Consider the following 68,297-nt stretch of genomic DNA (forward strand, 5'->3'; position numbering starts at 1 on the left):
TAAACAGTTAACTTATTAAACCTCACAATAATTTCATAATTATCTATGTATTTCTAATAGTATAACCAAATCAGTAATTTTTGATATAACTGTAAAAACTACTCTGAAAATTAATTATTCCAAAAATGAAACCTTCCTCTGGTTGTAAATATTAAGATTATACCAGAAAGAATGAGTCTTTCTGTAAAAAAAAGAAAAGAAAAAGATTTAAATCCAGTCTTACTAGCTAGTGATTTAAATCCAGTCTTATTGATGAGTGATTTAAATCAAATCCACCCTGCTGGACTCCAACTGTGATCATCCCTGACCAGCTGGGACTGAAGGAAGTTGGAGTCTGATGACATTTGGAGGGCTAAAAGCAGGTATTTGTGGCACGTGCTGGGTAGCTGAACTTAGACCCCATCTGCAGAGTGTCATACCATTTTAAACAGTCATGGCTTCCCCCAGAGAATCCTGGGAACTGTAGTTTGTTAAGGGTGCTGAGAGTTACCTGGAGACCCCCTCACAGAGCTACAGTTCTCAGTGATTTAACAGTAAATTCTCATTCCTTGGGAAGCCTAAGAACTGCTCTGTTTAGGTTGCCCACCCTTCACACTGTATATTTATTATTGCAGGGATTATTGCGATCACCCTGCTAACTCAGTGGCTGTATAAACTGCAAAATGGCTACTCCACGTTGAGCAACCCAGTGACAATAGTAGTTCGGCAACCATCAGTGCTAGTTAAGAAAGTACAGAATAACTAACAAAAGCATCCTTTTATTGTCATACGACAGGCACCAAAGTCAAGACTTTCCCCATTTACTCCCCCACCTGAAAATGTTTTCTGAGATCTTTGTCCTCTCTAATTCCAGCAAACAGGTTGGAGGCATAAAATCGAGGAAGCCATTTTTACTGAAGAGTCTTTTTCTCTTCCAGTTACCAGATGAGCCAAGGGCCGCAAAGCTATGCTTCAGATCCAAAGAGCCCTACCAGATGTTCAGGGTCAGCTGCGCATCCTAATTCCCTGAAATGACAACTGGGGACGGTCAAAGGTCCAACAGCACTTTCTGTCAGAAGCCTTAAAGATAACTTCTCCTTTGTGGGAATGCGTAAGAGAGTCGCCAGTATCATGTATGATGTTTGAACATTTCCCCCACATGTCACCAGAGCAGAGAGGTCATTCTCAATAGTGGATTCTCTTCTGATTAGAAAGACAAAATGATTTGGGAGGAAAACCTTTCTTGAAGTCACCAGGGGATCCAAGGATCCAGCCAGTCATGATTCCTTGATATATACTGAGCAAAAGGCTGGCTGAGGCAGATCCCACACAAAAGGACTCTGTTCAGCTGGAGGTTCTGGTTGGTGATGAAATGTAAGTTTGCAGGTGTTTCTTTACTCCACCTGAGCACCTAATCGTATCTCAAACTCGGTGAGGAACAAGCGACTGGGCACATTTGGGAAGGCTTCACGCATTCCCACAGGATGTGTTCCAATGTCAGGACAAGGCAAGAAAAGACTGTCAAGTTCTTCAAAGGCAGCCAGACCCCCAGATTGTGGGAATGTTCAGGGAGGCAGGAGAGGATATGTTGTTTAATTATATCTTTCCCAACTTGTGTTAATAAGTTCTATAATTTAGCAGAGTAACATTCCCTTTTTTCCTTTTCTTCTTGGGAGAAAAGCGATGGCAAACCTAGACAGCATCTTAAAAAGCAAAGACATCACCTTGCCAACAAAGGTCCGTATAGTAAAAGCTATGGTTTTCCTAGTAGTGATGTATGGAAGTGAGAGCTGGATCATAAAGAAGGCCGATCACCAAAGAATTGATGCTTTTGAATTATGGTGCTGGAGGAGACTCTTGAGAGTCCCATGGACTGCAAGAAGATCAAATCTCTCCAATCTTAAGGAACTCGGACCTGAGTACTCAACTGGAAGGACTGATCCTGAAGCTGAGGCTCCAATACTTTGGCCACCTCATGAGAAGACTCCCTGGAAAAGACCCTGATGTTGGGAAAGATTGAGGGCACAAGGAGAAGGGGACGACAGAGGATGAGATGGTTGGACAGTGTTTTCGAAGCTACCAGCAGGAGGTTGAGCAAACTGCGGGAGGCAGTGGAAGACAGGAGTGCCTGGCGTGCTCTGGTTCATGGGGTCACGAAGAGTCGGACACGACTAAACGACAACAACATTCCCTTTTTAAACTTGTACTGTACAGCGGATAACCTTTGCCAGGCTTGAATAAGCCTCTAAAATAAGTTTCCTGGTAATTTCCCCTTTATTCCCTCTTAAAAAGATTAGACACGACACAGTCTTGTATAAAAGTATAAAATAGTTTACTCACATTCTGTTCACAGATGGATCCCAGAAGGCAGACTTAAGTTACAAAATATATACACCTGGAATCTATCCCATAAGGAGATAGTTCCTTTGTCCTCTCTTGGCTGGAAGCCAAGAGAGCATCTCAGACTAAGAGGGTGTTGCTGTTGGCTATTCCACTTGGCACCTTTAATTCTTTTATGATCTGTTGTCCGAGCATGAAAAGCTCGCGGCTCCTTTCTGCCTTTATGATACGATGTTGGCTGCTAGGCCGATGACTGTGATTGACGAACAGAAACAGAATTAGGAGTACTTTTTCTTTTGGATCTGCAGTCCTTTGCAAAATGTCCTTGTTTATTGAGGAACCAACAACTCTTGGCAGCTTTAAACGCAGTTGTATCACCACAAGTTTGCATATGGCCTTCCTCATTATTTCTGGAAATAGGAGTGCTTATCACGCAAGCCTCCCTTCTGTCCAACTCGCCCATTAATCTTGCCGTTACCCCTTCCACAGTTAATTGTGCTGGTGGAATGGCAGATATCTGGCTAGCTACACCATCAGAGTCCTCATTAAAGGAACAATGAATGGTAAATACATACTGAATTATCAGGTATCTCCATGTCCCTTCAAATCAATTCACTGTGTATCATCTCCAGACATCTCAAGTGTGCCGCCAAATCACCACCAGGCTGCAACTTCATCTGGTACAGCGGCTTCTAATATGTACTGCTGCAAGACTGTCCCACATTTCTTTGGCAGTTTTCTTATTCCTACTTGCTGGTCGCTGACAGCCAAATTAATTATCGCCCTGGCTTTAAAACTAGGTCACGTTATTTGCTCTGGCCTTTAAAGAAATACACATCTTGTGGAACCTTCAAATTTAAAGAGACCATTCAACAGTTGCTTCTTCAACAAATGGAGTCAGAGAGAGAGATGGCTGCTTCCCGTGCTATTTTGTTACCTGCAAAGGTGAGGTCACGCCCACCACTGGTCACATGTAGAGGAAGTTTGTCCCAGCCCAAGTGGAAACAGGAAGTTCCGACTGGCTGGTCCAGACAACCCCTCTTTATGTCCACTCTAGGATTGTTGTATTTGACTGCTCTGTGTTTCACATCCCACACAGAGAGGCACCAGTCACTAGGTAGAGATGGGAAGTTCTATTTGATCTGAAGGATCCTTGTGGGGCCACCAAGGAGGCTCTCTCCATGGTGGAGCTTTCGATGCGTGATGACGTTGGAACTCTGGCTGAACGTTTTCCCACAGTCAGGGCACATGTAGGGTTTTTCGCCCGTATGGATTCTCCGGTGTTTTGTGAGGGACGAGTTGACGTTGAAGCTCTTCCCACAGTCGGCGCAGATGTAAGGCTTCTCTCCTGTGTGGACTCTGAGGTGCGTCGTCAAGTGGGCCCGTTGGCTGTAGCTCCTCCCACAGTCCGGGCACTGGTAGGGCTTCTCTCCCGTGTGGATTCTCTGGTGTCTGGCAAGGTTGGAGATGACGGTGAAGCTTTTCCCACAGTCCCCGCAGATGTAAGGGGTCTCCCTGGTGTGGGTGCGCTGGTGAGTGATAAGGTAGGAGCTGGTGGTGAAACTCTTCCCACAGTCACCACACTTGAAGCGTTTCTCTCGGCGGTACGGGCTCTGCTGGTGCCTGGCCAGGCGAGGCCTTTCAGGGAAACTTTTCCCCCAGTCGGCACCGTCGTAGGGTTTCTCCACGGTGTGGATTCTCTGGTGAGCGATGAGCTTGGAGCTGATGGGGAAGCTTTTGCCGCACTCTGGGCAGACGTAGGGCTTCTCGCCCGTGTGGAGCCTCTGGTGTGTGATAAGGTTTGAGCTGCCGCTGAAGCGCTTCCCGCAGTAGCGGCACTCGTAAGGCTTCTCGCCCGTGTGGATTCTCCAGTGTTTGATAAGGTCGGAGCTGATGTTGAAGCTTTTCCCACACTCCAGGCACCGGTAAGGCCTCTCCCCGGTGTGGAGGCGCAGGTGAGTGACCAGGTGAGACCTCTGGCTGCAGCAGCGCCCGCAGTCGGGGCACTGATACGGCTTCTCTCCCGTGTGGCTCCTCTGGTGGCGCAGAAGGTTCGACACCACGTTGAAGCTTTTCCCGCATTCGTTGCACGCGTACGGCTTCTCCCCGGTGTGGATGCGCCGGTGAATGATGAGGGCCGAGCTGTGGCCAAATTCTTTCCCGCAGTCGGAACATTTGTAGGGCTTCCCCCCAACGTGGGTCTTCTGGTGGCGGATGAAGTTCGAGAGGAGGCCAAAGCCTCTCCTGCAGTCGGCACAGCGGTGGCGCTTCATGCTCCCGTGAAGTCTCTGGCGGCTAATGAGGTTGGGGGGCCGGGCCTTAAGGATTTTCCCACGCTCCTTGTGATGGTTGCTGAGCCCCTGGTGGGTCGCACAGTCCTGAGGGCCCCCAAGAACCTCCATATAGGGAGGAGGGCAAGCCCAGCTCTCTCTGAGGAAGCTTTCATCTCGCTTCTCACGGGATTCCCACTTCTTAGAGTCTGAGGACCCCCTCCTTCCACAGGCCATGCGAGACCTCACAGTCTCTGGATACTCTTCCTTGTTTTCACTCTCTGAAAAGAAACCCACATGAATGTGTCATTCACAGATTCCGGAGAATCCTCCAGAAAAAATAATCTCTCAAAGGACCTGTTGGTGGCATTTTACCATTGTACTGTTGAGCGTGTATTAACTTATGGTCTGTGTGTGTGGTTTGGGAGCTGCACGGTCAGGCGAAAAACAATGTTATCCAGGGTTGTAAAGACTGCGGAGAGAATAATTGGGTGCACTCTCCCTACCTTGGATCAAATCTATGCTTCCAGGTGCCATAAGAAAACTGCAGAGATAGTGCAGGATAGTGCGCACCCCGGAAATGATCTCTTTCAGCTTTTGCCTTCTGGAAGAAGGTACAGAGTTATAAAGACCAGGACTAGCCGCCTGAGAAACAGTTTCTATTCAAATGTGATTTGGGTTTTAAATGCAGTGTAAGGTAGTCTCTGAGGGATGTGGGTGGCGCTGTGGGTTAAACCACAGAGCCTAGGACTTGCCGATCAGAAGGTCGGCGGTTTCGAATCCCCACGACGGGGTGAGCTCCCATTGCTCGGTCCCTGCTCCTGCCAACCTAGCAGCTCGAAAGCACGTCAAAGTGCAAGTAGATGAATAGGTACTGCTCCGGCGGGAAGGTAAATGGCGTTTCCGTGCGCTGCTCTTGTTCGCCAGAAGCGGCTTAGTCATGCTGGCTACATGACCCAGATGCTGTACACCGGCTCCCTCTGCCAGTAAAGCGAGATGAGCGCCACAACCCCAGAGTCGGTCACAACTGGACCTAATGGTCAGAGGTCCCTTTACCTATAAGGTAGTCTCTATGGGAGTATATTGTATTTAATTATGGGGTATCAGAGTTTTTAGGGGGCTAACCAGGCTGGGATAGCAGACTTGTTGGTTTCTGAATATCTGATGTAGATTTTCAATTTTTGTTCTTCTGTATGGGACAATGACAATAAACATTATCGTATCATATCGTAAAGCCCAAAATGGCTCCCGTTACCATAGTGGCCGGAATGGCATGGACTCCAAAGGCCTGATTCTAGAAGTCAGACATGGCAAACCCATGCCCCTCCAGATCTTGCTGGACTCTACAACTCCCGTCAGCCCCTGCGTGCATGTCTATTCATCAGGAATGATGGGAGTTGTAGTCCAACAGCATCTTTCACAGATGGCGCAGGTAACTTAGCGCTGCATTAGATACAAGGCCTTGTTTTGGATGCCTGCTACAAACTCTCTTGTTTTGGCAACCCCACCCAAACGTGCACTTTTCACAGAATCACTTGGTTTTTACTCCTATTTGGGTAGTTTTTATTATGTGTGCTGTTATTTAAGTCTGTTTTATCTTTTAAAAATGAATATTTTATACTATTCTATTCGAACGGCATATAAATCTTGCAAAATAAACAAAACAAAACAAAGCCCCAAAACCTCCAGGAACCCAATGCTTGCTCTGTGATCTCCTGACCTGGGCAAGATGGGACTGGGCAAGGAGAGCTCACAAGGACTGCCTGAGATTCCCAGCTGTGGTCTCCATCTGAACCATCGCTATCGCTTGGGCTCTTGGCTTCCTCTGAGTACTGGAGATAAAACCCCCAGGCCGTTTCTTCTCCTTCTGGTTGGGCACCCCCAGCAGAACTTGGAGATCCTATTTTTTTATAGAAGAAGAAGAAGAAGTGTTTGGATTTGATATCCTGCTTTATCACTACCCGAAGGAGTCTCAAAGCGGCTAACATTCTCCTTTCCCTTCCTCCCCCACAACAAACACTCTGTGAGGTGAGTGGGGCTGAGAGACTTCAGAGAAGTGTGACTAGACCAAGGTCACCCAGCAGCTGCATGTGGAGGGGCGGGGAAGCGAATCTGGTTCACCAGATTACGAGTCTATTGCTCTTAACCACTACACCACACTGGCTCTCAGAATAGATAGACAGAATCTCCTGTCGGGTAAATACCAGAATTCTTTTCTGAGAGGCTGCACGTGAATTCAACTAAGTCCTTGCATGTGCAGAACAGCTTCCTCATGTGCATCTCAACTCCAGACACCCATGGACCATTCCCCAATCTGCTGTGGGAGGGTTGGGGGAACTCCCATAGAAGATTTGGGAGCATGTGGGTAGAAGAGAGAGAAGAAATTTGGTCAGAGAAGTTGTTTCACATGTACAGTTATTCAGTTGGATGCAACGATTTGTGCACTGGAATATATATACCTGACACCTTTTCTCTGCCAGAGCTCCTGTTAAATCCTTCCTGTTTGCCCAGGGATGGAGAACCCGTAGTCCTCCACTTATGAGTGGACTCCAATTCCCATCAGCCCCAGTCAGAGTGAGTGGATGTCCACCTCCCATCTTCAACCATGAAACCACAGACATGCCGCAGACCACCAGAGTGAAACTCACAGATCTCTGGTAGCCTGCAGACCACAGTTTGAAAACGCCTGTCCTAAAGTAAAACTTTCTCTTCCAGTCATTGTGTGCATGTTTCAAAAGGCTGACACACAACAAAGGTCTGGCTCATTAAAAAAACCCCGACAACAAAGCCAAACCCCGGAAGTTTAAAAATAGCAACTGAAAATGATATTACCTAGTGTGCATTTCTTTATCTCCAAGAAAGGATGTCCAGTCTTTGGTGTCCCTTAGATTTGCATCTGGCTGCCACATGGGACAAAGTGCAGGCAATCTGTCCAGAGCGCTTGAGCTACTTCAGAGGACCGTCATGTACGGGAGAAACCCAGAACTAAAATTTTTGATGGAGGTCCTAGTGCAGCGAAGCCAAGGGTGATGCAGTGGCTCACAGAAAGACAAAAATAACTGTGGCTTTTTACCTGGGGATGCTGCACAGTCCTCTTCTTCCCCTACTGCAGTATCATTCGTGGAGGATGCTTGGTCAGGGTGAGACAGGTGCACTGTTTTCTCCCCTTCTTCGTCTTCCTGCTCAGGTGTGCCCAGCTCCTAAAACAACAAGGCTCCTAATCTCACTGCCTGCTGTATTAACAACAATCACACCAGGATGGCTGCAGGGCATAGCCTTCCTGTGCCCAGGACTCTGTGTGTTCCACACTAACAAAATCCTAAATTCCTGTGCCATGAAAAGATGATAGTAATATAAAATAATTAATAATAATAATAATAATAATAATAATAATAATAATAATAATTTATTTATACCCTTCCCATTTGACTGGGTTTCCCCAGCCACTCTGGGTGGCTTGCAACAGATTAAGAACAGAATAAAACATCAAACATTAAAAATTTCCCAACACAGGGCTGCCTTCAGATGTCTTCTAAAAGTCAGATAGTTGTTTATTTCCTTGACATCTGATGGAAGGGCGTTCCACAGGACGGGTGCCACTACCGAGAAGGCCCTCTGCCTGGTTCCTTGTAACCTCGCATCTCACAGTGAGGGAACTGCCAGAAGGTCCTCAAAGATCGACCTCAGTGTCCAGGCTGAACGATGGGGGTGGAGACGCTACTTCAGGTATACTGGGGATGAGGCAGTTTAGGGCCCCCAAACTCTGCACTCCAGCTGTTTTGGGACTACAGTCCCCATCATCCCTGACCACTGGTCCTGTTAGCTAGGGATGATGGGAGTTGTAGTCCCAAAACAGCTGGAGGGCCGAGTTTGGGGATGTCTGGTTTAGGGCTTTAAAGGTCAACACCAAAACTCTGAATTGTGCTTGGAAATGTACTGGGAGCCAATGTAGGTCTTTCAGGACTGGTATATGGTCTTGGCGGCCACTCCCAGTCTACCAGTCTAGCTGCCGCATTCTGGATTAGTTGTAGTTTCCGGGTCAGCTTAAAAGGTAGCCCCACGTAGAGCGCATTGCATAGTCCAAGTGGGAGATAACCAGAGCATGCACTACTCTTGCGAGACAGTCCACGGGCAGGTAGGGTCTCATTCTGCTTACCAGGTGGAGCTGGTAGACAGCTGCCCTGGATACAGAATTGACCTGTGCCTCCACGGACAGCTGTGAGTCCAAAATGACTCCCGGGCTGTGCACCTGGTCCTTCAGGGGCACAGTTAGCCTATTCAGGACCAAGGAGTCCTCCATACCTGACCACACCCTGTCCCCCCAAAACAGTACTTCTGTCTTGTCAGGATTCAACCTCAATCTGTTAGCCGCCATCCATCCTCCAACCGCCTCCAGACACTCACACAGGACCTTCACTGGTTCTGATTTAAAAGAGATATAGACCTGGGTATCATCTGCATATGGCAACATGTCTAAGGCCACAACCCTATACTTCAGAAGTGGGGAAACTTTGGTCCTCAATATGTTGTTGGACTCTCATCAACTCTGACTGTGCTGGTTGGGGCTGATGGGATTTAAAGGTCCGAAGGCTTCCCACCCCCAGTCTACATATTTTCTGAATGAATGAGAAGCACACGAAACTACTATTGCATTCAGACAAACAAACCAACCCAACTAGATTGTGCCCCAGAGGGCTGATCAATGTTCCCCTTCATGGCACTCAAATCCCAGCTCTTGAGATGCCCACCTTTCTTGCTCCACAGGCACGATGGCTTAGAAACCTTCTTGAAATTGCCACTACTAAAATAAACCATGTGAAGATGTCCCCCCTACCTGAGCTGGTTCTTCTGTAGCCATTCCTTCTTTCAGCAGAATGCACCAGGTTGCGGCAGAAGATGGCAGGCGGATACGTGGCAGGCTGTGATGTAAAAAAACAGAAAAACAGCAAAAGGGTTCATTTTTAAGAAGGGATCCAGCACACTCCATGCCACAAACTCTGCGCTTCTCCTCTCAGTTTGATGGAGGGACCTGGCAGATGTTCCCAGGTTCAAGTGTCTGGCATTTCCAGTTTGAAAAGGACCAGGAGGCAGGTGATGCGGGGCAGGACAGCCGGTAGAGGCCTCTGCTGGAGACCTGCTGCCAGACAGAGTAGGCATCACTGCGCCAGCTGCTAGATGGACACAAATTTAGGCAACTTCCCAAGCTCCTTTCCAGCAAGATACCTGAGTGTTTTACAAAGGCCTGTTTCAGAGATGGGGAACCTTAGATTTTGGGGTGCAGTGGGGAATTCTGGACACCCCCCCAGACTCTCCAGAGGCCATACCCACCCCCTTCTGGCAGGCTCTGCTTTGTAACCTCCTTGAGAGTTTTTGCCTGGCTGAAGGGTGTGATCTTCAAATACAAATACGGTGGTACCTCGGGTTAAGTACTTAATTCGTTCTGGAGGTCTGTACTTAACCTGAAAATGTTCTTAACCTGAAGCAGCACTTTAGCTAATGGGGCCTCCTGCTGCTACCGCGCCGCCAGAACACGATTTCTGTTCTCATCCTGAAGCAAAGTTCTTAACCTGAAGCACTATTTCTGGGTTAGCAGAGTCTGTAACCTGAAGCATATGTAACCTGAAGCGTATGTATCCCGAGGTACCACTGTATTTGCATTAGGCTGATTGTTAGGGTTAAGAAACTGCAGATTGAATAATAATAATAATTTTTTATTTATATCCCGCCCTCCCCAGCCGAAGCGGGGCTCAGAGCAGCTAACAACAATAAAAGTAACACAGCATTCTAAAATCAATATTCTAAAATCAATTCAAAATCAAATTAATAGCAACCACTGGGCCAGCGTTCTAGGAGGATCACCAAAGGAGGGGGTCAGACTGTGCCTTGGCCAAAGGCATTGGGTCTCACTGGGGAAAATGTGGGGAACGCCACGCAGGTGAACACAGCCTGGTCACACAATCCCAGCCTCGCCTACCTCACAAGGTTGTCGCGAGCATAAAGCAGGGTCGCCTTTACATAGGCCGCCTTCCGTCCCTTTTGAGGAACACGTGGGAAAGGACTACGCAAGTGTGCAGAAAACAAAACAAAATAACTCTCTCGTATGGCTCTCAGATCATTACCCGTTGTCAGCTGATCTGACATTCCCCAGCAACGTAGCAGGAGGAAAAGGGGACGGAGACCCCTTCCTGCCCCACGCCACAGTTACCTAGAGTGTCCGGCTGTTCCGGAGTTAATCGCTGGATACCTCCGGGGTTCCCCTCTTGGGGGGCTGAGTCCAAGGAGTAGGTGGGCACGCAGTCTCCACTTCGGTCGGGCGCGCAGGAGTGGGCGGAGACCCGAAAGGTTTCTCCCCCTCTGCAGGCGCCGATCAGCAACTGGGCGCCCCAGGCGAAGGGGGTTTTCCCTGGCCAATAATAAAGTCAAAGAAAAAGTCGATCTCCGATCGCAGCGCCCCATGCGACCCCTCGCCGCCCTCCTTCCTCCCCAGCTACTTCCAGCCCCTTCCTGTGCCGGCAGAAAAGCAAACCCCGCTACAACAGTCGCTGCAGCGAGGAAAGAAAGAAAAAGTAGGCAGGCGGAAAGGGGGATAAAAACAAAACAAAACAGCAACCTCTGCGCGGGGTCTGGGGGAGCTGCAAGGCACAGCAGCGCCCCCCGGCACGTTATATATATAAAACAGATGTCAAATTACCATACGGGAGGGGGGTGCCACCCGTTTTCTATACACGCAACAGCACGCGCGTGGGGAAAGAAGGCAGGGTTGCGAACTGAGTCGCGTGGGAGGGGGAAAGCGCCACAGCCGGGCGCTGCTCTCCTGCAAAGGCGGAGATTCCCCAAAAATGCAGCGAAGGCTTGTAAAGTCGCTATTAATAATAATAAATTATTATTATTATTATTATTATTATTATTATTATTATTATTATTATTTGTACCCCGCCCATCTGGCTTAGTTTCCCCAGCCACTCTGGGCAGCTTCCATAGAAACCAAAAATACACTAAAATATCACACATTAAAAACTTCCCTGAACTTAAGATGTCTTCTGAATGTCAGGTAGTTGTTTATCGCTTTGACATCTGCTGGAAGAGCGTTCCACAGGGCAGGCACCACCACCGAGAAGGCCCTCTGCCTGGTTCCCTGTAGCTTTGCTTCTCGCAATGAGGGAACCGCCAGAAGGCCCTCGGCGCTGGACCTCAGTGTCCGGGCAGAACGATGGGGGTGGAGACTCTCCTTCAGGTATACTGGGCCGAGGCCGTTTAGGGCCGTTTAGGGCTTTAAAGGTCAACACCAGCACTTTGAATTGTGCTCGGAAACTTTGTAAAGGGCCATGAGTTTGTAACGTGGGAATGAGCGCCATAGTCCTTGAGTGAGGTCTGATCACCCCCTTGTCAGGAGGGCTTCCGAAGGAAGCAAGCCAGCAACCCCAAATCACACCGTTCTTGCAACGTTCCTCAAATTATACAGAGCCTGGGCATCTGTAAATGGGACTGGGAGAGTCAAAGGCAGCTTCTTATTTTCCTAAAGTTGCTCCTCCGGCTGCCTTTCCCAATCATCACCATCCTTTAATCTCTTTTAAATTTTTTATTGCAAGTGTTCGTCTAAAGTTTTGTTTCAAGTGAAGAGTTTTGCTGTTGAGAACCACGGAGATACAGAATTAAAAAACAGGACTGTAACATTAAAGTGTGAAAAGCCTCTTTTTTAAAAATCTTGAAAATATTCCTTCCTCTGCCCTTATGAGTAAGACTACAGTATGGGCAAATTTCTCCCCAGAACTTGATACAAATTTCTTTTGTGTGCTTTCAGGGTAGAGCCAGGCTGGGGGCAGTATTTGAATAATCAGTTTGTTGCTCCTATTCCAAGGCACTAAAATCATAGAATCTTAGAGCTGGAAGGGATCCATGGGTCATCTAGTCCAACCCCTCCCCCAATGCAGGAATCTCAGCTAAAGCATCCATGACAGGTGGCCATCCAACCTCTGCTTAAAATCACCTTGACTTGACTTCTATGAATCCTGATGTGGTTACATCACAGATGGGGAACCTGTGGCCATTCTGCAAATTACCCAGTGAATATTTAGCACATTATGCTCAGAAGCCGCTCACAGGAGCAGTTTTAAAAAGTTATCATTACTTAAAGCACAAGCAAAGCAAGCACATTCCCTAAATACTGTATATTCCTTCCAGTAGCACCTTAGAGACCAACTATGTTTGTTATTGGTATGAGCTTTCGTGTGCATGCACACTTGGTATCTGAAGAAGTGTGCATGCACACGAAAACTCATACCAATAACAAACTTAGTTGGTCTCTAAGGTGCTACTGGAAGGAATTTTTTTATTTTGTTTCAACTACGGCAGACCAACACGGCTACCTCCCTAAATATAGTATTTTATATCTGCATTAGCAAGCTAAACAAAGCATTCATACTTAAAAATATATACAGTGGTACCTCAGGTTAAGAACTTAATTCATTCCGGAGGTCCGTTCTTAACCTGAAATTGTTCTTAACCTAAAGTACCACTTTAGCTAATGGGGCCCTCCTGCTGCCAGCGCATGATTTCTGTTCTCATCCTGAAGCAAAGTTCTTAACCCGAGGTACTATTTCTGGGTTAGTGGAGTCTGTAACCTGAAGCCTCTGTAACCCGAGGTACCACTGTATCCCTAAATGTATGGAACCTTACGGCTGAGAAAGCTGTTGAAACCAGGTCTCCTATGCTCAAGTCGAACAATATCGCTGGCTTTACAGAGCCATGAGCTGTGGTGCTTGGAACACTCGCCGCCAAACCTCAGACGTGTTCAGATAGTTGATCTTGGTGGTGGCCTGTCTAAGTAATACATTGGAATGTAGGTAGGAAACATTATTGGCTCCTCAACCAATTGTGTAACAGAAAAACCACACGCTTAGGTATGTATGACACATCTGTCTTTCTGAATCAGAGGCTGCCTACCAGGAGGGTGGGTAGCTTTTGGCCTCAGAGCTCCCCCGCAGGCTGAAAAAGTTTCCCCATCCCTGGGCTAGACTAAGGCTGTGTATTGTTCATTCCACTTTTTTGGAAGTTGCTCTTCATCTTTATCAGGGCAGATTTTTTTTGTTAAAAAGAGCACTTCTTCACACAGCGCATAGTTAAAACCATGGAACTGGTTCCTGCAGAAGGCAGTGGTGGCCACCAAGTTTTGCAAGCGGCTTGGAGAGATTTATGGAGAAGACATATCAGTGGCTGCTAGGCATGATGACCCTATGATCTGCTTCCACAGCTGGAGCCAGAAGCCACAGGAGGGAAGAGGAATCGCACTCAGGTCCTGCTTGCAATTGATCAAATCAGTCAGTCGCTTTATGTAACCCAGGGCAACATCCTTACTACAACAGAAACGGAGAGGTGACAAAATTATAAAATCGGGATGGGTAACCACTTCCCCACCCCTTTCTAATTAAGTTCCTTCTCCAGTGGGTGAAAGACAGTGGCGTAGCGTGGGTTGTCAGCACCCGGGCAAGGCAAGTAATTTGCGCCCCCTAACCTGTGGATTTGGCCCCGAACCCTAACCCCCAGATGTTGCGCCCGGTGCGGCCGGCCCCCCCTGCACCCCCCACGCTGCGCCACTGGTGGAAGATCATTCAGGGGCCAAGGATAGCTCAGTCGGTAGAGCATGAGACTCTTAATCTCAGGGTCTTGGGTTCCCACGTTGGACGAAAACACAGGAGCCAACTCCTAGAGGCCGAGGTCCTTTTGGTTCCCCCCAGTAAAATATTTGAGGGGGTCGCCCCCCAACCCAGTTGATAGGCATTGCCGTTCAAATGGTGTTTGCGTGCCATGTCTTGTGATGCGGGATGGGGGCCTACCTGGGCCACCCCAATAATTTATTCCAGTTGGCACCCCTGGGCGAAAGATTCCTGCATTGCATGGGGGTTTTGGACCCTCGTGGTCCCTTTCCAACTTTGCAATTCTCCTATTTCCCTCCAGCGGTAAGGATTCCCCAGAACGCACCGAAACCGCTCGTCTTCTAGAACGCGCCCAACGATCTAGAACGCGCCCAACGATCTAGAACGCCGACGGAGATTCTTTTTCCACTCTCCCCGAGGGTGTGGGGGGGAGACACCTTTTTCCTTCGCGGGAAAACTCGCACGGGCAGGTCGAGAAGAAATATTTTAAGGCCACCGCGGAGGAAACTCCGATGAGAGCAGCAGCAAGTCCAGAAGACATAAATATAGATATATTCCAGATAGGATCGATCGATTTATTTATTAAAGAGAGCGAGCTCTTCTTCATCCACCCCATCTTCCACCCACGCACCCCAACCCCCTTGCTGCAAGAGCCACTCGCGATCCCGATCTGGGGGTCCTCGCCCAGCAGAGGGCTCCCCTTCCCGCTGCCAGCCGCCCGAGCTGCGCCCTTCTCTGCCGCCGCTGCCGCTCGGCAGCCCCGCACCGAGAGAGGCGGAGTTTCCTGAGTCAGCCGCCGCTGCACATCCGGATTAAGCTGAAGCGGCGGCTGCTGCTGCTTCTCCTCCTCCTCCTTTACCCCCCCCCCACAACACGCAGCAGGGACGACCCCCCCCCCCCGGCCGATCTGCAAACTTGCCGGATCCGCGCTGCAGGTGACCAAAGGCGAGGATCCCCGCGGAGAGGTGAGGGAGGGGCTGTGCGCGGGATCGAGGCCTGGAGGGATTGCCGACTAATTGGCCCTGATCCCTCCTCCGCCCCCCGCTCTTTTTTTTTTTTTGTTTCACGGTGGGGGTGGGTGGGAGGGAAAGGAATGGCGAAGCAAAGCCCTTCTGCCGGTTGAGGGGTGGGGAGCCCTTTAAAGGAGAGGAGGGGGGAGCGATTAAGCCTCGGCCCATTTTGCTGCAGGGGGTGGGTGGGACTGGGAACAAGGGCGAGCGCCAAATTGGCCGCCGGGGGGAGGGAGAGAAAAGGTGACTTGATTATTTTTTCCACCTCCTTAGAAGATCAATGGCCAAATCGAATTGGGCTCCTGCGTCCTCCTGCAGTGGAATCGGAGCAAGCCGTTTCCCATCTGCCCCTATAGATTTCGGGGGTTAAGGCCCGGATTTAGTTTTCTGGGTAGCCTCGTAAGCGTGTTGCAGCATGCACAAAAAGTTTTAATTTGCAAGCAATCCGGGTTTTCTTTTTTCTTTTTCGTGGTAGCCGAGCGCGTTCTGTTCATCCGCACGCAGAGACTCTTAGCCCTTTCTTGTGGGTTACTTTAATATGGGGGCGGGGGGGGGAATAAAACAGCGTCCCTGCCCGCTTTTGTACCAGAAGTTACGCCCACCTTTGTCATGTTAAGTTTTCTTGCTTGGTATGTAGTCTTCGCAATGCTACTGCTTCCAAGAATTATTAGAAATTCTTACAATATTTTTGAAGAAGCGATTTCTTACATGGCCTTGGGCGTTAAGTTCTCAGGGCCCCTTACGGTATGAGCACAGCAATTTGAAATCTCAGAAATTAACCAGTATCACATACTGCTGTATTTATGCTTATTGCAATATCATATTTGCACTTGTATGTGTTTTTAAAAGTTGCCGAGAGTGATCCCTGAGATGCTGCAGGATAGCTCAGTTCCAACAATAAAATTCTTATTATTCTATGTTCAGAAGTAGCCAAGTTTGCTTCTGCTAAAGTGTTAACGCAAGAAATTGGCAAAGTATGAAAACATGTAATTTTTTTTTTTAAAAAATCCAATATTGGAAAAAGACTTATTAGAATATGAATTGGAAGAACAGAAATGGTCTTAGCATTGGGTAAAATATAGAGGTACATTTCCAGTTATTCTAGTCCAGGATTTCCCAAACTTGGGTCTCCAGTTGTTGTTGGACTATAATTCCCATCATCCCTAACCACTGGTCCTTCTATCTACGGATGATGGGAGTTGTAGTCCAACAGTTGGAGAGCCAGGTTTAGATGAGCAAGGGCACTAACCCCCTGGATGTTTTTGGGCTTCCAGCTCCTATCTGCCCTAGCCAACCTAGGCCAGGGTTGATGGGAGTTGTAGTTTAGCAACATATGGTGCACGACCAGTTAGCTAGCCCTGCTCAACAGTCTATTATGTTATGTCAAAATCCACAAAAACGTTGTGCTACATTATGTCCTAAGCTTTCCTGGAGGAGAGCGTGTTTTATCAAATGATGCCTCTAATGTAGTGGTTTCTAGTATACAAAAGCTCATGCCTCGCTAAAGCAAACAAATTATGAACAAAGAACTTGCAGCACCTTGAACAATAGTATTATAATTACGGCTTCGGCGTGCACAGATTTCTCCGTTTTTAATCTGCTTTTGAACCCTTGCAGTGTAGGACATAGCACCGTTTGGACTTTATGCCTTGAGTTGCCCTAAATATCTCGAGGTGGATCTTCTGAAGGTGAACTGCATAAGGCATCATTTGCCAACCTGGTGCCCTCCAACTGGTCTTAGACAACATCTCTCATCAGCTCCAGCCAACTGGGAGTTTTAGTGTATTTCTCATCTCCGCTGGAAGCCGCCCAGAGTGGCTGGGGAAACCCAGCCAGATGGGCGGGGTACAAATAATAAATTATTATTATTATTATTATTATTATTATTATTATTATTATTATTATTATTGTAGTTCAAAACTCCTGAAGGGAGCCAGTTTGGAGGCAGGGTGGAATCTCTAACATGAAGCATCACAGTTTCTGCCTGGTTTCCCACCCCCTTTTTTATTTGTGTTTTTTTTTTAATTAAAAAAAAGCATTCCCTCCCAATCTTGGGAGAGCTAAATTGCAGCTGGTCTCACACAACCTGTTTGTAGACTCTTTACCTGAGTAACCAATAGCAGATTGCACAAGAAATTAGCAATCCAAATAAGTATTGCCGCTGTGCAAATAAACATGCTCCGGATTGGGTAATAGTTTGTGTGTGGCTCTCCAACCCTTTATCTGTTCTTATTTTTTCCTCTGCCTTTTGATATCCCACCCTTTTGTATATATCAAATTAAAATCAGCAAGAGGTCAGCTTTCAAATCTGCCGGGAGAGTTATTATACCCACAGGGAGTTAGAATCCGTCAGCGATATTCATCAGCGAGGTGCTGTTGATGATAAATAATCCTCGTTTCTTCCAAGGGGCTGAGGGTGGAGTTTATGGTCTCTTTCCCCCTTCCACCTCTTCATATCAACCTTGCGAGGTAGGCTAGCCGAGGAACTCATACTTTGGGTTCCAAGCTGGGGTTCAAGCCTAAATCACACGCTCTCCAGTTGCTGTGACTGGCCTGGTGCACTGAATGCTAAGCTTGGGTGTGGGAGCTGTGGGTTCAAATCTCTGCTCAGCTGGGAAGCTCCCTGATTGGTTTGGGATGTAGCCAATCACAGCCTGCGTAAGCAGCGGAAGGGAATCTTCTAGACTGGCAATAGGGAACCTGTGGTCTTCTATATCTATCGTTGGGACTCCCAGCAGCCCCTGTCCAAGGGTCCAGGGATGATGGGATTTGTAGTCCCCATCAGCACCTGACACACCGCAGATTCCCACACACCCCTGTATTAAGAGCAGGCATAGGCAAACTCCAGCCCTCCAGATGTTTTGAGACTACAATTCCCATCACCCCTGACCACTGGTCCTGTTAGCTACGGATGATGGGAATTGTAGTTCCAAAACATCTGGAGGGCAGAGTTTGCCTGTGCCTGATTGAGAGGATCAAACCATCCACTTCCGGGTCTGCAAAACAACAGGGTCTTGTCATGCAGCTAGAGGATTCCAATATATGGCAGGTTTTTTGGGTGGTGGGTCCTGAGGGGGTGGAGAATGGCAAACTGCAGAGACCTTGGACAGGAGAAGGGCCAGAATTTGTGACCCTGAAGGCCCCAATGAGCTTTAAAAATGAAATTTAAAAATTCACATTACCTCTGGAGTTGGAAGGCGGAATAAGCAAGACTTGGGGCGGCTTTGATTACTTGAAGAGAGCTGCAGAAATTCCTATGCAAAAGCCACAGTGCAGAGAATATGAGCAGATTAAAGGTTTAGCCAGACACTGTTTTTGGAAAGAAACCCCACCTTTGTGGAATTGGACAGGAATTTCTGAGACCTTTTCCGCTCCCTGCAGAACCACAATCTCCAGGGTTTCTTGTTGGGAGTGTGTGGGGGGGGGGGGCATGGCTGTTGAATTAGTATAAGCCCAGTAGTGTAAACATCCTTAAAGAGCAGTGAAGCCTGTTCTGTATTGAATCTGGCCGCCATGGAAACCAGGAACAGTCCAATGAGATGGATGCCTGCAGAAGGGCTGGAGCTTTGCATGCGCTTCAACAATGGGGCATGGGCAGTGGGCGGCATTTTAAATGTAGTAGAATTTTTCTCTGGGTATTAAGTGGGGCAGCTTGGTGTTTCCACCCCCTTTCCTGCCCCTATCAGACTCACAAACGGCGCTGCTATGTTGCAATTGCACCGTCCTGAGTTGCCAGGCCAATGCAGCATTCGGCTACTTAAGGGTTTTTGTTTCTTAAAAAAAACAAAAAAAAACATTTAATGTTTTGTACGCTGCTTTTCCCACGGTGGAGCTGAATTCCAAAAGCCTCCCAAGAAAACAAGCCATTATAATTTAAAAAACAAAACAAAACAGCATCTCCTAATACAAGAGGAAGATGCACTTGTGGAAGCACACTAAAGGAATCTGGTTACAGATAGGTAGCCTTGTTGGTCTGCCATAGTCAAAACAAAAGAAATTCCTTCCAGTAGCACCTTAAAGACCAACTAAGTCAGTTCTTGGTATGAGCTTTCGTGTGCATGCACACTTCTTCAGATACACTCTGAAGGAATCTGAATAGCAAAAACCGCAAATCCATGTTGTTCACATTGGGATGTATGTGGGGAATGCCAATGGAAAGAACATCTAGTAACTGCTTCCTTCGAGGGTGAGAGAAAGGAGAAGGTGCTAAAAACGGGCTCTCAGCTTACGGGGCCAGCAGCCTCTTTTCTCACCCACTGCCGCCAGCTAAGCACCAGGCGAAATGCACACCACCCCATATTTAACAACAAGTGTCTGGAGGGGGAAAGCTTTCTAACCTGGTATACATCACCCACCTCCCTCCTGTCTCCCGTTATTGGGCAAGATCCACAGGAACAGGATTCTCTCACCCTGGAGAATGAAACGACAGTGGTACCTCGGGTTACAGACACTTCAGGTTACAGACTCCGCTAACCCAGAAATATTTCCTCAGGTTAAGAACTTTGCTTCAGGATGAGAACAGAAATGGTGCTCCGGTGGTGTGACGGCAGCAGGAATCCCCATTAGCTAACGTGGTGCTTCAGACTAAGAACAGTTTCAGGTTAAGAACAGACCTCCAGAACGAATTAAGTACTTAACCCGAGGTACCACTGTATCCCCTTCTCCCTCTGCTGGTGCTCCCCCCAACAGTATTTTGCTTCAGGCCAAGGGAGCCGACGTCTGTCCACAGTTTTGAACACAGCACCCATGCACCCACCGCCCTTAGAAAACCCCTTAATCCTGATTTGATTTGGAGGTGTTTGGTGTGAAGAAACAATTGCAAAAACGTGGTTTTTTTTGAAATCTGAATGTTAAATCAGAATCTGTCAAGGTGTATCTTCCTGGCATAAGTTGGGTACAGTGGCTGGTAGAGTTTGGATTTGATATCCCGCTTTATCACTACCCGGAGGAGTCTCAAAGCGGCTCACATTCTCCTTTCCTTCCTCCCCCACAACAAACACTCTGGGAGGTGAGTGGGGCTGAGAGACTTCAAAGAAGTGTGACTGGCCCAAGGTCACCCAGCAGCTGCATGTGGAGGAGCGGGGAATCAAACCCGGTTCCCCAGATTACGAGTCCACCGCTCTTAACCACTACACCACGCTGGTGGCATGTCAAGAGCCTTTCCTGTTTGAGGTTTCCTTCCCTTTGGATGTTTAGGGAAGTTTGGAAAAAATCAAAGCCCCGATTGATTGCAACGTGAGACGGGGCCTTTTCTGCAGCGGCACCCTGAGCTGTGAAATTGCCTTTCAGAAGGAAAGGCAGCTAGAGCCACATCCCTCAGCGCTGTATAGGCAGGCGGTGAAAACAGCCTTCTTCAGCGTGGCTTTTCGATGGTTTGCTCTGCTCCTTTGAAGCCTCGAGGCTTTGATTTTTTGTTAAAAGTGTGCGTTCTCCATTTTAGTTTTTGCTACTTTGTGCAAACCTCATTGAGGTTGGAAACTGCTATAAGAAAGTTTAATAAATAAATTGGGTTGTAGCCCATGCTAGTCCTACTCAGAGTAGACCCACTGAACCATCAACTTGCATTCATTAATTCCAGTGGGTCTACTCTGAGTAGGACTCAGTTGGATCCCACTTGTGTGGAGGTTGCTGGGGCGGAAGAGATCCCACAGGCCTACACACTGTTAGACACTGGGTGGTGGTGGTTTGGCTTCCACTCTTGGAATTCTGGCTATGGGTGAGTTTGTAGAGCATATTTATACAGTTCATAGAATCATAGAATTGTAGAGGGTCATCCAGTCCAACTCTCTGCAATGCAGGAATCTCAACGAAAGCTCCAATGGCAGATGTGTATGTGTGTTTATTTTTGAAAAAGTCCTACCTTGCAATTAAGGTGTGCCGGAGTACCCATTTACCAGATTCCAGCTTTTCCATTAGTTGTAAAAACACCTTAATTTGGTCCTTTCCTGGGCCTCTCAGAATAACAGTGCTATGTACGCATATAACACTTCTTATCACGCCTGTGAAAGAAGGCAGGGAGTATATTTAAAACCCAGCACACCTGCAGAGGTTGCGACACTGTGTACTGAATCCGGCGGAAAGGCCTTTAACCAGGCTGTCTCCTCTTGTCCATTAACCTGCTGTTGGCTGGTGATTTTCTGAGGAAAGAAACCTGTTGCTTCTCCTGCTAATGTTCTCTAAGGCATAGCAGGGGGCCGATGGGGGGGGGGGGAGACCTGTGGTCCCACCGGCCCCCAGCCAGCACGGCCAACAGTCTGAGATGATGGGAGATGTTGTTCAATGGTCTCCAGAGGGAATTGGTAAAGGTAAAGGGAGCCAGCTTACAGCTTCCAGGTCATGTGGCCAGCATGACTAAGCCGCTTCTGGCGAACCAGAGCAGTGCACGGAAATGCCGTTTACCTTCCCGCTGGAGCAGTACCTATTTATCTACTTGCACTTTGACGTGCTTTTGAACTGCTAGGTTGGTAGGAGCAGGGACCGAGCAACGGGAGCTCAACCCATCGCGGGGATTCGAACCGCCGACCTTCTGATTGGCAAGTCCTAGGCTCTGTGGTTTAACCCACATCGCCACCCGCACCCCCCAAAGTAGTAGTAGTTGTTCTTGTTGTTTAGTCGTTTAGTCGTGTCCTACTCTTTGTGACCCCATGGACCAGAGCACGCCAGGCACTCCTGTCTTCCACTGCCTCCCACAGTTTGGTCAAATTCATGCTGGTAGCCTCGAGAACACTATCCAACCATCTTGTCCTCTGTTGCCCCCTTCTCCTTGTGCCCTCCATCTTTCCCAACATCAGGGTCTTTTCCAGGGAGTCTTCTCTTCTCATGAGGTGGCCAAAGTATTGGAGCCTCAGCTTCAGGATCTGCCCTTCCAGTGAGCACCCAGGACTGGTTTCCTTCAGAATGGATAGGTTTGATCTTCTTGCAGTCCATGGGACTCTCAAGAGTCCTCTTCAGCACCAGAATTCAGAAGCATCAATTCTTCGGTGATCAGCCTAAGTAGTACATTCCAGTAAAGAGGCAGATGTTGAATGGGTTTCATTTGTTGTTGGTAGGTGCTGCTGGATTCCTGAGAACTCTTTCTGCCATGGAGCCTTGGGTGTACCTGGACCCGCGACAGAGGGCACTATATCGAGATGTCATGCAGGAGAGCTATGAGACGCTGATGTCTCTTGGTAAGAATCCCATTTTCCTTCTGCTTTTATTGATTCTCCTCTTCCGTTCGTACTTGGTTTTTCTCCTCTTTTTTGTGTGTGCACGCTATAAAGAAGACCTCTCTTTTGCCTCCCCTGAACAGCAGCTATCACTGATAACATGTTCAGGGAAGTGGCGTTCTTTGTTCTGAAAAAAAGGTGAGGGGGGAAGCAGTGGGAATCTCCCAGGAAGGGAGAAAAAAAGCCACAAGAGACCCTCAGACTCCTTATTCTTAGATGAGAATGGCCTGAGAGATTCGGCAATTGGACTCATAGCAGAGGCAAGATCTCATATGTCCTGATAGCTGCCCAGAGTGGCTGGGGAAACCCAACCAGATGGGTGGGGTGTAAATAAAATTATTATTATTATTGAGCAGAAATGTACCAGGTTACAGTTTATAGTCACAGTTGCACGCATTTTAAATTCCCAGGGAGCAAATGAAGAACTTGGCTGGGAAAAAGACACACAGCTTTCCCACCTCAAGAAGCAAATGGGGTACAAGCACAACATTTCAGAGAGTGAGGTTCCGACACCAGTTTTCTGGGCACCCAGCTCAACATTTGACAGGAGCTCCTCGCGTCTTGCCTAGGGAACCTCTTGGTTTTGCATTACGGTGGTACCTCGGGTTGCAGACGCTTCAGGTTACAGATTCTGCTAACCCAGAAATAGTACCTTGGGTTAAGAACTTCAGGATGAGAACAGAAATCGTGCTCCGGCCGTGCAGCAGCAGCAGAAGGCCCCATTAGCTAAAGTGGTGCTTCAGGTTAAGAACAGTTTCAGGTTAAGAACGGACCTCCAGAACGAATTAAGTACTTAACCCGAGGTACCACTGTACGTGCAACATTCCTCCCTAGGGAATAACATTCCAAATAGGCAGGTCCGAAACCTGTCAAACAGGCCACATAAGCCCAGACGTGTGTGCTTAGTCCCTGCACAACAATTCTTGCTTGCTTTGACGCAACATGCTGGACGCGAGGCATACGAGGGCTTCAGTCAGACCTCTCCCCTGGCTGCTCTGCCCGACATGAACAGGGAGTTCGGAACCGCCCCCCCCCCCCAGCCTAAGGATGGGGAGCCTGTTCCGATTCCTCAGATGTTGCTGGAGACTTCATCTTTCCGTCATCCCTGACTACAGGCCATGCTGGAGCGGATGGGAGCCCAGGAAACTTCTATCTCTGCCGTGGTGCTTCCAAACCACCCCCACCACCCGCATGTTCTAAGTCTTGCTGCTACGGGTAGCAGGGTGAGGCCTCTGCCCATGAAAATGGCTGGTGGAAAAGCTACTCTGTGCCGGGGTGGGGGTGGGGAGCCCAGTTCTCCCCCTCATGAAGTTCTTTTGCTTAATTCCCAGAGTTAATTTTGTTGTTGTTTAGTCATGTCCGACTCTTCGTGACCCCATGGACCAGAGCACGCCAGGCACCCCTGTCCTCCACTGCCTCCCAGTTTGGTCAAACTCATGCTGGTAGCTTCAAGAACACTGTCCAACCATCTCGTCTTCTGTCGTCCCCTTCTCCTTGTGCCCTCCATCTTTCCCAACATCAGGGTCTTTTCCAGGGAGTCTTCTCTTCTCATGAGGTGGCCAAAGTACGGGAGCCTCAGCTTCATGATCTGTCCTTCCAGTGAGCACTCAGGGCTGGTTTCCTTCAGAATGGAGAGGTTTGATCTTCTTGCAGTCCATGGGACTCCTGAGTGAAAATGACCTCCGTAAAGTCTCTGGTTACGTTCCAAACTGAAGGACTCGGCTTCTAACAGCAGTATCTTCTGGGTTTCAGCGCCAGCAAGAAGTTGTTCCAGGAGCCTTAGCTGAGATTCCTGCATTGCAGGGGGTTAGAATAGATGACTCTCGGGGTGGGGGGGGACCCCTTCCAGCTCTACAGTTCTATAAGCCTAACTTGTCAGGACTCAGGAGCTGAGCCAGTGCCTGCCAGGACAGTGTCAATACAGGGGAAGGATACCTTTCTTGGTAATGTGGAAGCACAGAAGGATGGACCTTGGCTTCCCGCCCCCCGAGGCTGGCTTCCATACCTCACCTGTGTAACAAACGTAAATCTGCCCTTATTCCCTTATGGGGGACACAAGAGCCCTTATAGAGTCCTTTGCAGGTTCTCCATCGGTCAGAGAAAATAACAGAGGCAAACCAGAGAATATTAAGCAGCAAAGCAGCTAGTAAGCCTGATCTTTACTGAACTGTTGCAACAGGGTGCCCCCTTCACACGCAGGAGGAGGAGGAGGACCCCGAACAAAGGTGTGCCCGCCCTTATATAGACATTTTAAATTGCCCGCCTTGGAGTCCAAGACTACCCTCCAGATACATCATACCTACATCACAGAAAGGGCGCCCTACAACAGAAATCTGAGTGCGTTGTTTACCTCCTGTCTGGCAGGTAACCTCCACCGATGGAGAACCTGCAAAGGACTTTATTAGGGCTCTTGTGTCCCCCATAAGGGAATAAGGGCAGATTTACGTTTAATACACCGGTTCCAGAACACCCAAGACAACCTGTGTCAGGTTTGCAATCCCATACAACACTCATGGAAGATGCCCCATGGATGGTGTGCAAGTATGGATAGGGGTAGGGTGCTGAGTCACTCAGCGCCTCGGCTTTTATCCCCCTTCTGAGCCTGCTTGTGCAGAAGCAAGTTCTGCTTTTGTGGGGGTCACTTTTTGTAAGGACCAATGGCAGCTGCAGGCAGAGCAAGAAGCTGCTGTGAGATCTGTAGGACTCTTTTAAGATGGATGTTGCCTTGTGTGAAATGTACGGTGCTCCAGTTCTAACGTTTGAGAAGACAGAATCCTAGGTATGAAAAGGCCTGCTTATTAAACTTGGAAAACCTGGCTACACATTCTGTATCATCCATAGGTTTAGGAAACAGGTTTCCAGAATATAATATAATATACAGTGGTACCTCGGGTTAAGTACTTCATTCGTTCCGGAGGTCCGTTCTTAACCTGAAACTGTTCTTAACCTAAAGCACCACTTTAGCTAATGGGGCCTCCCGCTGCCACTATGCCACTGCTGCACGATTTCTGTTCTCATCCTGAAGCAAAGTTCTTAACCCGAGGTACCACTGTAATAATTATAATTATAATATAATATAATAATTATAAATATAAATTATTGTTAGCATTATTAGCACCCTACCCATCTGGCTGGGTTGCCCCAGCCACTCTGGGCTGCTTCCAACACATATAAAAGTGTTATCAAACATCAAACATTAAAAACTTAACTCCACTATCTAAGCCAGCCTTTCTCAAGCTCGGGTCCCCAGATGTTTTTTTGAACTACAACTCCCATAATCCCTGACCACTGGCCGTGTTAGCTAGGAATGATGGGAGTTGTGGTCCAGCAACATTCAGGAATGCAAGGTTGAGAAAGACTGATCTAAATGGTTATAACCCAATAAAAATTGAAGAGGCCTCTCTTTCTGTTCAGCATTAAACAAAGCACTTTTTACTCACTTGGCATAACACAGAACCTCTTCACTGGGCATGTAAACTTGGGGGGGAAAGTACCCTATACTTTCTGCAACCCTTTAAGGAAGCAGCTTTCTCGGGCCATCAAGGCTTCCATAGCACCTGGAACCAATTTGTCTGCTGGTTCCACAACAGTGCTGAGAAATCAAGCACAGGTTCTTCCTTCAGCTCCTGTTACTATTCTTGCCACTTGACGATCCATCAAGCTTTCTTTTCTAATAAGAAACTGGCCATTTAATGCCTTTGTTTCCCAGCTCTTTCCCCCATTTTCTGCCTGTGGATCACCAACATCCCTGCTGTTATCCACAGAGATTTGGAGGCAGCTTGCATTTCCTTTACCTTGGGGGCATGGGGTGGGAGGGTCCTGCAGGGCCTAAGAGAAAGGAGCCTGGGTTTGTCTTAAAGAGTCCTTTAAGCACCTTGGCTTAAATATGCCCCAGGAGATGCTCTTTAAAGACCCCACCCACAAAGAGAGTGAGTGCCCTTTCCAGCCAATAAATTGCCCTTCTCCCTCCCTCGGCTGCCTCCCTGAGAGGAGAGAGGCAGGCTGCTTCAATGGAAGCAAGTAACACAGGGGCTGAGATTCCGGTTTTCTTTTTCCCTGTTCTTCCTGGTGAGTATTTATTTTTTGGAATTGGGTATCGTTTTTTGCCAGGTGCGTTCTTTAGCAGGTTCCTGTTTTGCCGTCGTCTCCTATTTCCTATGCCCACCCTCCTCACTCTTGTTCCTTTTCCCACGCTGCCAATTTCCTACAGCCTCAAATCTTTCATATTCATAAGAAGCTAAGATGAGCTCTGATGGATCCCATCTTTTAGTCCCTGGGGGATAGGTACCATTTTGGGCCACATTTGCACTACACCTTCTGGGAGCTGTAGTTTGCGAAGGGTGCTGGGAGCTGTTAAAAGAGACCCCTATTCCCCTCCCAGTGCTATAATTCCCACAGTGGTTTAGCAGGCAACCCATCCTCCCAGGGAACTCTGGAAATTATCCTTCTGTGAAGAGAATAATGCCCCCCCCCCAAAAAAAAACTCTTGGCACCCTTAGCAAACCACAGTTCCTGGAATCATTGGGGTGGGGGGAGCCACACCTGTTTAAAGCGGTATTATAGTGCTTTAAATATATGGAGCGGTTGTTGCTTTAATTATCCTCCCAGGGACTTTTGTGCTATCTCAGAAGGCCTTCTCGGTAGTCGCGCCCGCCCTGTGGAACGCCCTCCCAACAGATGTCAAAGAGAACAACAACTACCAAACTTTTAGAAACAGATAGGTAGCCGTGTTGGTCTGCCATAGTCAAAACAAAAAAAAAATTGTTTCCAGTAGCACCTTAAAGACCAACTAAGTTAGTTCTTGGTATGAGCTTTCGTGTGCATGCACACGAAAGCTCATACCAAGAACTAACTTAGTTGGTCTTTAAGGTGCTACTGGAAACAATTTTTTTTGTTTAAACTTTTAGAAGACATCTGAAGGCAGCCCTGTTTAGGGGAAGCTTTTAATGTTTGATGGGTTACTGTATTTTAATATTTGGTTGGAAGCCCAGCCAGATGGGCGGGGTATAAATAATAATGATAATAATAATAATAATAATATCTCTTTCACCCCATATCTTCCTACACCCTAAAGCTCCTTTCTTGGTCACCCTGACCCTACTCGGTCCCATTCGTTTTTGCTTTTCCTGTGCTGCAAGATTCCTGTCTTTTCTGAATCCCCTGCCCTTATTTTTTGTCCAGAGTTCCAGAACTCCTGTATGCCAGTCTTTGCATCCCAGACATTTTGTGTGTGGAGTTTTTGCATCTGTTCCTTGATGCAGATCAGCTGTGGGGTGCCTTTGGCCCTCCAGATCTTGCTCAGCTACAACTCCCACTACGCCTGGCCTGAGCCAGGTTTGCTGGGACTGATGGGAGTTGTAGAGCAACCTCTGGCGGGCCAACGGTTCCTCCACAACTGATAGTGATGGTTGATGGTGACGTTTCTGTTTTTAATGCAGCGGAACGGGGAAAGACATTCTGCATACATTTTGCAAACCGCTCTCAGGTTGTTTTTTTTTTTTACAATCAGGTAAACCTGAAATGTAGACCTGAAATGAGATAAATAAAATTACTATTATATGGCACAACTATAGCACTTCCTATGTTGGAGAGCTCTGGACTTAACCACCTTTTCTGTTTTCTTATCACATATGCCCATCCTTTTCTTCCTGTTGTTATTAAAGGGCCTGTAATGCTGCACAAAAATAAAAAATAAAAACTTTGCCTGCAGGCTTTTAAAATAGACACTTGGGAGAAAAAGTAGTTAAAGTAGAAGTAACCCTTTTTTTACACCCCCCCCCCACAGTCACCCTGACTTTTTAGTGTTAAGCTTGAGTTTGCATCCTGTTTTATTTCTTACATTTATATATCACTGTCTCCTCCAAGGAGCTTGGAAGTGGCCTATGTTATTCTCTTTCTTCTTGTTTTCTCCTCACAACAACCCTGTGAGGTAGGTTAGGGAGGGAGAGAGAGATTGGCCAAAGGTGATGCCAGTGAGCTTCATGGCTGAATGGGGATTTGAACCCTGTTCTCCCAAGTCCTAGTCCACGACACCTAACAACCTCTACTCCCCCTCCCCCCAAGCGGCTTAGAAAAAAAGTCAAGATGCTATTAATGCAGCCTTTCTAAACTTTGGGTCCCTGGACATTGTTGGACTACAGCTCCCATCATCCCATCATTGGTCAGGGATGATGGGAGTTGTTGTTCAAAAACATCTGGGGATCCAAGGATGTGAAAGGTAGGATAATGCAAAGGCTAAAGACATCTCCCCCCCCCCCGCTGTTTTTTAAAATTGTAGCAGTCAGAATTTCATGTGTTTACCTGTAAAATTGGGTAGCAATAAAGGGAACTAATTGCCCATGTAAACTGCTAATCAATAGAGTTGATTGATGCTTTACAACTAAGGTGTGACTTTACAGTTGCTATGTTAATGCTTGTACTGCATTCCTTTGTGGCAACTTCTGGATAGTTTATTCTCTAAATCTCAGGATTCAAGGCTCACATTGGATAAAAGATTCCTGCATTTTAAGGGGGCTGGAATAGATGACCCTCGGGATCCCTTCCAACTGTACAGTTCTTTTAAAAAAATAACAATTATGCTTTTCAAGTTTATACTTTTCACTAATTTTACAATCATATTAACATTTCAGAGCTTGACTTCCTTCTCCCTCTTTCTGCAGTTCCTTAAATTTATTTTTAATATCTTCTGCCTACCTATCCAAACTTACTTAATTAACTCATTTATGTGGGATGTAAACCTCAAGATTCCCACAATTTATTCATCTACTTTAAAAACACTCTTATTATAAAACAGCAGGTTATTACAATAATCTTGCCAATCATCTTACCTGTTTACAAATTATCTGTAAATATTCAATAAACCATTTCCGTTCTTTTATATATAAAAAAGTTATCTTGCTTTCTTATTCTTCCACTATCCAACTGTACAGTTCTACGATTCTACGGAGGGGGGCGTTGCTACATTTCATCTGCAATCAATAGGTGTTACTATTATATAAATTCACACATTTTGGCCTTCCTAAGGTGGTTGCCTTGTTTTCCAGCTGCAGACAAGCTGCTGAACAGTAACAACAATGAAGAGGAGGAAGAGGAGGAGGACGATGAAGAGGAGGAGGACGAAGGGCCCGAGGAGCTGCGGCCAGGCACGTCTCAAAGCACCCCCAGGCGAGTCAAGCCCGTGGTGCGCCGCGCACCGCCCGGGCAGCCGCCACCGCCGCCGCCACCTCCCCCCAAGATCATCCCGGTGGTGAAGAAGGACAAAGCGACTCAACGAGGGCATGCGCTGAAGAAGAGCTTGGAGAGCCGCTGCTCGGACTGCACGAGGAGCCTGCATGCGCCGCCCCGGGGCCGCCAGCGGAGCGAGGCCAATGCGGCGCGGGAGAAGCCCTTCCAGTGCTCGGACTGCGGCAAGAGCTTCATCTGGAGCTCCCACCTGGAGCGCCACCGCCGAATGCACACGGGCGAGAAGCCCTTCAAGTGCCTCAACTGCGGCGAGGCCTACAGCCAGAACTTCCACCTGCTGCAGCACCGCTGCTCGCAGCTGATCGAGAAGCCCTTCAAGTGCCCCGAGTGCGGGAAGCGCTTTGCGCAGAGCTCGGCCCTGGAGAACCACCGCAAGGGCCACACGGCCGAGAAGCCCCACAAGTGCGCCGACTGCGGCAAGTGCTTCATCTGGGCCTCCCACCTGGAGCGGCACCGGCGGGTCCACACGGGCGAGCGGCCCTTCAAGTGCCCCGAGTGCGGGGAGACCTACAGCCAGAGCGCCCACCTGGCCAAGCACCGGCGCAACCACATGGGAGAGCGGCCCTACAACTGCCCGGCCTGCTGGCGCAGCTACGCCCTCATCTCGGAGCTGGAGGAGCACAAGAAGACCCACCTGGGCTGCGAGGACTGCGGCAAGGTGTACCGCAGCCGCCAGACGCTGATGCGCCACCAGAGGGGCCACCACCGCGAGCGCACGCACCTGTGCGAGGAGTGCGGCAAGGGCTTCGTGTGGGCCTCCCACCTGGAGCGCCACCGCCGCGTCCACACGGGCGAGCGGCCCTTCCCCTGCCCCACCTGCGGGGAGAAGTTCGCCCAGAAGGTGCACCTGCTCCAGCACAACAAGACGCACTCGCACGCACGGCCCTACAAGTGTGGCGACTGCGACAAGCGCTTTGGCGACAGCTCGGCCTTCCTGGCGCACCAGCGGGGCCACGCCATGGAGAAGAACCACAAGTGCCAGTACTGCGGGAAGAGCTTCGCCTGGAGCTCCCACCTGGAGCGGCACCAGCGCATCCACACGGGCGAGAAGCCCTACAAGTGCCCCGACTGCCCCGAGCACTTCAGCCAGACCTCGCAGCTCTTCAAGCACCAGCGCAGCCACCTGGGCAAGAGGCCCTACAAGTGCAGCGAGTGCGGGAGGAGCTTCGGCACCACCCTGGAGGTCATCATCCACCAGAGGACCCACTTCGGGACCAAGCCGTACCGCTGCTCCAACTGTGGGAAGGGTTTCACGCGCCGCGCCAACCTGCTGAAGCACCAGCGGAGCCACGCGAAGGAGAGCCCCTAAAAAATAAAATATGGAAGAGCGGGCGCGAGAGAAGCGGGGAAGGTGGGGGGGGGAGAGGGGAGACGCGCGCCCCCTCCCTCACGTTACCAAACGAGTCTAGAATCCACACGTGGAAGAGGAATCCTTTTTGTACATTCTACTTAACGGGGGTTAAGCAGTGGTGACCCCGGCGGATCTGCACGTGGTTGAGGAATTATTTCGGGGGTTGGGGTGGGGTGGGGGGAAAGATAGCAATGGAAAAGAAACACGCGACCGCAGCATATAAGCGGAGAGATTGTAGACACACACACACCTCGATAGCGGGGCGGGGGAAAAGAGGTTCTTGGAAAAGAAGGCCTATTGAGGTGAAAACCTAGTAACCATGTCCATTGGGGAGTTTTGATCCTGATTTAGAATCCGTATGGGTGTCTCGCTCACCTTTTTTTGTTTTGACACTGTGTACGTATAAATATAACCCATGTTTTGGGAAACGAAAAGCTTTACTTGACTCTTCCTCGCCCTGTATTGTGCCCGACTCCCTTCTCCTCCCCACCCCTCCAGCCCTGTTAGAAGAGCGCTGATGGATCAGGCCATTCAGATGCCTATGGAAAGCCAGCAAGCAGGACCCGGGTGCAGCAATCACTTGTGAATCCCAGCAACTAGAGGGTTTTTTGTGTGTTTTTGTTTGCCTCCGACAGTTGAGGGGGGAACATTGCTCTCATGGCTAGTAGCTGCTGCTAGCCTTATCTTCCATGAATTTGTCTAATCCTCTCTTATAGCTGCCTCCCCCGTGGGTAACTTTGAACTCTGGATAACAAAGCTTTAACACGCTGAGGACTAACCTCCAACCTTAGATGCCTAACTGAGAAGGACTCAGACTTCACTAGATGCTAGGGAATCCACCTGGGTAGCAGGGAGGGCCATAAAACTTTGGTAAGCCTCTTGAATGTGGAGGAAAAGCTTTATTGACTTATTCAACACAAATAATCTAAACATTTTTTGGGGGGTGGCAGGTAGAGGGAGCATGAACTATGCCTTGAGCAGCGCTCCCACCTGAGTAGCCGGTGCATTGGAACCTAAATGTCTGAGGGTCAGATTGCAGCATTTAGCTAGAGAAGCTCAAATTGGTTTTGCTTGGATTTCGGATTCTCTCCTTCTCAGTTTCTGCTTTCGGAAGCTGCCGTGGAGGAAGATGGCACCCTCCAGACCCAGGAATCCCTGGAGGGTTTTCGTTTCCTGAGGACTGAAGGAAAAACAGAGAGGATGGAGACCCCATTAGAAACTGGGAGCTGTGCTTATGGGCCGCTATTCAGCTAGATGGCCCTCTTCTTTGAGCTCTTGTCTCTTGGGGTTCTTTATAGTTTGGCCACAGATGTGAAGCACGTGTGCAAAATCTGCTCGCCAAGGTGTTGGTGAAAAAGCCCACCTTTCTCACATAAGTGTGCACCTTTCTCATATACAACATAAGTGTGCAACTTACTGAGGGGAAGAAAACAGTAAGACACTCAAAGAGGGTTGGGCCTGGAAGCATGCTGGGGTAGTGTATTGTTGATGGATAAGATTCAGAATAGGAGTTCAAAGGCTCATGGTCTCTTTATTTTTATTTTTTGGAAGGGGCAGGGGGTAGCTGGCTGTAGGCATCAGCCTGTCTTAAATCATAAAATCCAGATTTCTAGTAGCGTGGATCTTGGGTCCAGAAAGCCCAACAAATAGGCATCTTGAAGTTTTCCTATCCTGGCTTGGCAGTAGGATTGATGAACACACACACACACTGATAAAGAAGTTGAGCCTTTGGGTGGTGTGATGGATGCATGAGAAACTAAAGAAGCAGAATTTATATTCTGGAAAGGAGGCAGGAGAGGAATGTGGAGCTGTCAATGGGAGAAAAGGAAAATGTTACCTTGCCATGCAAGGTTAACGCCTCAGAATTTACTACCGTAAGACATCATGGCACCACCTGCACCTTAAAAGCAGCCATTTTTTTTGGTGTGTGTTCATATTTTCCTGAAAACGTTTCAATTATAAAGAAAGCCATGCAAAGGAAAAATAATAATTAAAGCACTGCTTTAAGCAGTCGTGGCTTCCCCTCAAAGAGTCCTTGGGGTTGGTAGTTTAAGGGTGCTGAGAGTTTTGAGGAAGACTCTCCTATTCCTCTCCCAGAACAACAGTTCCCTAGAGGGGTTTAGCAATCTAACCCTCTTCCCAGGGAACTCTGGGAATTGTAGCTCTCTGAGAAGAGAGGGCTTTCCTAACAACTTCCAGTGCCCTTAACAAACTACCGTTCGTAGGATTCTTTTTGTGGGAGGCCATGACTGTTTAAAGTGGTGTTATACGACCTTAAGCATATGTAGTGCGGATGAGGCCCTAGACAGAAGTTGGGGAGAACTGAGAGCCAAAAGGCCTTGCCTCTCGGCTGTGGCGAGGACAGGCGACCTGTTACTACTGACTGAGAACAACGCATCTTTGCTCCAGGGAGGGGCGACTGTAGATTTTGGCCCCCTGGCATGGGTACTTTGCTTGAGCTTCCAGCGCTGCAGCGGGTTGAGCTGGACGACCCTCAGGGGCCTTTCCGGCTCTACAATTCTGTGGCAGCCTCTCCTGCCACCTACCTCGGAATCTCGCTCGGGAGGACTGGCGGAAAAAGAGCCCCGTTTCCCGCACCCCATTCTTCCTCGGCCCTGTTGTGACGGAGAGGCCTGCGAAGGAACAGAAAGCCTTGCTTGTCACGGGAGGCAACAACAACACACCCCAAAGGCTTGGCGCCACAACGCCCTCTTAACCATGCAAATGGGTGGACGGATGAGGCCTGGACTCTGGATTTCCCTCTGCGTCTGCCTCTGGCTTAACCTCTCCCTTGTCTTACGGGCGTGTACTCTCCCCCCCCCCCCGTTGTTCTGCCCCTTCTTCCAAGCTTTATTTACTTTATTGCATTTGGGGCGGGGGGCAAGGAGAGTCTGTTTGCCTCAATGTACTTCTGTTTATTTTTCTCCCCCCCCCCCCCCCGTTTTTTTGTTCTCATCCAAAGCAAGCGTCTCTTATGTTTTAGGGTCCTGTCCCCTCGACTGACTTATTAAAAGGGGGAGTTTCTAAGCTCTGACTTCTTTGTTGTTGGTTAGGAGTAATAAAGATTGAAAACGTAGCTCACGCAAGTGTGGCGTGTCTGGTGTTTTGTTACAGCCCTGTTGGTTTACAGAAGGCGGCGTTGGCGCTCTTCCTTTCGCTGAGCTCAGGGCATTGGTGCAAATGCGAGGCCTGGGATCCACTAGTAAGTGGTGCTGTGGTCTAAACCACTTGCCGATTGGAAGGTCGGCGGTTTGAATCCCCGCAATGGGGTGAGCTCCCGTTGCTCTGTCTCAGCTCCTGCCAACCTAGCAGTTCGAAAGCATACCAGTGCAGGTAGATAAATTGGTACTGTTGCAGCGGGAAGGTAAACGGTGTTTCCGTGAGCTCTGGCTTCCATCACTGTGTCCCATTGCACCAGAAGCCGTTTCGTCATTCTGGTCACATGACCCAGAAAGCTGTCTGTGGACAAACGCCGGCTACCTTGGCCTGAAATTGAGATGAGCGCTGCAACCCCACAGTTGCCTTTTGACTGGACTTAACCGTTCAGGGGTCCTTTGCCTTTTTTTACCTATACAGTGGTACCTCGGGTTACATACGCTTCAGGTTACATACGCTTCAGGTTACAGACTCCGCTAACCCAGCCAGCTTAAGAACTTTGCTTCAGCTTAAGAACTTTGCTTCAGGATACGAACAGAAATCATGCTCCAGTGGCACGGCGGCAGCAGGAGGCCCCATTAGCTAAAGTGGTGCTTCAGGTTAAGAACAGTTTCAGGTTAAGAACGGACCTCCGGAACGAATTAAGTATATACTTAACCCGAGGTACCACTGTATAATAAAATGTATACCATAAGGTGCTAGGGTGGGTTACTATAATAGGTTATATACAGTTAGGGGGGAAAGACGACCATTCTCATTCCCTCCAAAGTAAGGGAAGCACAACGACCGCATCAATAAATGGTAAGAAACTGAGTGCATCTGAAAATGCAGGTTTGGGCTGAAGACGAGTCCTCCGTTGAAGAGTGTTGACCTTAAGCAGTTGCTCCCAAATTGGTCTGCCAGCTTCATTCTGGTGGTCCTTCGCATATCTGGTTGAAGACCAGCTGCAGCACATCCGTCGCATTAAATACTCATTTTAATTGCCTCTTTTATCTGTTGTATTGTGCGGTCTGAATTCAATGGGGTACAACAGATGAGAAACCCAACTCCTAGGGGCCAAGGTCCCCTCATCATGTCCCCCCAGTAAAATATTTGAGGGGGCCGGCCCCTCCAAAGTTGATGGGCATTGCAATTTAAACGGTGTGTACATTGGGTCATATGATCAGTTATGTGAAATGGGGCTTACCTGCCCCTCCCCGTATTTTATTCAAGTTGGCACTCCTGAAAGAAGCAATAAAAAATACAGCTGAAAACCATGCAGTGTTTGGCACAGCACATTGCGACTGGTACAGCAGGCAAAATACTTGAGTGGCCTGCTAAGACCCTTGGCAATTTTTAACGAAGGGAGGGGGGCAAATTTGGGAACGCTGGTCTAAAGTGTTTGTGCTTGTGGCTTTTTAAAGCTTGGAAGAGGAGTGGGTCGAAAACACAGATCTGCTGGCTGATCTTTTTTAAAAATATATATATTAAAGATTTTCTTGTTTTACAGAGGCTGATCTGTGGTTGATCAGATGGCAGTTCCAATTGCTTAACAGCAAAATGACAGGGTCTCCACCTGTATCAGGCTGCTGAAGTGAAGAAAGCAAGTTGGGCTTCTCTGTAGTAGAATGTGCTCAGAGGCATTCTGTTCATTCATAGTAACTCTTCCCCTTTCCTGCCTGGCTGTGTCCATTACCGCAACCCAAAGGTCTACATATCAAAGTAAATCAAGACACTCAGAGTCTGGGGAATGTGGTCCTCCAGATGTTGAACTTCCAACTCCTATCAACCCCAGCCAGCAGGATTGGTGGTCAAGATGGTTGTGTAGGATAGCTACATCTGGAGGGGAACAGGTCTCCTACTTGCAATAAGTACAAAGGGATGCTCATCATCTGCTTTTGCAAAAGGCAGCTGATTGGGGGCAGGAAAGAGGTCTATAAGATCAGATGGGCAGGAACTGTCTGAATGGGTGTTATGCATCACTCACTAGACCTTAAGAAACCTTGGGTGAGTTACATTTCATGGACTTGCATGGGCGTAAGGGTCAGACCTGTCTAGATTAAATTATTATTATTATTAGATTGAATCTTTAAAAAGGCTGTTCTGTTTCAGCTACCAAGAAGTCTGCAATCAAAATCCTGCAAACCAAGCAACGTTGGCATGCAAACGTTTATTCTGCTTTCAAAGTTCAGATTTAAAACAATTATTTGTAAGGGGAAGAATCGAAAAAGATGGCTGGAAGGACATGGAACAGAGAAAAAGGGAAGATTCAAACAGGAAGGGAGTGGCAGCTGGTGGAAAGTTATAGCCCAGGCTGTGCTTACAAAAAAGAATAAATATTAAAGTGAGATGTACTGTATTTAAAGTTTTGCATGAAGGTCATACAAACTCTTGCCAAGAACAGTTAGATTCTGTGACCTGTGTAAAGTACCATATGCACATTAGGGCCATTGCATTAGCTGATTTGGGTTGCAATCCAATGCACATTTACCTGCGAGTAAGTTCCCATTGGGATGCGGGTGGTGCTGTGGGTTAAACCACAGAGCCTAGGGCTTGCTGATCAGAAGGTTGGTGGTTCGAATCCCCGCGACGGGGTGAGCTCCTGTTGCTCGGTCCCTGCTCCTGCCAACCTAGCAGTACGAAAGCACATCAAAGTGCAAGTAGATAAATAGGTACCCCTCTGGTGGGAAGGTAAATGCCATTTCCATGTGCTGCTCTGGTTTACCAGAAGCGGCTTAGTCATGCTGGCCACATGACCCGGAAGCTGTACGCCGGCTCCCTCTGCCAATAAAGCGAGATGAGCGCCGCAACCCCAGAGTCAGTCATGACTGGACCTAATGGTCAGGGGTCCCTTTACCTTAAGTTCCCATTGACGTAAATGAGGTATACTTTTGATAAGACACGCTTAAAATTACACTGCACATTTGCTGGACAATTCACATTTTATTACAGGTTTATCCCACCTCTCCAAGAAACTGAGGGTTCTCTCTCCCCCCCCCCCCCCCATTTTAGCTTCACAATGATCCTGCAAGGTAGGCTGAGAGACAGCGACTGGCCCAAGGTCAGTGAGCTTCATGCCTGAGTGGGGATCTGAACCCTGGTCTCTCAGGTCCAAGTCCGACACGAACCATTACACCACACTGGCTCTCTAATTCCCCCCCTCCAAAAAAAGGGTGTCCTGATAATAAATCAGCAGGTGGTGGTTGTTGTTGTTGTTTTAAAAAATCACTTTTAAAAACACAAATCATTGTTGAAACTGCAGGTGACAAGAACAGGTAGCAGAGGCACTTTCCTCCTGAGTGACAGCAAACCTCTTCCTAGTTGATGGCTGCTTTGTGTGAGAGATCTAAAAACAAAGTTTATGTTTATCTTTTCTCTCAGCTAATCATTCCTTCAACTTGCTGCTCCCAATTAAAATCCGGAATAGGGGACCTGTGCTCCTCCAGCTGTTGTTGAATTCCCAACTCCCATCAACATATTTTTTATATATTGTGTGTTGTTATTCCTGTAAGTTGCTTCAGGACTCCTTTTGTGTGATGTGGTACATAATAATAATAATAATAATAATAATAATAATAATAATAATTTATACCCCGCCCATCTGGCTGCGTTTCCCCAGTCACTCTGGGCGGCTTCCAACAAAACACTAAAATACAATAATCTATTAAACAGTAAAAGCTTCCATAAACAGGGCTGCCTTTAGAAGTCTTCTAAAAGTTTGGTAGTTATTTTTCTCTTTGACATGGAACTGATTTTGAACTGCTGGTTTTGAACTGGCGCTAGTCATCACAGTCAATGGTCACTCGTGAAATGAGATGGAACACCATTTGGAGGGTCACAAGCTTCTTCCTGTTCTACACAATATTCAGTTTCTGCTTTTTGTGGGCAGCAGCAATGGAACGGGGGTTGTACAACCCTCCAGCTTTACCCTCCGACCCCTGGAAAACTTGTCGCTTGCAAAGATGCCCACTTCTGTCTCATCGCCGCACAGCATGAGGACTAGAACGTTGGCTTGCTTTTAAATGAAAGCTGAATTTATGAGGCAGGATTTCTACACCTAAACCAAACCTTTTGCAGCGGTGCTGAATATACACACAGCATCGTTGGGACACCTGGGGCTCCACCCCATGCTTTCACCTACTGCCTGTTCTCAGATTTCCAAATTACGTACTTCTCCGACACCACTAGGGCTGAACAACAACAAAACAAAAATGCTCTTAAAAAAATAATAGTGCTTCTCAGCATGCAACATGCAGACACACTGCTCTGGGTAATTTCTTTTAACCACTCACGCAAAACCTTTGTGTGTATATCCATTTGCAGGCATCATTCCACATATAGTGGGACCTCGGATTACAGACGCTTCAGGTTACAGACTTCGCTAACCCAGAAATAGTACCTCGGGTTAAGAACTTTGCCTCAGGATGAGAACAGAAATTGCTCAGCGGCAGCGGGAGGCCCCATTAGCTAAAATGGTACCTCAGGTTAATAACAGTTTCAGGTTACTGGAGTAAATATATGAACTATTTGAAAAGTAATTGTGATGAACAGATTACGCTAGTAGGATTGCAAGAAGTTTTGTAAAGTGGATTATTTGAAATACTGCAAGAAAGACTATGAAGAGAATTATTAGTCAAGGAGAACTAAATGTAATATAGAAATTAAGAAATGCAGAATAAGTGATAAAGAACGGAAAATCATCAGAGGTGTTGACGGAAGTCTAAAATATTGTATAAGATGAGAAGATATGCTGTATGTTGGAACTGATATGTATGTATGTGTGTATATATATATATATATTTGCTTTCGTAGCCAATCCATGGTGGCACCTCCGGATGCTGCACCCCCCTGCAATCCCTACACAGATCTGGCTGACACAAGCCACAAAACCACAGCTCGCCCCTATACACGAAGCCAAGCCAAAGCACAACTAAGTGCAATACAGCCATCTTCTCAGGAAAACTCTTCACAAAGTTCAAGAGGTCAAGACACAAAGACTTTAGCAACTAATCCACACCTAATGACCCACCTAAGTGGTACTCAGGATATCACTCAAGAAATCACTCAAGGTATCTCTCAAGTAATTAAGGAACAAAAGAAGAAAAGGCACACTAGCCTGGGAACTTCCTCTCTGCCCAGAACATTGGAGGCTAGACACCACACCCCCTCTACAGTATTTATAGGAACTCAAACATTGAGATCCCGCTCTGTTCCAGTAACAAGAAGCCGAAAGCACCAGCCTGAAGATGACGAGTGAGACCTCGTCGAAACGTCGCCTAGACACCCCAACTTTTACACGGGAAGACACCCGAGGACACCAAAACCTGCATATATATATATATATATATATATATATATATATATATGTGTGTGTGTGTGTGTGTGTGTGTGTGTGTGTGTGTACAGTTTCAGGTTAAGAATGGACCTCCAGAACGAATTGTTCTTAACCCGAGGTACCACTGTATTTCAAAACCGAATCAAACTTTGGGGGAAGCCGTGACTGTTTAAAGTGACAATCATAGTACTTTCAAGGTATGGAAAAGTAAGGAGCACATGTCCCTTTGATGGGTCCCTCCCTCAGTGTTACAACCCAGTTAGCAATACAGTGGTACCTTGGTTCTCAAACACCTTGGTACTCAAACTTCTTGGTTCCCAAACAGCGAAAACCCTGAAGGAAGTGTTCCGGTTTTTGAACGTTTTTTGGAAGCCAAACGCCCAGGGCGTCTGCACCAATATTGTTTCCAGGGCGCCTGCACCAATCAGAAGCTGCGCCTTGGTTTTCGAACATTTCGGAAGTCAAACGGACTTCCGGAATGAATTAAGTTTGGCACTTTTGTTTTAGCTATTTGTTTTGCTTTTTTTGTTTTTGAGGCATTTTCGGTTAATTTGTTTTTGTGACTATGTGGAACCCAGTTCAGCTTACTGATTATGTGGCTGCGGAAATGGATAAAAGCCCCCCATCCAAACAATGGCTATCATCAGTGCAGGTAAGGAATTAAAAAAAATATTTTTCTTTATCATCTGCAACACTTATTTATTTTATAATACAGTACATTGATTATTGCTTTCATTTTATGGATCAATGGTCTCGTTAGAGAGTAAAATTCATGTTAAACTGCTGTTTTAGGGGTTGTTTTTAAAAGTCTGGAATGGATTAATTAATTTTGCATTTCTATGGGAAAGTGCGCCTTGGTTTTGGAAAGCTTTAGTTTTTGAACGGATTTCCAGAATAGATTAAGTTTGAGAACCAAGGTACCACTGTACTCCTATTTTTTCTTTGCTTGCGTCCTCTTAGAACTTCTTCCTTCTAGGGTGCCAGTGGTTTAATCTGTGGAGGGAGAGGGTTGTTCTGAAAGTTGGACATGACATGTTTCCAGCCTCTGCCACACTCTGTGACACAGCTGAGTCCAATGAGACCCCCCCTTGGCAACCAGAACCTGAACTTGCAATACAAACAATTCAGTGGGTCCCACTTCTTTCCCCGTGTCACGCAACTTTGGCTCCTCAGCCCAACTTCAGCTCTTTAACTAGGAGTAAGGAACTTTAGCCAAGCCACGCCCACCTGCCAATCACCAGGTGTCATATATGACATCACATGCAGGCACATAAAAAGACAGCTGGGTAGGGCCATAAACGGCTTCTGAAGCAGCAAAGATCAGTTGGTTGGCAGTACCTCAAAGCACAGCACAGGGTCCCTTGCAAAGAGCTCTGTGTGGTGCTTTGACGTGCCAACAATCAACTGAGTGCTGGGCCTTCAAAGCACCGCATCACATGATGTGGGCTCTGCTCACCCGTCACATTTTGCCCATGGAGATGCGGGGAGGCAAGGCAGATACGGACCAGCTACAGTTGGTTTACTGGGTAAAGGGGAAGTGTTTAAGTGTTTCTGTGTGTGAACAGCAGAAGGGGAAGCAAAATGGGAATGAGATTTGCACAGCATCGATCATGGGGGGTTAGTAGTGGGCATGTGAGCAACTGGCTGAGTCCAGCTTCTGGCAGTGGCTGTCAAACTCTCGGCCTCTTGCCCCAAACTGTTTCCCCCTATGGTCCTCCATGCATCACCAGCAGATTTGGCCACCCACGGGAAAGGGCCAACGGGATCTAGTGGAGACGACCAGACTTCCTGCTGCTCCAGTGGGACCCTCCTTTCGCTGTCCCCTTCCCACCATCCGGGCACGGCCGTTGCCAGCGATGCATCGTCTTGGTTGCTCTGCGGCGGGCACTGGTCTTCGGAGACTGCGTGAGCACGCTGGTGCCGGTTGCGGTGGGAGCTGCGGCCGAAGCACTTCCCGCAGTAGGCGCACGGAAAGGGCTTCTCTCCGGTGTGCGAGAGCCGGTGGCGGTCGAAGTGTGAGCTCCAAGCAAAGCCCTTGCCGCAGACATCGCACTGGTAGGGCTTCTCTCCGCGGTGCAACCGGTGGTGACGTTCAAGCACCGCCGCGCTGCTGAACCCTTTCCTGCATTCGGGGCACCGGTGAGGCTTGGCCTTGGTGTCGTGGAGGCGCCGGTGGGTGGCCAGTATGGCACCGACGGCAAAGGTCTTGCCGCACTCCCTGCAGCCGTGGGGCCGGGCCCCGGTGTGGATGCGCCGGTGCCTCTCCAAGTGGGAGCCCACCGTGAACCCCCGGCCGCAGTCCCCACACTCGTAGGGCTTCTCCCCGGTGTGGATACGCCGGTGCCGCTCCAAGTGTGATTTCCACCCGAAGCTTTTGTCGCAGTCTGGACACTGGTGAGGCTTCCCCCCGGTGTGGCTGAGCTGGTGTTTGGCCAGAGAGGCAGGGTCCCGGAAGCTGCGGGTGCACTCTGGGCAGGAGTGCGGCCTGCTGTTGCTGTGGGCGCGTTGGTGCTTGAGGAGGGCGGAACACCAGCTAAACCGCCGCCCACATTCCGGGCACTGGTAGGGCTTCTCCCCTGTGTGGACACGCTGGTGTTTGAGCAGGTTGGAGCTCTGGCTGAAGCATTTCCCGCAGGCTGTGCATGGATAGGGCCGCACCTCGGCCTCAGCCTCCTGTTCCTCCGCTACCTCTGCGTCCTCGTGCTCCAGAGGGGTCTGAGTGGCTTTGTGCTTGAAGCGCTGAGGCTGAGTGATGTGGTTGACCCGCTTGCCGCAATCCGCGCATTTTGAAGGCGGCGCCTCCTCGGGCAGAGCCGCCCCGGCGTGCGTTCGCCTGTGGCGATCCAGGTGTGAGCTCCAGGCAAACGCCCGCCCGCACTCGGGACACTTGTAGGGCTTCTCGCCGGTGTGGATCCGCCGGTGCCTCTCCAGGTGGGAGCTCCAGGCGAAGCTCTTCCCGCAGTCGGCGCACTCGTGGGGCTTCTCTCCGGCGTGGCTCTTGCGGTGCCGCTCCAGGGCCGCCGGCTCGCTGAAGCACTTCCTGCACTCGGGGCAGCGGTTGGGCTTCTCTCCCCCCGGCGCGTGGGTCCGCTGGTGGGTCAGCAGCGTGGAGCTGACACTGAAGCTCTTCCCGCAGTCGGGGCAGTGGTATGGCCGCTCCCCCGTGTGGGTTCTCTGGTGGATCGTCAGGTCGGAGCGCTGGATGAAGCCTTTCCCGCACTCCTCGCACCCGTAGGGCTTCTCTCCCGTGTGGATCTTCTGGTGTTTCACCAAGGCGGACTTGTGGCTGAAGGTTTTGCCACACTGGAGGCAGTTGTTGGGGTTGTGGAGGGCGGCAGGAGGAGGGGGCGGGGATGAAGGCGGAGCGGGGGGCAGGGGGCTCTCAGCCAGGATGTTACTGCTCAGATCAACATTCCTGGGACTCTCGGAGTCTTCTGCTGCCGGCTCCACCTCTTTGGGGTCCTTCTGTGCAGGAAGATTCTCTTCCTCCATGTTGCCACGGATGGCTGGAGAGACAGGAAGAGGAAAAAGGAGGAGCCAGAGTTACACAAATAGGGCTGAATATAGGCCACCACCGAGAAGGCCCTCTGCCTGGTTCCCTGTAACCTCACTTCTCGCAGTGAGAGAACCGCCAGAAGGCCCTCGCAGCTGGACCAAAGTGTACTCAGGAACTATGTTCAACTTCTAATATCACTTCTCCTTTTCTACCGTGAGCCCCCACCCCTTGACTGCCTGTGCACCTCACTCTCATGTCCTCTGCCAGCCAGCCAGCTGCTGTCTATGCACTGGAGCAAAATATATGGAGTCTGGCTCTCTGCCTTTGAGCTCCCTGTGGGATTCATCCCCAGTGCGTGGAAGGCAGGACTGGGAGGGCTTATTCTGAATATATGCAGCAAAGAATTTTAGGAAAGCCCATGACTCACCTGGAAGGATGACACTCGGGTCCTGCAGGTCAAAGGTTGTCGCCTCATCTCCTTGTTCCAATCGGGACAGCAAGTCAGACTTGGACAGTGGAAATTCTTCTCAGTTGAAAAGATTGAGGTGTGGGGAAGAGGAGGGAATGCAGCTTTAGTTCAGCTTATAAATCAACCACCGCCACCCATATCTCAACTATTTTTAGGCCAATGTGGGCAGGATCTCCTGCTAAATCTATGGGTGATTTGAAATAGATCAGTAAGCGTTGCTGACTCCCCATGTTTTAATAGCAGAACAAACCCATCACCCACCCCAATATTTGGCTTCTGAAACTAAGAATGTTTGGGCGAGGAGCAAGGAGACCAAGAATTATTTTTTATATATAAAGATTGTGAGCTCAGTGTCGATACTGAAAGCAGAATATCGATCTGAACTGTGGAAACCCTCTTTGTTTACTCAATGGTCAGGGAACTGAACTTTGAACCTGTTTATTCTCATGCCATATTTGTGTGTTCACTATGCAAGCTCAGAATTCCTGAAAGTCTCATCTCTTTTCCTTTTCTTTTAAAAAAAGCCTGGGCTCTCACAGTTGCAAAGAACTGGAAATTCTCCAGTGAATGAGTCTGTGTAACTTGAAAGCTGGCACACAAACATAAATCATTGCTGTACCAATTTAACACTTCTTACTTTTAAGCTGACAGCAGCAATTACACCAAGCAACAAAATCATAAACGTTTTGGCACATCTCTTCTCACTCCTGCCACCACCCCGATATAAATATGAACATTCCCATATACAAAATGGAGTTCATCTCTCCAGATGGCATGCAGAGAGGGCACCACTCCCTTAGCAACAGACTCTGTGAAGATGTGTGCCAACCCCCTGAACCCCCACCTCACCCCTGTAATCTGGGTTTTTGGGGGGAAATCTGAATTTGAAAATAACCTGGGGAATTTTCCTATGCAAATTAGGGTTATCTGCATAAGGGTAATTTCCATCAGAACCATTTTCAGCTTGCATTGGAAAACGTTCCAAAGCCCTAGAGAGTGATCTCGATTAGCATGCACATTTTATTTGTATTTAGTAAACAAAGCTGAGCAGTTTGACGATTGCCTAATATTGCACTTGTAAGTAGTTTTCACGATTGAACTTATGAAACAGAAGACTTTCCGCAGAAGGAAAAAACACACGTTTTGGAGGTTTTCTGCTTCACGTCACTGGCTTCCCCCTGTAAAAGTTTATGGGCGGAGGAGAGGAGGCGGCAGCCAACATCATCCTACCAAGTGCCATCAGCGTCTCGTAGCTCTCCTGCATGACGTCGTGGTACAAGGCCTTCTGCCGGGGATCCAGCAGCACATACTGCTCCATTGCCACCAGCAGCCGCAGCTCAGACAGATTGCAGCCTCTGGAAGAACAAGCAGCAGGTCCCATTGGCCAAACTCCAGGCAAAGGAAGAACTGGAGCAGGGCCGGATTTAGGTTTCATGAGGCCCTAAGCTACTGAAGGTAATGGGGCCCTTTATATGCCCAGTTGTCCTTTGTCAACAACAAATTGTCACTGTTTTTTGTGTTGAATATATGCTATATGAGGGACGCGGGTGGCGCTGTGGGTTAAACCACAGAGCCTAGGACTTGCCGATCAGAAGGTTGGCGGTTCGAATCCCCGCGACGGGGTGAGCTCCCGTTGCTCGGTCCCTGCTCCTGCCCACTTAGCAGTTTGAAAGCACGTCAAAGTGCAAGTAGATAAATAGGTACCACTCCAGCGGGAAGGTAAAACGGCGTTTCCGTGCGCTGCTCTGGTTCACCAGAAGCGGCTTAGTCATGCTGGCCACATGACCCGGAAGCTGTACGCCGGTTCCCTCGGCCAATAAAGCGAGATGAGCACCGCAACCCCAGAGTCGGTCACAACTGGACCTAATGGTCAGGGGTCCCTTTACCTTTACCTTATATGCTATATGGTAATTGATGGACCTAATAGGTATCTAAAGCCATTTGCACATAACAAATGGGAGCTTACACAACACAAAACATTGTTGCTGTATGTAGATTTTATTTCATTTGCTTTTTCTCTTATATTTTGGAAATGTACATCCAGTTGTTCTTTTTCCTTTAATTTTTTTGGGGGGCCCCAAGAGAGTGGGGCCCTAAGCTATAGCTTGTTTAGTTTATACATAAATCCGGCACTGAACTGGAGGTTATGGGCAACAGTAAGCAAATGATGACTTGATTTCACAATATACATTTTAGACTGGATTTTATTGCAAACTGTTTCAGGTGCCTTTGCTGTGAGAGGGTGAGCAATACCTTTGAATGGGTGGGTGTATATATGTATTTGTCTTATTTCATAAAATTTATACATTGCTTCATTGTAAAAACAAAAAAAACCCCAAAACAGAATAAAACAATACAATTTCTGGTAAAAACAACTACTGAAAACATTTCTTAAAGAATTAAAATCCGCCTGTAAGCTAAAAACACATATAAAAATCTCACCAATCTGGATAGCCTTGCCTGAGGAAAAAAAGTCATTAGCAGGCGCCGAAAAGAGCACAATGGAAGTACTTGCTTGATATCAAACCAGCAGCGAGTTCCAAAGTATAGGTGCTACCACATTAAAATATCTAATTATTATAAATGCAGGGTGAATATTTCTGTGACACCTGTGGCAGTGCCCGTTCCACAGATGGAAGCAGCTAAGTGGGCATATTTGGGGTCAAGTGAGCTCAGAAGTCAACTGCTCCTAATAAGCTATTGAGGGCTTTATACACCAATTAGAACACCTTGAATTGGGATCAGTAGCAATAAATAGATATACTTCATGCTCAAACATCCTCATACTTTTCTCATGGGGGGGGGGATGGAACCCCTTCAGTTCCATGACACAAACAGGTACAAGCTCACCTGCTTCTGTCACCATCCCTTATTACCTTTCCACTTTTCTTCCTCTGTCAGGACTCAGGGATTCGTTTAACTGCCCGGCAGCCAAACATAATATAATATAAATAGGATCTTCTCTGTCTCGCCTTCTTGTGACACTATATATTTTTTAAAAAAACCTTCCTCCCCTAACACACCTGTGAAGTTGTTAAAAGTTCCGGCCGGGAGGAGGAAGGAGCAACCTTCTCACGTGGCTGTCAAAAAAACCCTGTGTTGAAATAAAACAGATGTAATCCCTAGCGGAAATGCTGCTGTCAAATAAGGATGTGTTTTGGGCTGTGCTTTGATTTAAAAACGCTGAACTGCAGGGTTTCCCCTAACCCCCCCCCCCACCCATTTTTTGGTGGTGCTGGGTTTGGTTTCTGAATCCCACACCCCAACAAAACGCGCTGTGTCGTTTTGCAGCACACGCCAGAGCAAGCATCCAAAGAAAGCGGTGCTTCTTGCAAGTGGGTGTTTTGCCCCACAAACGCATCGTCGGGTGGGGGGAGCTGTGAAACCTCGAAAACACAAACATGTCTGCTGCTTTTCAAGTGCCCCCCCTTCGCTGCTCTCCCTATTGATCAGGTGCATAGATTGATCTTTGAGGGAAAATCCCCCTCTTCTTTGTGTTGCTGCGTAAAAACCAGCACCACCACCGCGCCTCGGTTGGAAAGGGAGGCTTTAAAATGGAGGCTTTAAAACAAGAAAAAGACTCTCTCCGACTCTCTCTTGAACACAACTGCTCCGTTTTCCCGATCTCTTCTGGGTTACCTGGAGTCTCCGGCTGCTGAAGGGTTAAGGGCTGCGAGCGGCGCCCGCGGCTGCTGCGCCACGAGGCTGAGCCCGGCCAGCGGCAGTTCTCCCTCCGGTCGGCCACCCGGCCGAACGCCGCGCTTCGCCGGGAGCAGCAGCCGCGGCTGCCTGGTTGCTGCGGGGGAACCCGCCGCAGCTGGGGTGACCTAGGAAGCTCAGCCCCCTGATATCCTGGGTGGGAAAGAATAGAGAGCTTGGGAAAGGCAGGGAGCGAGATCCCCTCCCTCAGCTGTAGCCAGAGCCCTCTGGTGGTCGTGCCTGCGACGCCTCTTCCTCGCCTGCTCTCCTTGCGCCAGCCAGATCATTCCCCTCCAAAAAGAGAGAGTTAAAAGTGGTCTCCCAAATACTGTCAAAACAAAAAAAATTCCTTCCAGTAGCACCTTAAAGACCAACTAAGTTAGTTCTTGGTATGAGCTTTCGTGTGCATGCACATTTCTTCTTCATACCAAGAACTAACTTCGTTGGTCTTTAAGGTGCTACTGAAAGGAATTTTTTTTGTTTTGACTATGGCAGACCAACACGGCTACCTATCTGTATCCCAAATACTGTGCTGACTTTAAAAGCCCTAAATCGCTTCGGCCCTTTATAACTGAAGGAGCGTCTCCACCCCCATCGTTCAGCTCGGACATTGAGGTCCACCTGCGAGGGTCATCTGGCAGTTTCCTCACTGCGAGAAGTGAGGTTACAGGGAACCAGGCAGAGGGCCTTCTCGGTAGTGGCGCCTGCCCTGTGGAACGCCCTCCCACCTGATGTCAAGGAGATAAAGAACTACACAACTTTTGGAAGACATCTGAAGGCAGCCCTGTATAGGGAAGTTTTTAACGTTTGATGTTTTCATATGTGTTGTAAGCTAACTAGAGTGGCTGGGGCAACTCAGCCAGATGGGCGGGGTACACATAATAAAATTATTGTTGTTATTATTTTTATTATGCAATACCTACGTGGTTTGTAACACACACAAAAGATCCATAAAAAAGAAGCGGGCAGATGCATTCAAATCAAAGCTTTTCCAAACCACATAGTAATTTACAAAATGCAAAAAGACACATCTGCCAAAAGGCACGAAATGCAAAAAGAACCTAGACTTGAAAGCTCTTCCACACAGAGGACATTTTAGCCATTGCCCTAAGAGTGGACTCTCTCATTATGTTGAACAAGACCCGAATGTCTAATGAAGCCTTTGCCACAGTCGAAGCACTGATAGGGTCGCTCGCCTGTGTGGGTTCTATAATGATAGACGAGTTTCATGCGCTGATTAAATCTTTTCCCGCAGTCAGGACACTGGAATGGCTTCTCTCCAGTGTGAAGTCTCTCGTGTTGGGTCAGGGATGATTTCGCTCTGAAGCTCTTGCCGCAATGGGGGCACTGGTAAGGTTTCTCCCCTGTGTGGATCCTCTGGTGACGCACAAGAGTTGACCGGGCTTGGAAGCTCTTGCCGCACTCATGGCATTTGTGGGGCCTGTTGGCTGTGTGACTCATCCGATGCCGATCAAGCGTTGATTGGCAAGCGAAACTTCCCCCACAGTCCTTGCAAGCGTAGCATCTTTCTCTTGCGGTAGAGGCAACATGTTTAAAGAGGACTGAACTATTGCTTAAGGTGTTTTCAGAGGAATTCAGTTCAGTGAAGATCTCTGAGTGGCCTCCAAAGTCAGAGCTGAAGGGGGGCCATTTTTCACATTCAGGCCACATATAGGGCGATTTTCCTCTGGGGTCCCTTTTCTCATACCCTGATGTGCTTGGGTATGTTTCCCCAGGCCAAGTAGAAGTGTAGTCAACCACTTCTTGGTCGGTTTGTAAGTGGATCTGTGGGTCGTGGTTTTCTTCCAAATTGCTTCCAAAATGAAATGCGTTTTCCTCTTCCTTCCATGGGTGGCTTCCTTGCTGATCGCTTTGCTGTGGCCAGTACCAGCTCACATTATCTTCTTCTTCCTTATTAGGCCAGGAAGGAATCTCATTCCCTTCGTCTTGAGGATCATCCTGCCAAAACTTGCTTTCTGAATTTATTTCCACCGTAATGATATCTGGAATAATAACAACAACAAAATAGCATTCTACCATTGGAGATTCTTGCATCGCAGGCAATTGGCTTAGATGATCATCAGAGTCCCTTCCCATTCTATAATTCTATGACCCAACAAAGGTGAAAGTTGGGAGATTCAGGACAGACAAAAAAAAAGTACTTATTCACACAACGTACAGTTCAGACTATGGAATCTGCTCTCCCCAAGAGGTAGTGAAGGCCACCAAACTGGACAGCTTTAAAAGAGGATGTTATGTACTGAGTTGAATAGAATCCAGAATGCAGCAGTCTGATTGGTCCTAGAACAATAGGATCCAGAATGCAGCAGTCTGATTGGTCCACAGGAGCCACCCAATCCAGCTACAGGTGGAAGTGAATCTGCAACCTGATTGGCCTACAGGAGAATCCTGGAATTAGCCAATCATGTAGGGCCCATTGTGTAAATAATGTATATAAAGCAGACATTCTGGGGGAACTTCCATTCCTCCTCACCACTATGAGCTGAATAAAGAGCATGAAATCCACTCTTGACTCCGAGTATATTTCAGAGGATTAGCCAAATTCATGGAGGACAGCGCTATTGATGATAACAATGGCTAGGTTCTGCCTCCACTGTTGGAGGAAATATACCTTCTGAGGGCCAGTTGCCGGGAATCACAAATGGGGAGATTGCTGTTGCAATCAGGTCCTGCGTGCCTCTTTTCTTATGGGCATCTGTTTGGTCACTGCAGGGAAAGAGGATGCAAGACTTTGCCCTGTGAGCATTGTGGCTCTCCAAGTCCTCCAGCAGAATCCTTTCCTCTTCCCTTAAAGCTGCAAATTCCGGGGACTGAACCTCAGCCCCCTGCCCAGCAAGTGTGTGCCCAACCGCTGCACTGTCCCCCTCGCAGTGCATTGAAGACAACATGCGTCAGTGACAAAGGAGTAGAATATGGTGCCTCTGAGTCTCTAAAACTAAGAGATGGCCCTACATAACACAGGGGAAATACTGCTGAGCCAGTGGTAGCTGGTGGGTTGGAAGGCAGGGAGGCGGATCAGTAGGCGGAGCCAAGGAGAGGCGGAGCCAACTCATTTCAGTGGGGTCTCCCAATTCTTCTCCATGCTAAGTTCTACAAGGGAAACTCAGACTTAGGTGGGGGAAGCTGGCTGGCACTGCTGCCCTTCTAAGTCCGAAGGCAAACACATGGCGGTGTGTGTGTTTGTGTGTGTGTGTGTGATGGAGGGCAGGCTGTAATTGGTGGGGCAGTGCCTCCTCCACCCTAATGGACCAGCTCCCAATGATTCAGAGCCCTCCTAGCTCCCTCTGTCGATCCTTTGTGAAGCAGCCAGGACAGCCCAATATTTCTTCTGCATCAGTGCCATAGGTGGTATCTTTTATTTTTATTATTTTCCTGACCCTTCACTGTAAGATCCCCAGGGTGGGTTCCAACAATATAAAGTTAAGGTAAAGGTAAAGGGACCCCTGACCATTAGGTCCATCGCAGATGACTCTGGGGTTGTGGCGCTCATCTTGCTTTACTGGCGAGGGAGCCGGCGTACAGCTTCTGGGTCATGTGGCCAGCATGTTTAAGCCGCTTCTAGCAAACCAGAGCAGCGCACGGAAACGCCGTTTACCTTCCCGCTGGAGAGGTACCTATTTATCTACTTGCACTCTGACGTGCTTTCAAACTGATAGGTTGGCAGGAGCAGGGACCGAGCAACGGGAGCTCACCCCGTCGCAGGGATTCGAACCGCCAACCTTCTGATCGGCAAGTCCTAGGCTCTGTGGTTTAACCCACAGCGCCACCCACGTCTTTTATTTTTATTATTTTCCTGACCCTTCACTGTAAGATCCCAGGGTGGGTTCCAACAATATAAAGATGCAATATTCAAATCCGTTAACAGAAACCTGTAAAGTTTACCGCTCGCTTTGTTTGCAAAATGTCATTGCTTTGTTTTTAAATTGAGGATCTGTTTGCTGCCCTGGATTCTCTGGGGCAGAAGGGAGAATTATAAATTCAATAACTAGGTAAGTAACTAAAAGAATTTACCTGGATTGGTAACAGTGCAAGTTGAGACTGGATGTGTGGATTCAGGCTGTTAAGGTCAAAAAGAAAGTGAGTGAGTGAGTGACAAGCACCCCTTGCATTCCTCATTTATCTCCTCTCCCAAATCCCTTCCCTCTTTTCCCCAAGGTTTGCTCGCCTGTATGGATGCTAGGATCCCTGTTTCAGACTTCTTAAGACTGGCAGCTTTTGTTTGTGATGTGTTGCTGTCTGACAGCTGAAGCACTGAAAAAGCAATGGTGATCTGTAAGAGAAATGCTTCAAGGACAACTGAATTCTACCTTTTGGCTCAGGAGACCCCAATCCAGATTGCATAGCAGTTAGCAATTAAGGGACATGACAAAGCGAGCCGTTACTCAGCTGATGAGTATGTGTATAAGAGAGAAAGAATAATTGTTTCATGCATGATATGTAATCCACATCTCAACTTTGCTAAAAAGCATGCATCAACAAGTCCTCCTTCACTGGCTCAGTTGTTTGCATCCAGCCACAAAGGGAAGGCAAGAGTTCTTACCCATTGATGATGACCCGCTCTCATCACTCTCCTCCATGACTTTCCAGTAAAGGGTCTTTTGCCTGGGGTTCACTGAAGTCTCCTCACTTTCAGAAAGGGACGACGATGGCTCCTCAAAGTTCACTGGCAGCTGAAAAATGTTCACACCTAAAGATTTGTTTGCTGTACAGTCACAGTAGTGCCATAAAGAATAAAAGTTCAGATTCCTGAAAACCAGAGGTTGGTTTTTGGTCGTTGTAATTGGAACACATTTCTGGAGCTTGTGGCTTTGCAGAGAGTTTATGTGAGGCTTATAGCGGCCAGAAGGAAAACATATTTTCATTTTCCACCAGCTTTAACCAGAGCAAAATTTCTGACCCACATTGTCTAGCCCAGGTGTGGACAATCTTTGACCCTCCATAACAGTGTTTCCCAAACTTGGGTGTCCGGCTGTTTTTTTTGGACTACAGTTCCCATCATCCCTGACCACTGGTCTTGCTAGCTAGGGATGATGGGAGTTGCAGTCCAAAAACAGCCGGAGACCCAAGTTTGGGAAATGCTGCTCCAGATTATGGGTGTAGCCAAGGGGGGGGGGGAACTGCCCACCCTAGATCAAGTAAAACAATAGAAATAACTGACCAATCACATTGGTTCTGGACCCCCCAACGAAAAATCCACGCTCTAGAACTACAACCTCCATCATCCTTGGCTATTGGTCATGGTTGTTGGGGCTGATGGGAGTTGTAGTTCATCAACATCTGGAGGATCAAAGGTTTGTCACATAATAATAATAATAATAATTTTTTATTTATACCCCGCCCTCCCCAGCCAAGGCCGGGCTCAGAGCGGCTTACAAGCAATAATAAAAACAAGATGAATGATTACAACTTAAAAACGAAAATAAAAAACAACATTAAAATAATGGAACATTAAAATATTAAAATGTAGCCTCATTGCAGGAGGAGAAGGAAAAGAAAAAAGAAAGAGAGGGAGGGAATCAAATTGGCTCCAAGCCAAAGGCCAGGCGGAACAACTCTGTCTTACAGGCCCTGCGGAAAGAAATCAGATCCTGCAGGGCCCTGGTCTCATGAGGCAGAGCGTTCCACCAGGCCGGAGCCAGAGTTGAAAAGACCCTGGCTCTGGTTGAGGCTAATCTGACTTCCTTAGGGCCCAGGACCTCTAGGGTGTTGCTATTTATGGACCTTGAGGCTCTCCGTGGGGCATCTGGCTTAGCCCAATACGGGTAGACAGCATTATAGATTTTGAATAACCAGAATTAGTCATTGCACAAATCCTTCAGCATTCCTCACCTCGACGACGACTTCAGCTGGTTCTCGCTGTTGCAAGGCAGCCTCCACCATGCGAGCAATCTCTTTGCTGCTACTGCTGCTCCCCGGCCCTCTAGCTCTCAGGCAAACTTGCATCTCCTCTGGAAGTAGAGACAAGAATTGTTCCAGGACGATCATATCCACAATCTGTTCCTTGGTGCGTTCTTGAGGGCGCAGCCATCGATGAGCAGCATCGCTCAGGCGGGACAGCGTCCCCAGAGGAGTTTCTCCATGCGGGACAATGCTCTGGCGGAACACCTGCCGATGAGATTCCTGGCTGGCCAAACACAACACCTTAGTCTCCGCAGGAGTGCCAACTTGGTCCGCCATCTTGGATGGGGGACATGACCGAGGAAACTTTCCAGGGAATAGAGAGGCTGGAAGGAAAATCTGGCTGCTCAGAGGCCCAGCTAGAGCCATCGTTGTCCCAAGGAAAGTCCTAGCCACAACCTGTGAAATAGAGATTACAGAGATTCTTGAAGTCCTCCTGAAATCCCAGTGTGTGACACAATCCTAAATTTACCTCAGTTGCCCAGAAACGCTAACTGCTACACATATTTCTATCTTCCATTCTTTGAAGGATGAAATGGTATATAAATGACCTTAATAAATACATTTTAAAAAACGAGTGTGTGTAAAAGTCTGTTTTTTTATTCCTGTCTTGACCTCAGCCCTTCACCTGAAGGACATTGTTCTCTTAAGAAAAGGAGATGTCAACAGATACATAGCTTTCCAAAGGCAAATGGCTGAACTCCTGTGCTGCACAATTTGCATGACAATCAAAGATACTCACTTTATAATGCATTGTATAAAAGGCCATTTACTTCTCTTTGCTTCTTATTGCCTTAAGGGGATTGCCTCTAAGGAGGGGAGGCAAAGTCTGGGAGGCAGATAACTGCCATGACTACCAGTGGCGTAGCGTGGGTTGTCAGCACGTCAGCACCCGGGGCAAGGCAAGTAATTTGTGCCCCCTAACCCGTGGATTTGCGCCCCCTAACCCTAACCCCCAGATGTTGTGCCCGGTGCGGCCGGCCCCCCCTGCACCCCCCCAGGCTACGCCACTGATGACTACCCTGTTGTGCCAGGAGATGTAAAGGATCACAGCGTTTTACTTTGCATTAAGAGAGACAAAGAATCTTGCAGCACCTACTTCAAAATCAGTTTTTAGGCCAGCCAAAATGTCACAAAATAATGGTCAAGTTTTCAGGTTCTCCAGAACTCTGCTTCAGCCTAATAGTTTACGATTAGCAAGGAGAGGGGAGGGAAAAAGTTGGCGGGTAACGATGCTATGGATTCTGCATTTTCAAAAATTTCTAAAGTTTATTTGATTTGATTTTTTGCTTTAAATGACAATGGCCTTATTATGCCCACTTGGTTTTAAATTAGTCTATGGGTTTTAGCAGTGGTGGCTCCCAACCATTTGATTTGTACATTGCTCGGGGAGCTCTTTCATCAAGTGGTTTATAAATCTCCTAAATAGAGGGGCACAGATTTACAGCTTTCCTCTAGCCCTGAGGGCATTATTTCTGACCTGCATAAACAAGCATAAGCTTTGGAAACAGGGCGAGCAAATTAATTTCTCATCATATAAAGGATCTGGAGCAAATGCAAAGAGAGAAACGGCAGGTGTTTGTTGTTGTCCCGTCCCCTCCCCCCCCCCGCCCCATGGTACAAAATCTTTTATCTATATTTGTTGTATTGAGTCTTACCTGGAGCAAGAAGTTCAGAGGAATCCTGAGCCGGGTGTTCACCTGCTGATCTCTCTACTGCAGGAGGCTCTGGGAAAGTCTTCCACCTTCTCACACAATCCCATGAAACTAGCATCCAGGTGTAAGGAAGGAATAATCAACTAGAGGTTCAGCCTCTTAAATAAAACTCCTTTCATTCTAGCCTGGTAACACAACCCCCATGCACTGCCCTCTGGTGGGGAGAAACTTAAATGACCCCCTACCTGACTGGGATCACCTCTTCTGTTAAGGAAGTAGGTTAAGTCATCTGACTGTGGAGATGGTGGGAGTCTGGGCTCCTTTTGTGCCTTTAACAGTAGCTTGAGCTGAAAAAGAAAAATCAGCAGGGAAGCTTTCCATAGCAGAGATAAACCCAGCCCCTGAATCAATCTGCAGCTCCTCCTGATTGGAGGAAAGAAGCTGGAACATTAACTATGACAATCTTTCTCCAACTTGGAGCCAGCCAGATGTTTTGAACTACAACTCCCAGTGCCCCTGATGGGAGTTGTAGTCCAAAACATCTGGATGGCCTAGGTTGGGGAAGGCTTCATGGTGACACTGAGGGCTGGAGGGCCTCTTTCCTCCCCATCCCCATTATTCAATTTGCATCATACCAGTTTCTAATAATAATAGTAGTAGTAGTAGTAGTAGTAAATACCCCACCCATCTGGCTGGGTTTCCCCAGCCACTCTGGGCAGCTTCCAACAAAATATTAAAATACAGTAATCCACCAAACATTAAAAGCTTCCCTAAAACAGGGCTGCCTTCAGATGTCTAGTCTAGTCTAAAAGTCTAGTGGTAGTTGTTCTCTTTGACATCTGATGGGAGGGCATTCCACAGGGCAGGTGCCACCACCGAGAAGGCCCTCTGCCTGGTTCCCTGTAACTTGGCTTCTCGCAGCGAGGGAACCGCCAGAAGGCCCTCAGTGCTGGACCTCAGTGTCTGGGCAGAACGATGGGGGTGGAGACGCTCCTTCAGGTATACTGGCTGAGGCTGTTTAGGGCTTTAAAGATCAGACCAACACTTTGAATTGTGCTCGGAAACGTACTGGGAGCCAACGCAGATCTCTCAGGACTGGTGTTATATGGTCTCAGAGGCCGCTCCCAGTCACCAGTCTAGTTGCCGCATTTCTATCCCACTTTCCCTCCAAGGAGTTCGAGGCTGCACACCTGCTTTCCCTTCCTCTATTTTATCCCCGCAACAACCCTGTGAGGTTGGTTAGGTTGAGAAGGGGGGGGGGGGGTGCCCCAAGCCACCCAAAGCGAGCTTCACAGTGGACAAGTGTTCATGAATTGGCAGGACGACAGAGAGGAAGGGGTAGCCACAATTGGCACACACCAGGGCAAGGTGGAGGAGAGGTGGGTGGGGTGGCTGGAATGTACTCACAGAGCGGCAGAGGATGGCGGAGGGCTGAGAGTCAGTTCCCAGGAACCAGAGAAGCAGGACCTGTAACCAGAGACAACAGGGCCCCTGTCTCCACGAACTCGGCCAGCTCCAAGGCATGGAGAGCGGTGGGTGGGTGCTCAAGGAGGCTGAGGCAGGCAAGGACCCACAGCCCAGCTCCCTAGCTAGCCAGGTGGGGCTTGTTAGCTCTGGGAAGTGTGTGACTCCTCAGCTGAAGTAAGCTTGGAACAGGGGAGGGTCACCTGTTCCTCATCAAGCCCCAATGCTGCAATCAGCTTGCAAAATACAAAAGGGAAGCTGTGTTGATGGATCTCAGCTTAGATGTTCCAGGAGTGCTATGGAACTGTACTTTTTGGGAATGTAGACACCTCTAGGTACTTGATGCCAGGTATAATTAGGCATTTGAATCCAGGTCTCCTCAGGTTCCCAGGCAGGATCCTCTAATGAATATACACCACAAGCTTTCTAATTGGACTTGAAGGCAGTGTTGTTGTTTTTCTGGGGGTCCTCAAGGGAACGCAGTGCTAGCACCTTCCCCCCAAGAAAGAAAAGCTTTAAGGCAGGCATGGCCAAACTTGGCCCTCCAGATGCTTTGGGACTACAGTTCCCATCATCCCTGACCACTGGTCCTGCTAGCTAGGGATCATGGGAGTTGTAGGCCAAAAACACCTGGGGGGCCGAGGTTGAGGAAGCCTGTTTTAAAGCACTATGATGCCATTTTAAACAATTGTGCCTCCCCCCCCCCCCGTAGTTTTCTCGGAAGAGGCAATGAGCATTAAGCCACTCTGAGAAATTTAGCTCTGTGAGGGGAATGAGGGGTTCTCTCTCCCGACAACTTCCAGCACCTTTAGCAAACTGCAGCTCATAGCAGCGCTGGGTTTAGGGTGGTGAGGATGGTTCTCCCTGGCACAGGGTGCCAAGCTGATGGGGCGCAAAATTGAGAAGCTCCATAATTCAGGGATGCCAAATTTTGGTGCCATATTACCAAAGATTACCAAAGTTCACCCCTGCTCCCAGAATGCTTTGCGGAAAACAATGGCTGTTCCAGGTGGTATCATAGTGCTACAAATGTATGGTGTGAACGTGACTCAAGTCTGTAGGCCGCTCCCTCTCCTCCTCCTCCTCCTCTTGTTATTCTTCTCCTCAAACTGTGCCTAAACATTATAGGTGCTTTATAGATGAATAAATATCTGCACATCAAGCTGTTGTTAAGAGGCGCAGTTTTAGTGGCTGATGGGAAAGTTGGCACATCTTGCTGTCAGGAGCTCGCTCACTCTGACTGTTGCATTTATAGTGCTGTTTGTTCACCCTCTTTATCCCAGGGAAGTCAACAATATCTCTCATCTGCCCCACCAGCCTATAGGTGCCCTGTCGTAGGGTGACCCCTATCTTCCAGGCAGAAGCTTCTAACTGTAAGCAGCGCTGGGAGACAGGTGACACTTTCAGGCTGTGCTTTTCAACATGGCGATAAAAGTGAGGGAGAGGACCTCCCTCTTCTTGGGGAAAGCTGGTTCAGTCAGTTCCTGGATAGAAAACTACCAGGGAACCCTCAGTTACAGCCTTTGGGGTTCCACAGCGGAAAGGTGGGAATTAACATGCAATAAGTTAGTGATTAGGGATGTGGGGGGCGCTGTGGTCTAAACCACAGAGCCTAGGACTTGCCGATCAGAAGGTTGGCGGTTCGAATCCCCGTGATGGGGTGAGCTCCTGTTGCTCAGTCCCTGCTCCTGCCAACCTAGCAGTTCAAAAACACGTCAAAGTGCAAGTAGATAAATAGGTACTGCTCCGGCGGGAAGGTAAACAGCGTTTCTGTGCCCTGCTCTGGTTCGCCAGAAGCTGCTTAGTCATGTTGGCCAGATGACCTGGAAGCTGTACGCTAGCTCTCTCGGCCAATAAAGCGAGATGAGTGCCACAACCCCAGAGTCGTCTGAGACTGGACCTAAGGGTCAGGGGTCCCTTTACCTTTAAGTTAGTGATTAATTCCCAATATTTGCATTGCTTAACTCCAGATGTCCTCTTGGGAACCAATTCCTAGGAATCGAGGTCCCATCAGCCCCCCAAATAAAATATTTGAGGAAGACAGTGCTCTCCCCATTGATGGGCATTGCCATTCGAATGGTGTGCATGCTGCATCTTGTGATTGATTATGCAAGGTGGGGCTTACCTGCCCCCCCCAATATTTTATTCACATTGGCACCCCTTGATAGCCTACAGGGCCCCTTCTAGCAAACGCTGCCCACCTGCCAATAATGTAAGCTTGTTCTGTCCCATCACCTTTCTAAGGTTAGATTTAAATGTGTGCGTATATCTTATATATTTTGTACACAAGGGGTAATTGAATGCAAAATATGCAAAATAATGATTTGGCCAGCCTACATTTTACCTCTGGTACCTGAATGTAGCGGGCAAAACTGGCTGCCCTCATCCCCTTTGTTCCCAGACTACTCTCCTGCCCTCCATTCCTAGATAGGCCAAGATGACTTGAATCAACATCAGCAGGGGCACAAGAACCATTTTATTTTATTTTATTTTTTTACTGTGGTCACCAAAGGCTTATTGAAAGAAGCAGAGGGTCAAAAGCTTGCAAAGATTTTTCTAAGGCAGCAGAAAGGAGTGGTAGATTCGTGGGCGTTGAACAGGTTGTCTGGACCAATCGCATCCAAGTCTAGTTTTGGAATGATCGGTGCTTGATCTCTCTCTGAGCCAAGTCTTCAGAACATCCTTACACATTAGTTAGGGGGCTGATGAAGGGAGGCTGCCTCTCTCTGAACCCTCAGCGACGACCACAACCCTGCAATGACATTGGTCTGGACGGCTTTCCCAATCAGTTTGGCCTCGATAGCTTTAATATCGTTACACTGCTTCACAAGCTGGGCCTTGGTATTTCGGGAGGTGTCCTCCAAGTCGGAAATCCTGAGCTCAGCCTCGCCTGAACACCCAGAGAGACTCCCGAGGGCGCTGTGGATGGCAGTGACTGAGTTGTGCAAGCGGGAGACTGCAGACTTTATCTCCACGGCGTCGGCAGCAACTTGCTCTAGCAGAGCCATGAACTGGGCCAGCGTAGGCTCAGCTGTCATTTTGTAGAGAGGGGGAGGGGAGGGAGATATTGGCTCGGGTTTCAGTCTTTTGGGGTTTGGAGGGGAAGGTCCAGTCCCTGAGGCCGTTCTGATTGTCGCTGTAGTCTGGTGCAATGCTTCGCGAGTCTGGAGATGGTCTTTGAGGGGTTGCCTTGGTCTTCTTCCTGGTTGAAGAAGTCTGCATTGGCTAAGTTTGTAGAGGCCCTTGTCTTTCCAGTCCAAACGTTTCTGAAGTTTTCTGGCTGGCTGGATTCTTTGAGGCACTCCAAGAACAGACTTGGCATGCATGTTTTCCCCATTAAAATACTTTCCTCTTTTGTAAAGTCGCCTGTGTTTCATTAAAGCCAAGAGGTCTCTGTCCTTCTTACCTGAATCGGAACAGCTAGCCTGGCCAGCAGGACCTGAATTTTGGGTGAACCGCCTGTTGGACTTGTGACTTTTATATAGGTCTTCCGTCTGAGCCATTTCCCGGCTAACAATGTGCTTTGAGCACTGATCTTGACCCCCACAACCAGTGCGGCTATTCTGGTTCTCTGGTCCTGGTTCAGCATCTAGCTGAAGAATGTCTTTGGACAGATCTCTCAGACCATTTCCATAGAGAAGGCATTTCTCCTGTCCGTCATCATTTCCTGAGATGCTGGCGCGATGGCTCTCCAGAACGTTCTGGTCCTCGCTGATTGAATCTGAAATCCTACACCCACTTCCCTGGGAGTGAGCCCCACTGGCCTCAGTGGTACTTACTTCTGAGTAAACATGTGCAAGTTTGTGCTGTAAGTCTGCCGTCTCGTTCACTTCAGGGAGAATCAGGTTTGAGCAAAGCTGCATAGGCTTGGACTGCAGGTCTTGCTTGGCAGAAATCTGAGAAATCTCGTCCACAGACATTTCCAGTGCCACATATTCAGGATCTTCCCTGCTGTGAATTTTCTGATTGCTGCCAAGTCTTAGTGATTCCTCCAGTTCTGCAGAATCAGTACGTGGCCTAGAGTCGAGATGAAGTGGGTCCCTCAAGCTGTTTCTAAGAAGAGTAGATCTCTCTTGGCTTGCCTGTTGCTCCAGCAGACTGCTCTGGTCCTCTTTGATTAAGTTTTCCTGAAGATTCTGGAGGATTTTCTTCTCAGATAATTCATGTGACTCCCCAGATTGAGTCATAGGCTCAGAACTTTCCTCGCTGGGACTTTCCTGAGTATTGATAAATGCTGATAAGGATTCGCCCCTGTCCTCACAATCGGCACATGTCTCCATCTCTAGGTGAACCATGTCACGGTCTAGTTTTTGCAAACTCTTCCAACAGAGAACATCATTTTCTCTTTCTCTTCCTGAGTTGGTTTTTTGCTGCCTCTTCAGACAGCTCTGCCTTAGCATGTCTTGTTCAGGACTCTGCAAAATAGCCTCCTTGGCTTTTCCCATCGCCACCGATTCGCGCACTTCCAGCCAAGGATCCTCTTCTCTGCTTTTGCTATCGGTCCCGTCACCTGCTGAAGCAAGGAAAAGCAATCACACCGTGTCCTAAAAATTCATTAAGAATACATTGGCTGCACCAGTTCCTCTCTACTGCAATTAAAAGAAGTCGCAAAATTGAATATTCAGCTCACAGTGCAATCCTATGCCTATCTAGTCCGGCGGAAGGCTTGGTGAGTTCAGTTTATTTATTTGTAAAAATATGCATGTACTGCTAACTTGTATAGAAGCCATCTAAGCAGTGTACAGAAAATGTTAAAATAACAGAAAATGCAAGGAAAGTACAGAAGCAGAAAATGTCATGAGTTCAACTTAAAAAGACTGTTGATGAAAGAAAGTATTCAAAGGGCATCTAAAAATGGGAAGCTAGATGACCACATAAAATAGTTAATAAAAGATGTACAAGGGGATGATTATTTCAAGAGAAATCTGGGTATAACTGATGCATGCCTAAATTGTATGCTGCAGTGATGTAAAAGTGGAAAGAGTTGTTAACCGTACACCAGGATTCTCTAGGAACACTTACTCATCCAGGCCACGTTATCGTAATTCTCCTGCATGACATTCCAGTAAAGGGTTTTCTCTTTGTGGCCCAGTAGAGCCCATTCTTCCTCCGTGAAACACACAGATACATCTTCAAAGGTTACCAGGTCCTGAAACAAACAAGAGGGATATTCCATTAACATCACAGTATTCAGACTTCTGTTGACTGTGTTGGGCAAAGCCTTAGAAGGCTTTGGGAGAAAGGGACATAGCTTAGGGGCAGACCAGAGAATCTGAATGCACAAAAGTGGCAGTGCACATACATAGCTCAGCTGGTTAGAGCATGGTGCTGATGATAACGCCAAGGTTGCAGGTTCGATCCCTGTATGGGACAACTGCATATTCCTGCATTGCAGAGGGTTGGACTAGATGATCCTCAGGGTCCCTTCCAACTCTACGATTCTATGATTCTATCTCCAGCTGAAGGATCTTGGGTGAGGGCCTTTTTCCCAGTCTTGGTATCCAAGACATTTGAGATTCAGGGCCAGTCAGAGATGACTATACTAGAGGAGATGGACCAGAGGCCTGGCAATTTCTTAAGTCCAATAACTTGCATTTAGACACCACACCAGGTTTATTATTATTATTATTAAAAATCATTTGTTAAAAAAGTACTATGGTTACCCAATTTCTCCCCCTGGCTCTGATAGCATAGCATTCAGAGCATGTTTTTGTGCAAACCCCTTTTTGCTCAGTCCGGCCCCAGGCCATTTCTGGTTATCCCATTCTATGCCACTCCATATCACAGCACTCAGCATCTTGGCATTTCCCACTTAACTGTACGGAATGAAAGTGAAGGGAAGATCCGCAGGAAGCTTCCCATTTATTTGGTCATGGGAACACAGGCTTAACATCACCTCACCCCAATGCAATTAAATAGGCACACTCTGTCACAGGCACAAACAAGATATAATCAGAGAAGATACCAAATCAGACTGGTTACTCAACCAGATTATGAGCAATAATGTGCCATCTGTGCCTTGTATCCCTGCCTTATATCAACAACAGAGAGAGAGAGAGCAGTAAACATTTTGCTTCCAGCAATGCTCTCCTGCAGTTTAGAGCTGCATGACAAGCAGGAAGAAAGCTTTTCCATCATGGCACCTGCAAGCCAGGAATAGCTTCAATTGCACCTCACACAGCCTTTAAAAGAAGGAAAGCCAGCGAAAACAAAACAAAAACTCTGATTATGAATGATATGTGTGTCATATCCAGGTTACCAGAATCCTTTCCCAACAGGTTCCAAGTAAACCTTTTCCCACAGTGCAGGCCCCAACAAACCCTGTGACCCACCACCACCACCTTTTGCTGAATGCATTGCAGCAGATATTCTCTAGCCATCAGAAAAGGATTAACCCCGGACGTCAGCTTCTGGCCAGGGAGATGGAACTCACTTGGTCTCCATAGCACAGAGGTGGGGAACCTAAAGGGCCACATCCCTTCACAGACTATCACCCAGGGGCCACACGCCAATGGTGAGGCAAGGGTGGGTGGGGCAACAGACATGGCTGTAGCCCCAGCACAGTCAAACGCCATCATAGTTCGAGGACATATTCCAGCCAGGCAAAAGCACTTGAGGAGGGACATGGAGCAGAGCTGGTGAGGGTTGTGGTCTGGGAAAGCACAGAGGGCCAGTTAAGAGAGGGCTAGAGGGCTGCATTTCCCCCCTAAGCTACAGCAGGTCTGCAACATCAGAAGCACAAAGGGCAACATCAACCAGTACCAGTTTTTCCTGGGTCTGCATTAGAATCGGATGCACAACAGCATTCCATTCTTAAGTGAGCTCCACCCAGAGTGGCGTAGTGGTTAGAGCGTTGGACTAAGAGCCAGGAGTCCAGGGGTTCAAATCCCCACCCAGTCACAGAGCTCACTGTGTGACCTTGGGGCAGTCACTCACTCTCAGCCCAACCTACTCCACAGGGTCGTTGTGAGGATAACATTGGGAGGTGCAGAACCACCTCAAGCTCCTTGAAGGAAAAGTGGGCAACACATGTAAACATATCAATAAAAGAAAGAAAACAAAACACATCCCGGCGCCAGCACCTGAACAGCGTTAGCTGGCTCCTCTTCCCTCAAATAGCTCTCGACCAGCTGAAGAGCATCCTTGCTGCTGCCTGGCTCCCTGGCTCTCACACATGCCTGCAAGTTCCCCGGAAGCACGTTCAGGAACTGTTCCAGGACGACCATGTCCACAATCTGGTCCTTGCTGTGCTGCTGAGGACACAGCCATTGCTCAGCTGCCTCGCTCAGCCAGGACAGAATCTCCTGGGGGGTTTCTGCAGGCGGGACAGGGCCCAAGCGGAACCTCTGGCGGGCAGCTTCCCGACCGGACCGGGTTGCGAACAAATGGGATGCATTTGTGCCATTGTCCAGAGCAGGGGCTGCCTTGGATATTGCGTTCTCAAATACACCTGAGCGCTCAGGCAAGTCCAGAGAAGCTGGATCTACAGGAACTGTCTCAGCGACAGAAGAAGATCCCTGCTGCAAGTCCGACACGACTTGGCGGGCTGCGTTCAGACGTGCCCTCAAGAGCTGGATGGTGAGCTTTGGATCGTTCTGGGTGCGTGGCTTGCGGGAAGCGGGCACCCCTGGTGACGCCTGGCAGCCCGGCACGGACCCTTTGCGGACGGGCTCTTGGCTAGAGGAGGGCCTTTCCTTCGTGCCACGCATCTCGGCATCTGTGCTGGCTGTCTTGGCAGGAGGAGGGTGATCGTGTGGCAAGGAGTGGACCAGCTTGCCGTGGCGCGTGTGGGCCCTCCCGGGGCAACGGGACTTGTGGTAGTCGGCGCATTTCCAGACTATCTTGTTCTTGATCTCCCGCTCCTTCCGATACAGGTACCCTTCGTGAAGCAGCTGATCCCTGCCTTTCCGACTCTTGACGTATTTCAGAGGCATTTTCATGGGGGGAGGAGGAGGAGGAAAATCAATAAATCAAATGAAAGAGATGGATGGTTTCGGAAGAGTGGGGCGGGGGGGAAACAAACAACAACCACCACCACCAGTAAGGTAGGAAAACGAAAATCCCTGAAACAAAGCCAAGGGACGCCGGAGATCGGCCGAAGAGCTGCCGGGAAACGACAAGGTTCTCCTTCTGGTCCGGCTCAGGGTCTGCGGGTGGCGCGCGCGCGCCCCTCCGCCTCCGCTACAACGCGATCGGAAAAGCCGCGGAAGGAAGGGATATGTGTGAGGTTTCCTCGCTCCGCTGTCCCAGCCCTTTTTCCTCCCCTTTCCCCTGTATCCGGCGTTAATTGTTAAGTCGCAGCAGCTCTTGGGGTGCGGGATGCTCGGAGGCAGGAGGAGCCCGGAGCCATCGGGCTGACAAGTTCTCACTCCGGTCGGAGAGGGTGGAGCACGCGACGAGAAGGAAAGCGGTGTTCGGGTTGGACAGGGATGCGGATTAAGCCACGCTCCCGCTTTCGCTCGTCAGCAGGTGGAGGAGGAGACAGCGTCGGATCGGCTTCGACCGCGCAGGAAGGAAAAGCTTTGCAAAGAGAAAGCTGCTTTCGCCTCGGAGGCCCCTAGTGGAGAAAGGCGGCTATAGGATGGCAGCCCTCAAACGTGCTGATTTCAACTGGAGTGATCGCTCACAACAAAATTATCTGGGCTAGATCCACTAGTGGTCATGTGTGCCCTCTGTGCGCTTCCCACTGAGGATCGAGAACTAGCTAATAATAATAATAATAATGATGATGATGATGATGATATTTTGTTGGAAGCCGCCCAGAGTGGCTGGGGAAACCCAGCCAGATGGGCGGGGTATGTATATATGTATGTATGTATGTATGTATGTATGTATGTAAAAAGGTAAAGTTACCCCTGACCATTAGGTCCAGTTGCAGATGACTCTGGGTTGCGGTGCTCATCTCGCTCTATAGGCCGAGGGAGCCGGCATTTGTCCGCAGACAGCTTCTGGGTCATACGGCCAGCATGACTAAGCCGCTTAGTCTAAACCAGAGCAGTGCATGGAAGCGCCGCTTACCTTCCTGCCAGAGTGGTACCTATTTATTTACTTGCACTTTGACGTGCTTTTGAACTGCTAGGTTGGCAGGAGCAGGGACTAAGCAATGGGAGCTCACCCCGTCTTGGGGATTCGAACTGCCAACCTTCTGATCAGCAAGCCCAAGAGGCTTGGTGGTTTAGACCACAGTGCCACCCGCGTCCTGTCATGTATGTATGTATGTATGTATAAATATACCCCGCCCATCTGGCTGGGTTTGGGCGGCTTCCAACAAAATATTATACATCAAGTCATTAAAAAGTACACCCCCCCCCAAAAAAAAAGAAATGCAAAAGAACAGAGTCAATGTTAGTTTATTTAGCAAATATCTGTCAAAATTATTTCCCTTTCCCCTTCTTCTTTTATACAATTCTCATGGGCAGGAAAAAAACCAAATACATTTTACAACCTTCTCACAAGATTTAAATATTTTGCAACGTACCGGCCACAGAAAGGAGACCAAACCAGCACTTAGTTATATGGCACTATAGAATGTTACCCAAAAATAAAACCGGTTTTGTTTTTGAAGGAGAAAAGTTTAAAACTTTCAACTCATGTCTGTTTTAAAATGAAACTCTTCTTTGATAAACTTCAGAGAACTGCTGTGGGTTAAGACATTTCATTAATGTGATGAAGATGAGCTTTGGAATGCAGCTTCGCGGAATCAGAGTTGGAAGGGACCCTTAGGGTCATCTAGTCCAACCCCCTGCAATGTAGGAATCTCAACTAACGCATGCATGACAAATGGCCATCTAACCTCTCTTAAAAAGCTCCAATGAAGAGAGTCCACAACTGCCTCTCACACTCTTTTGCTACAGAAATGGCACTTCTCCCCAGTGCCTTTTGCTTTCAGGCTGTGCCGCAGCTTCCTCAGTAAAAGCAATCATCACTAGCTCTTAAGCTTTCTGTTGATCACAGGATTAGCCTCGAGTGCAATCTTGTTTCCTCTGGAACAGGGGTCAGCAAATTTACCGTGCCTTGGGCCGGCATCTCCAGCGCCGATCGCACGAAGGGAGCATGTGCCCATACGCGTGCGCACACATGCTATTTCCGGCGCATTTCCGGGGTGGAGGAGCACTGGAAATAGCTTGTGTGCATGTGCACGGGTCTCCTCTGACCCGGATGTGTACTGGAAATAACGCTTGTGCAAGCGCACAATGTTTGCGGGTGCACACAAACTATTTCTGGTGCTCCTCCAACCCAGAAGTGGGCAGCCATGCAGCGCAGCGCCAGTAAGAGCAGGTGGCGGCAGCGGGGGTCGCTGCGGGACAGATAAACGAGTCCCTTGGGCCTTATCCGGCCCGCGGGCCTTAGTTTGGGGACCCCTGCTCTAGAAAGCCCACAAACCATAGATGAACGCAACATCCTTCCTCGTTCTTTGTGCCCACCATGTAGTGGTGGTATACGACCTTTGAACATGGAAGTACTAATTAGCTCTCATGGCTAATAGCTAAAGACATATCCTCTGTGAACTTCTCTAGTGCTGTCTAAGCTGAGACTGGGCTGAAGGTGTTATCTCTGCAACTCTAAGGACTAGATCAGGGGTCGGCAACCTAAGGCCCATGGGCCACAAGTGGCCCACGGAGGTCATCTTACCAGCCCACGAGTCGCCCCTGAACTGAGCCGCCTGCTCGGCGAGTCCCCGTGCACTGTGCTAAACTGGCGCAGCATGGTGTGGGGACTAACTTCGCGGCGTCAGAAATTGCGTCTGCGCAGACGCAATCCAGCCCACAGAAGGGGCTCCGCGGCAGTGAACCGGCCCAGGCAAGGTAAGTCTTGCCAAACCCTGGACTAGGTACTTTCACCTTCTTTAGATCCATGTCAATCATGCTTAAAATTCACTTGAAACTTAGTATTAGTCATGACTAATTTTGTCTTTTCAAACTGTGGGATTATGATAACTGGGATGACAATATATCACACTCTTAATTAAGAGGTGTTAATAGCAAGGATTCTCGTCGCTTAACTGAAGTCATTTGAAGGCAGTCATGTATTGGGAAGTTTTTAATGTTTGACATCTTATGTTTTTATGTGCTGGAAGCTGCGCAGAGTGGCTGGGGAAATCCAGCCAGATGGGTGGGGGTATAATAGTAGTAGTAGTAATAATAATAATAATAATAGTTGTTGTTGTTGTCAAGAGCTGATGTTGATGTTTGATTTCAATTTGGTCAATACAAGAGTCTGGACTTCAAATTTTAAACAAATTCACTTACTGATTCCATTCTTCATCCAGGGATTTTGAAGAAGCCTATATGGGAGTTACCCCACTTTAACTCAGGAGGAAGTGACTGGCTCAGGACCACCCAATGACACTCACTGTTGAGAAATAATCTAAACCCAGTGTGAGGAATTCAGGGGAAATAAGAATCAGGGCTGTTTCATATGTTGCAATTCTAAACGAGTGTTGAAAAACTTACAGAAACCCAACTTGGTAAGAACCTCAACTTTATATCAAAAGGTAATGCAATTTTACTATTTCTTGTGGATGAAATACCTAGTTTCTGTGCAATATCTGGAAAAGTCTCATACAGACAAACTCACGGAAGCTGTCAACGGCTACTAGTCATGATGGTTATATGCTCCCCTCTAGGGCTGGAGGTGCCATGCTTGGGAATACCAGTTGCTGCAAAGAACGGCAGGATGCCCTCAAGTCACCGGAGTGAACTGGGCTTCACAACCGTGTCTGTCCATTGTGAGAAAAAGACACTGGGCTGAACTTCAGGGCTGTTGCTGTGTCTCAAAGAGCCGCTGTCAGAGGAAAGGATTTCCATTTCTATATAGTTCCTTTCTGCTTCCTGTGATGAGCAGAAACAGAATAAAAATTTCAAAATAAAAGCATTTGCGCAATTTATATGGGACATGAAACTGAGGTTTTAGTGCCACAAGAAGGACTAATTCTAATCCAGGATTTAGACATTGGATGGTGCAAGGAGATATTATTGGTGGGGTAGCTGAGAATCCTTTGTAGGAGACCCTGTCCCTCAGTTATTTAAAAATGTCTTACTCTTCATTGCAAATGCCATTCCAGGGTGGGTG

General features: G+C 48.2%; 6 protein-coding genes and 1 long non-coding RNA gene across 12 annotated transcripts in view; 2 read left to right on the forward strand and 5 right to left on the reverse strand.

Moving 5' to 3' along the window:
* Positions 1-2,289: 2,289 nt before the first annotated feature.
* On the reverse strand, positions 2,290-11,211 carry LOC310837439 (uncharacterized protein). Of its 4 annotated transcripts, none has more exons than XM_083724039.1 (5): positions 10,795-11,207; positions 9,424-9,508; positions 7,663-7,789; positions 6,310-6,489; positions 2,290-4,870 (listed from the first exon to the last, which is right to left on the reverse strand). In XM_083724039.1, the coding sequence occupies exons 1-5, from the start codon at positions 11,043-11,045 to the stop codon at positions 3,453-3,455; spliced, it is 2,061 nt and encodes a 686-aa protein (XP_083580165.1). In that variant the 5' UTR covers positions 11,046-11,207; the 3' UTR covers positions 2,290-3,452. The 4 variants fall into 4 exon arrangements, with proteins under 4 accessions (XP_083580165.1, XP_083580163.1, XP_083580164.1 ...); XM_083724037.1 differs by lacking the exon at positions 10,795-11,207 and adding an exon at positions 10,564-10,786; XM_083724038.1 differs by lacking the exon at positions 6,310-6,489 and having other exon boundaries at positions 10,795-11,211.
* Positions 11,212-14,682: 3,471 nt separating this feature from the next.
* Positions 14,683-34,139, forward strand: LOC310837603 (uncharacterized protein). Of its 2 annotated transcripts, none has more exons than XM_083724460.1 (3): positions 14,683-15,177; positions 22,302-22,421; positions 29,504-34,139. In XM_083724460.1, the coding sequence occupies exons 2-3, from the start codon at positions 22,334-22,336 to the stop codon at positions 31,009-31,011; spliced, it is 1,596 nt and encodes a 531-aa protein (XP_083580586.1). In that variant the 5' UTR covers positions 14,683-15,177; positions 22,302-22,333; the 3' UTR covers positions 31,012-34,139. The 2 variants fall into 2 exon arrangements, with proteins under 2 accessions (XP_083580586.1, XP_083580585.1); XM_083724459.1 differs by having other exon boundaries at positions 14,684-15,207.
* Positions 34,140-36,360: 2,221 nt separating this feature from the next.
* On the forward strand, positions 36,361-37,340 carry LOC310838234. Its single transcript, XR_014560834.1, has 2 exons — positions 36,361-36,710; positions 37,072-37,340. It is a non-coding gene; the product is annotated as an uncharacterized lncRNA (long non-coding RNA).
* Positions 37,341-39,549: 2,209 nt separating this feature from the next.
* LOC310837375 (uncharacterized protein) lies at positions 39,550-44,825 on the reverse strand. The gene is made up of 3 exons (XM_083723896.1): positions 44,719-44,825; positions 43,447-43,542; positions 39,550-43,029 (listed from the first exon to the last, which is right to left on the reverse strand). The coding sequence occupies exons 1-3, from the start codon at positions 44,804-44,806 to the stop codon at positions 41,132-41,134; spliced, it is 2,082 nt and encodes a 693-aa protein (XP_083580022.1). The 5' UTR covers positions 44,807-44,825; the 3' UTR covers positions 39,550-41,131.
* Positions 44,826-47,708: 2,883 nt separating this feature from the next.
* On the reverse strand, positions 47,709-53,944 carry LOC310838093 (uncharacterized protein). Its single transcript, XM_083725487.1, has 5 exons — positions 53,038-53,944; positions 51,749-51,878; positions 51,374-51,459; positions 51,220-51,265; positions 47,709-49,190 (listed from the first exon to the last, which is right to left on the reverse strand). The coding sequence occupies exons 1-5, from the start codon at positions 53,473-53,475 to the stop codon at positions 48,295-48,297; spliced, it is 1,596 nt and encodes a 531-aa protein (XP_083581613.1). The 5' UTR covers positions 53,476-53,944; the 3' UTR covers positions 47,709-48,294.
* A 4,742-nt stretch (positions 53,945-58,686) lies between these two features.
* On the reverse strand, positions 58,687-64,771 carry LOC310837244 (uncharacterized protein). Of its 2 annotated transcripts, none has more exons than XM_083723460.1 (3): positions 63,308-64,771; positions 61,248-61,374; positions 58,687-60,735 (listed from the first exon to the last, which is right to left on the reverse strand). In XM_083723460.1, exons 1-3 carry the CDS (start codon positions 64,163-64,165, stop codon positions 58,916-58,918), a joined length of 2,805 nt encoding a protein of 934 aa, XP_083579586.1. In that variant the 5' UTR covers positions 64,166-64,771; the 3' UTR covers positions 58,687-58,915. The 2 variants fall into 2 exon arrangements, with proteins under 2 accessions (XP_083579586.1, XP_083579585.1); XM_083723459.1 differs by having other exon boundaries at positions 58,687-60,738; positions 63,308-64,652.
* Positions 64,772-67,689: 2,918 nt separating this feature from the next.
* Positions 67,690-68,297, reverse strand: part of ZNF692 (zinc finger protein 692) — a 20,195-nt gene continuing 19,587 nt past the window's right edge. Inside the window, exon 11 of the mRNA XM_083724442.1 lies at positions 67,690-68,297. This exon is cut by the window's right edge and continues 2,641 nt beyond it. The gene's annotated coding sequence lies outside the window, so the exon portion shown is untranslated.

Source organism: Podarcis gaigeae, assembly GCF_964106915.1.
Source record: "Podarcis gaigeae genome assembly, chromosome: 2".
Taxonomy (NCBI): domain Eukaryota; kingdom Metazoa; phylum Chordata; class Lepidosauria; order Squamata; family Lacertidae; genus Podarcis; species Podarcis gaigeae.

Coding starts and splice junctions, on each gene's coding strand:
- LOC310838093 (XM_083725487.1), bottom strand. CDS start 53,475: ATGGCTCTAGCTGGGCCTCTGAGCAGCCAGATTTTCCTTCCAGCCTCT. Junction 51,879..53,037: donor CAGCTGAAGTCGTCGTCGAG/GTGAGGAATGCT, acceptor AACATTTTTCAG/CTGCCAGTGAACTTTGAGGA. Junction 49,191..51,219: donor TTGCACTGTTACCAATCCAG/GTAAATTCTTTT, acceptor TTATTATTCCAG/ATATCATTACGGTGGAAATA.
- LOC310837375 (XM_083723896.1), bottom strand. CDS start 44,806: ATGGAGCAGTATGTGCTGCTGGATCCCCGGCAGAAGGCCTTGTACCAC. Junction 43,543..44,718: donor CGAGACGCTGATGGCACTTG/GTAGGATGATGT, acceptor TCAACTGAGAAG/AATTTCCACTGTCCAAGTCT. Junction 43,030..43,446: donor CCCGAGTGTCATCCTTCCAG/GTGAGTCATGGG, acceptor CTGTCTCTCCAG/CCATCCGTGGCAACATGGAG.
- LOC310837603 (XM_083724460.1), top strand. CDS start 22,334: ATGGAGCCTTGGGTGTACCTGGACCCGCGACAGAGGGCACTATATCGA. Junction 22,422..29,503: donor TGAGACGCTGATGTCTCTTG/GTAAGAATCCCA, acceptor CTTGTTTTCCAG/CTGCAGACAAGCTGCTGAAC.
- LOC310837244 (XM_083723459.1), bottom strand. CDS start 64,165: ATGAAAATGCCTCTGAAATACGTCAAGAGTCGGAAAGGCAGGGATCAG. Junction 61,375..63,307: donor AGCCAGCTAACGCTGTTCAG/GTGCTGGCGCCG, acceptor TGTTTGTTTCAG/GACCTGGTAACCTTTGAAGA. Junction 60,739..61,247: donor CGATAACGTGGCCTGGATGA/GTAAGTGTTCCT, acceptor TCCTTGCTTCAG/CAGGTGACGGGACCGATAGC.
- LOC310837439 (XM_083724039.1), bottom strand. CDS start 11,045: ATGGGGCGCTGCGATCGGAGATCGACTTTTTCTTTGACTTTATTATTG. Junction 7,790..9,423: donor CTACAGAAGAACCAGCTCAG/GTAGGGGGGACA, acceptor TTGTTGTTTTAG/GAGCTGGGCACACCTGAGCA. Junction 4,871..6,309: donor CCCAGTCCCATCTTGCCCAG/GTCAGGAGATCA, acceptor GTTTCTTTTCAG/AGAGTGAAAACAAGGAAGAG.